The 72,089-nt window shown below is 37.5% G+C and overlaps 1 protein-coding gene across 1 annotated transcript; it reads right to left on the bottom strand.

The window, feature by feature from the left end:
* Positions 1–18,951: 18,951 nt before the first annotated feature.
* On the bottom strand, positions 18,952–69,397 carry TMEM156 (transmembrane protein 156). The gene is made up of 6 exons (XM_060091547.1): positions 69,310–69,397; positions 45,065–45,334; positions 43,609–43,869; positions 40,289–40,408; positions 38,223–38,306; positions 18,952–19,061 (listed from the first exon to the last, which is right to left on the bottom strand). Exons 1-6 carry the CDS (start codon positions 69,395–69,397, stop codon positions 18,952–18,954), a joined length of 933 nt encoding a protein of 310 aa, XP_059947530.1.
* Between the last annotated feature and the right edge of the window lie 2,692 nt (positions 69,398–72,089).

Below are 72,089 nucleotides of genomic sequence, written 5' to 3'. Positions count from 1 at the left end.
AAGGGAGGCAGGAAGCCTCCTACCTCCTCTTCCTCTCTCCTCCCTACTGCTCCTCCACCCCTACCCATCCCATGCAAACCAGCGGTTTCTCAGGAATACAGCCTGCGTGAATTCTGTCTCTGATGACATTTCTGTCAGTAAAACATGCATTGAAAGAGATCCTTTTTGCTCACATTGATCTAATTATTATGATAAAAAAAAGCAACAACTACTACTGAATAATAAACTTTTCATCTAGTATTAGTCTGTTATTTAGATAGCTGGAATAAAATAGACAATTTTTAAAGTACCTTTTTTTCTATTGAATTTTTCACTCTGAATAAAGAATCATGTAAAAAAAAAGAAATCTCACTATGATGTAATCATTAAGCACTTTTTTTTAAACATCTTTATTGGAGTATAATTACCTTACAATGTTTTGTTAGTTTCTGCTTTATAACAAAGTGTATCAGATATACATATACACATATACACATATCTCCTCCCTCTTACGTCTCCCTCCCACCCTCCCTATCCCACCCCTCTAGGTGGTCACAAAGCACCAAGCTGATCTCCCTGTGCTATGTGGGTGCTTCCCAGTAGCTATCTATTTTACATTTCGTAGTAGATATAAGTCCATGCCACTCTCTCACTTCATCCCAGCTTACCCTTCCCCCTCCCCATGTCCTAAAGTCCATTCTCTACATCTGCATCTTTATTCCTGTCCTGCCCCTAGGTTCTTCACAAGCTTTTTTTTTTTTTTTTAGATTCCATATATATGTGTTAGCATACGGTATTTGTTTTTCTCTTTCTGACTTACTTCACTCTGTAGGACAGACTCTAGGTCCATCCACCTCACTATACATAACTCAATTTCATTTCTTTTTATGGCTGAGTAATATACTAGTGTATCTATGTGCCACATCTTCTTTATCCACTCATCTGTCGATGGACACTTAGGTTGCTTCCATTTCCTGGCTATTGTAAATAAGCTGCAAACAACATTGTGGTACATGACTCTTTTTGAATTATAGTTTTCGCTGAGTATGTGCCCAGTAGTGGGATTGCTGGGTATATGGTAGTTCTACTTTTAGTTTTTTAAGGAACCTCCATACCGTTGTCCATAGTGGCTGTGTCAACTTACATTCCCACCAAGAGTGCAAGAGGGTTCCCTTTTCTCCACATCCTCTCCAGCATTTATTATTTGTAGATTTTTGATGATGTCCATTCTGACTGGTGTGAGGTGATACCTCATTGTAGTTTTGATTTTCATTTCTCTAATGATTAGTGATGTTGAGCATTCTTTTGTGTGTTTTTCGGCAATCTGTATATCTTCTTTGGAGAAATGTCTATTTAGGTCTTCTGCCCATTTGTGGATTGGGTTGTTTGTTTTTTTGATATTGAGCTGCATGAGCTGCTTGTATATTGTGGAGGTTAATTCTTTGTCAGTTGCTTCATTTGCAGATATTTTCTCCCATTCTGAGGGTTGTCTTTTCGTCTTGTTTATGGTTTCCTTTGCTGTGCAAAAGCTTTTAAATTTCATGAGGTCCCATTTGTTTATTTTTGTTTTTATTCCCATTTCTCTAGGAGGTGAGTCAAAAAGGATCGTTCTGTGATTTATATCATAGAGTGTTCTGCCTACATTTTCCTCTAAGAGTTTTATAGTGTCTGGCCTTATATTTAGGTCTCAAATCCATTTTGAGTTTATTTTTGTGTATGGTGTTAGGGAATGCTCTAATTTCATTCTTTTACATGTAGCTGTCCAGTTTTCCCAGCACCACTTATTGAAGAGGCTGTCTTTTCTCCATTGTATATTCTGGCTTCCTTTATCAACAATAAGGTGACCATATGTGCCTGGGTTTATCTCTGGGCTTTCTATCCTGTTCCATTGATCTATATTTCTGTTTTTGTGCCAGTACCATACTGTCTTGATTACTGTAGCTTTGTAGTATAGTCTGAAGTCCAGGAGCCTGATTCCTCCAGCTCCGTTTTTCGTTCTCAAGATTGCTTTGGCTATTCGGGGTCTTTTGTGTTTCCATACAAATTGTGAAATTTTTTGTTCTAGTTCTGTGAAAAAATGCCATTGGTAGTTTGAGAGGGATTGCATTGAATCTGTAGATTGCTTTGGGTAGTAGAGTCATTTTCACAATGTTGATTCTTTCACTCCAAGAACATGGTATATCTCTCCATCTGTTTGTATCGTTTTAAATTTCTTTCATCAGTGTCTTATAGTTTTCTGCATATAGGTCTTTTATCTCCTTAGGTAGGTTTATTCCTAGGTATTTTATTCTTTTTGTTGCAGTGGTAAATGGGAGTGTTTCCTTAATTTTCCTTTCATACTTTTCGTCATTAGTGCATAGGAATGAAAGAGATTTCTGTGCATTAATTTTGTATCCTGCTACTTTACCAAATTCATTGATTAGCTCTAGTAGTTTTCTGATAGTGTCTTTAGGATTCTCTATGTATAGTATCATGGCATCTGCAAACAGTGATACCTTTACTTCTTCTTTTCCAACTTGGATTCCTTTTATTTTTGTTTTCTGATTGCTGTGGCTAAAACTTCCAGAACTATGTTGAATAATAGCGGTGAGAGTGGGCAACCTTGTCTTGTTCCTGATCTTAGTGGAAATGGTTTCAGTTTTTCACCATTGAGAACGATGTTGGCTGTGGGTTTGTCATATATGGCCTTTATTATGTTGAGGTAATTTCCCTCTATACCTACTTTCTGGAGGGTTGTTATCATAAATGGGTGTTGAATTTTGTCAAAAGCTTTTTCTGCATCTATTGAGATGATCATATGGTTTTTCTCCTTCAATTTGCTAATATGATGTATCACATTGATTGATTTGCGTATATTGAAGAATCCTTGCATTCCTGGAATAAACCCCACTTGATCATGGTGTATGATTCTTTTAATGTGTTGTTGGATTCTCTTTGCTAGTATTTTTTTGAGGATTTTTGCATCTATGTTCATCAGTGATATTGGCCTGTAGTTTTCTTTCTTTGTGATGTCTTTGTCTGGTTTTGGTATCAGGGTGATGGTGGCCTCGTAGAATGAGTTTCAGAGTATTCCTCCCTCTGCTATGTTTTGGAAGATTTGAGAAGGATAGGTGTTAGCTCTTCTTTAAATGTTTGATAGAATTCGCCTGTGAGGCCATCTGGTCCTGGGCTTTCATTTGTTGGAAAAAAAAAATTTTTTTTTTAAACTTACGCTGGCCTCTCACTGTTGTGGCCTCTCCCGTTGCGAAGCACAGGCTCCGGACGCGCAGGCTCAGCGGCCATGGCACCCGGGCCCAGCCGTTCCACGGCGTGTGGGATCCTCCCGGACCGGGGCACCAACCCGTGTCCCCTGCATCAGCAGGCGGACTGTCAACCACTGTGCCACCAGGGAAGACTTGTTGGAAAATTTTAAATCACAGTCTCAATTTCAGTGCTTGTGATAGGTCTGTTTATATTTTCTATTTCTTCCTGGTTCAGTCTCAGAAGGTTGTGCTTTTCTAAGAGTTTGTCCATTTCTTCCAGGTTGTCCGTTTTATTGGCATATAGTTGCTTGTAGTAATCTCTCACGATCCATTGTATTTCTGCAGTGTCAGTTGTTACTTCTCCTTTTTCATTTATAAATCTATTGATTTGAGTCTTCTCCCTTTTTTTTTTGATGAGTCTGCCTAATGGTTTATCAGTTTTGTTTATCTTCTCAAAGAACCAGCTTTTACTTTTATTGATCTTTGCTATTGCTTCCTTCATTTCTTTTTCATTTATTTCTGATCTGATCTTTATAATTTCTCTCCTTCTGCTAACTTTGGGGTTATTTTTGTTCTTTTTTCTCTAATTGCTTTAGGTGTAAGGTTAGGTTGTTTATTTGAGATGTTTCTTGTTTCTTGAGGTAGGATTGTATTGCTATAAACTTCCTTCTTAGAACTGCTTTTGCTGCATCCCATAGGTTTTGGGTCATTGTGTTTTCATTGTTATTTGTTTCTAGGTACTTTTTGATTTCCTCAGTGATCTCTTGGTTATTAAGTAGTGTATTGTTTAGCCTCCAAGTGTTTGTATTTTTTACAGATTTTTTCCTGTAATTGATATCTAGTCTCATAGCATTGTGGTCGGAAAAGATACTTGATGCAATTTCAATTTTCTTAAATCTAACAACACTTGATTTGTGACCCAAGATATGATCTGTCCTGGAGAGTGTTCCATGAGCACTTGAGAAGAAATTGTGTTCAGTTGTTTTTGGATGGACTGTCCTATAAATATCAATTAAGTCCATCTTGTTTAATGTTTCATTTAAAGCTTGTGTTTCCTTATTTATTTTCATTTTGGATGATCTGTCCATCGGTGAAAGTGGGGTGTTAAAGTCCCCTACTATGATTGTGCTACTGTCGATTTCCCCTTTTATGGCTGTTAGCATTTGCCTTGTGTATTGAGATGCTCCTATGTTGGTTTCATAAATATTTACAATTGTTATATCTTCTTCTTGGATTGATCCCTTGATCATTATATAGTGTCCTTCTTTGTCTCTTGTAAAAGTCTTTATTTTAAAGTCTATTTTGTCTGATATGAGAATTACTACTCTAGCTTTTTTTTTTTTTTTTTGCTGTACGCGGGCCTCTCACTGCTGTGGCCTCTCCCGTTGCGGAGCACAGGCTCCGGACACACAGGCTCCGTGGCCACGGCTCGCAGGCCCAGCCGCTCCGCGGCATGTGGGATCCTCCGGGACCGGGGCACGAACCCGTGTCCCCTGCATCGGCAGGCGGACTCTCAACCACTGCGCCACCAGGGAAGCCCTCTAGCTTTTTTTGATTTCCATTTGTATGGAATATCTTCTTCCATTCCCTCACTTTCAGTCTGTATGTGTCCCTAGGTGTGAAGTGGGTCTCTTGTAGACAGCATATATACGGGTCTTGTTTTTGTATCTGTTCAGCAAGTCTATGTCTTTTGGTTGGAGCATTTAATCCATTTACATTTAAGGTAATTCTTGAAATGTATATTCCTATTACCATTTTCTTAATTGTTTTGGGTTTGTTATTATAGGTCTTTTCCTTCTCTTGTGTTTCCTGCCTAGATAAGTTCCTTTAGCATTTGTTGTAAAGCTGGTTTGGTGGTGCTGAATTCTCTTAGCTTTTGCTTGTCTGTAAAGTTTTAATTTCTCCGTTGAATCTCAATGAGATCCTTGCTGGGTAGAGTAATCTTAGCTGTAGGTTTTTCCCTTTCGTCACTCTAAATATGCCCTGCCACTCCCTTCTGGCTTACAGAGTTTTTGCTGAAAGATCAGTTGTTAACCTTATGGGGATTCCCTTGTATGTTATTTGTTGTTTTTCCCTTGCTGCTTTTAATATTTTTTCTTTGTATTTAATTTTTGATAGTTTGATTAATGTGTGTCGTGGCATGTTTCTCCTTGGATTTATCTTGTATGGGACTCTCTGTGTTCCTGGACTTGATTAACTATTTCCTCTCCCATATTTGGGAAGTTTTCAACCATAATCTCTTAAAATATTTTCTCAGTCCCTTTCTTTTTCTCTTCCTCTTCTGGGACCCCTATAATTCGAATGTTGGTACATTTAATGTTGTCCCAGAGGTCTCTGAGACTGTCCTCAATTCTTTACATTCTTTTTTCTTTATTCTGCTTTGCAGTAGTTATTTCCACTATTTTATCTTCCAGGTCACTTATCCGTTCTTCTGCCTCAGTTATTCTGCTATTGATTCCTTCTAGAAAATTTTTAATTTCATCTATTGTGTTGTTCATCATTGTTTGTTTGCTCTTTAGTTCTTCTAGGTCCTTGTTAAATGTTTCTTGTATTTTCTCCATTCTATTTCCAAGATTTTGGATCATCTTTACTATCATTACTCTGAATTCTTTTTCAGGTAGACTGCCTATTTCCTCTTCATTTGTTTAGTCTGGTGGATTTTTACCTCTCTCCTTCATCTGCTGTGCGTTTCTCTGTCTTCTCATTTTGCTTAACTTACTGTGTTTGGGGTCTCCTTTTTGCAGGCTGCAAGTTCGTAGTTTCTGTTGTTTTTGGTGTCTGTCCCCAGTGGCTAAGGTTGGTTCAGTGGGTTGTGTAGGCTTCCTGATGGAGGGGACTAGTGCCTGTGTTCTGGTGGATGAGGCTGGATCTTGTCTTTCTGGTGGGCAGGTCCACGTCTGGTGGTGTGTTTTGGGGTGTCTGTGGCCTTATTATGATTTTAGGCAGCCTCTCTGCTAATGGATGGGGCTGTGTTCCTGTCTTGCTAGTTGTTTGGCATAGGGTGTCCAGCACTGTAGCTTGCTGGTCGTTTAGTGAAGCTGGGTCTTGGCGTTGAGATGGAGATCTCTGGGAGATTTTGACCGTTTGATATTACGTGGAGCTGAAAGGTCTCTTTTGAACCAGTGTCCTGAAGTTGGCTCTCCACCTCAGAGGCACAGCACTGATTCCTGGCTGGAGCACCAAGAGCCTTTCATCCACACGGCTCAGAATAAAAGGGAGAAAAAATAGAAAGAAAGAAAGAAAAAAAGAAAGAAAGAAAGAAAGAAAGAGGACAAAATAAAATAAAATAAAGTTATTAAAATAAAAAATTATTATTAAGAAAAAAATTTTTTAATTAAAAAAAAAATAAAGATGGACAGAACCCTAGGACAAAAGGTGAAAGCAAAGCTATACAGACAAAATCACACACAGAAGCATACACATACACACTCACAAAAAGAGAAAAAGGTAAAAATATATATATTGTTGCTCCCAAAGTCCACCGCCTCAATTTGGGATGATTCATTGTCTATTTAGGTATTCCACAGATGCAGGGTACATCAAGTTGATTGAGGAGATTTAATCCGCTGCTCCTGAGGCTGCTGGGAGAGGTTTCCCTTTCTCTTCTTTGTTCGCACAGCTCCCGGGGCTCAACTTTGGATTTGGACCCGCCTCTGCGTGTAGGTCGCCGGAGGGCGTCTGTTCTTCGCTCAGACGGGACAGGGTTAAAGGAGCAGCTGATTCGGGGGCTCTGGCTCACTCAGGCCGGGGGTGGGAGGGGCGCGGAGCGCTGGGCGAGCCTGCGGCGGCAGAGGCCGGCGTGACGTTGCGCCAGCAGAGGCACGTCAGCGCGTTCTTCCGGGAAGTTGTCCCTGGATCCCGGGACCCTGGAAGTGGCGGGCTGTACAGGCTCCCGGGAGGGGAGGTGTGGAGAGTGACCTGTGCTCGCACATAGGCTTCTTGGTGGTGGCAGCAGCAGCCTTAGCGTCTCATGCCCGTCTCTGGGGTCCGTGCTGTTAGCCGCGGCTCGCGCCCGTCTGTGGAGCTCGTTTAGGCGGTGCTGTGAATCCCCTCTCCTCTCGCACCCCAAAACAATGGTCTCTTGCCTCTTCGGCAGGTCCAGACTTTTTCCCGGACTCCTTCCCGGCTAGCCGTGGCGCACTAGCCCCCTTCAGGCTGTGTTCACGCCGCCAGTCCTCTCCCTGGGATGCGACCGAAGCCTGAGCCTCAGCTCCCAGCCCCGCCCGCCCTGGCGGGTGAGCAGACAAGCCTCTCAGGCTGATGAATGCTGCTCGGCACCGATCCTCTGTGCGGGAATCTCTCCGCTTTGCCCTCCGCACCCCTGTTGCTGCGCTCTCCTCCCCGGCTCTGAAGCTTCCCCCCTCCGCCACCCGCAGTCTCCGCCCATGAAGGGCCTTCCTAGTGTGTGGAAACCTTTCCTCCTTCACAGCTCCCTCCCACTGGTGCAGGTCCCGTCCCTATTCTTTTGTCTCTGTTTTTTACTTTTTTCTTTTGCCCTACCCAGGTACGTGGGGAGTTTCTTGACTTTGGGGAGGTCTGAGGTCTTCTGCCAGCGTTCAGTAGGTGTTCTGTAGGAGCTGTTCCACATGTAGATGTAGTTCTGATGTATTTGTGGGGAGGAAGGTGATCTCCACGTTTTACTCTTCCGCCATCTTCAAGGTGTCCCCCATTAAGCACTCTGGATAGTGGAACTTTGTTTTGATAAATTGCTTAAAAATAAAACATTGTCCGTTTGACAAAATAGGATGGGGAATAGAGATGATTTCCTGTTTCTCTGTAAAAAATTTCAAGTAGAAAAATGTTTTGAACCCATAAGCAGAAAGGGAATTTCCAGGTACTTAGTTCACAGCTTTTTCTAATCAATATTTGGCTGCTTTTGCACTGTAATTAATATCATTCGCCAAAGGGGATATTGAGATGAGTTCAAAGAATCTAACTCTTTTAAAAATCTATTAAATGATTTACCTTTGATCCTATTTTATGAGCATCCAGAGCAAAAAGCTTCCTTCTGTGCAATTTTTCTCACAACTACCAAATAATTAAGTTCTTTAGATGTGCTTTGTTGCATGGGTAGAGACGAGAAAAGCATTTGTTGTGTAGGAGTACTTGAAGTTGAGCAGTGCTTTTTAAGTATACCCTCCAAGCATTGTTGGGACACAAGAGATTCATGTTATAGAACCCCCTGCTAGAAGTGTTTGTGAAAAGGTATTAGACAATCTCTTCCTAAGAAAATGGATCTACTGTTACCTCCATAGAGAGATTCCATAATTAAGATATAACAGGGAATAGGGTTAAGGGCATGGACTTTGAACCCAGACCACCTGGGTTCAAATCTCAGCTCTGCCACTTAAACCTGTGTGTCCTTGAGCAACTACTTGACCTCTCTTTGCCTTAATTTCTTCACCTATAAGTTGGGATCCTGATAAAAGTACTTACCTTCTGGTATTGTGCTTAAAATAGAGACAGGCACATAATTAGTACTACATTAAACTCCTCCTCAACTCCTACCCTAACATTGGGCTATTTTGGCAGCAGTTATATGAGTTACTACTGCCCTAAAGCAACTGAAAAAATAGAGCAGATATATATCTTTTAGTGCGAGTTGAGGAAGGCTCTCCCCAAATGCACATAGCTAGAAGCTAGAGTTAAAAATGGTAGATAATCACTTTCAGAACCCTAGCCCATATGTCTCCCTAGAGCAAACCACTTCCTTTCCAAACATGAATTTCAAGAGAAAAATAAACATTTATAGATAGCTGGAAGGAATTAAGGCTCCATATAAGGATATAAACTGATGCCTGTCTTTACCAGATGCCATATACCTGAAAAGACTATCTCTGAAACAAGTTTTTTAACTACACAAAGCAAATTGTCAGTTTGCAGGGGGAAATGAAGATTTTAAAGTTACTATTCTGTATTAATCATGAGAGAGAGAAGAGAAAGTCAGGCTGTGGTTTATACTAAAAAGGAATTAAAATTAAAAACTGACTGCACTACCCTGGGCAAAGGAGACCCTGTCTTATTCCCAGTTCTGTCACCGACAAGCTCTGTGATGTAACCTTGGGTGAAACCCTTAATCTCTGGGAGCTTCAATTTCCTCAGCTGTAAAATAAGGGCATTGACCAAATGATCTATAAGATTTCTTACAGCTCAGACATCCTATGATTTTATGAAATAAAGTAGATGTTAGATGTATATAGCAGGCAACAGAAACCAACTCTGAAACTGAAGCAGGAAAAAATCTTTTTGCAAGGATGTTACTGGTAGCTCACAGAATCAAAGGGAAGACTGGAGAATCAGGCTCGGGAACAAGGCAGTTTGGTGGGGGTAGGGAGATATTGGGGTGTCTAAAAGCAGGAATGACTCAGCAGCTGGAATGAAGAAGCTCAGATCTTTTTTTCCACACTCATGTCACTATAAATCAAAGTCCTAAGGAAGTGGGTCAAATTGGTCTAGCTCGGGTCATGTGTCACCCCTTGGCCAATGGGAAAGAAACCATGATTTGCAGTCTTGCCAAGACATCATTCAATGGACGAGAGAGAATTCCTAAGAGGAAAGTCATATAAGGCCACGAAAGAAAGGTAATGACGACCATGCAGCTCTTCACTACAAATGTTGTGCCTGCCTTTGTAATATCACACACTGATATCACTTTTCTATGTGGAAATTGTTGGGTTATTTTCACAGTCCATCTGAAAATAGACATGTCTTTGGAGGGAGATAATGGCCCCATGACAATGCTGTTGACACCCATCGTGAAATGTTGGGCAATGACACATGCTTGGCAAACAGCCTTAGCATGCCCCCAAGAGATTGTTCTGGGGGGGAAACATAAGCAAGCCTGTGTTTTGTCTTCAATCAGTTTCTCTCTGCACATCTCCTTGGAATTGAGGAGGAACATTCCCAGAGCCACCCAATAGTCATTTCCTCTTCTTCCATGTTTATAGAGCCCTGTTTTCATTCTGATGGTCAATTCCTCTCCCCTCTTTAAAAACCAAGCAAATCTGAGTTCTTCTAAACTAGTCATAATGGTCCCAAGCCCCTGTCCTGTCATTGGTGGGTTTAAGGGTGGGTCTGTGATCCAATTCTAGATGCTCTGACATGAGGAGAAATCTTTCCAGGAGGGGTCTTCTTATAAAATTTCTTTACTCTAAAAAGGATACTGTGGTGTAAGAATGTGCTGATGACTGGTGCTGTGGCACCACCATTTAATACAATCTCTTCTTGAAATGATAAGAGGGGAAGCCTGAAGGCAAAAGCCAACAAGTTGAAGATGGCAGAGAGGAAAAGGAGGAAAGAACCTGCCTGCTCGATGATGTGAGTTCTTGAATTCACCAACTTGGGAAGCACCCTATTCAGAATTTCTATTAGGTAAGACAGTAATTTAATTTATCTTATAATTTCTGTCATTTTTATTTGGGCCTGCTATTATTTGCAGATGAAAGTACCTCAATTATAAACCTCAAAATGATATTCTTTCAATAAGCAATAAATTTATCTCCATGTTTCTCTCTGGAAACAGCCTTAACTCTCAGGTGAAAAAATAACTCATCCAAAGAATTTTGTGAGTATTATTTTTTGCCAAAATGTCCTATTTTGCTCCATGCCCTTGCATGCATACTTCATCTTGTCCTTCAAATTATAGAAGCTTCTAGACTACCCTATCTTTAGTAAAGTACATGATTCCCAGTTCATAGAGGATTTTTAAATGCATCTTTTGTTGTCATATCTCTCAGTTAATCAATAACATACCTTATTTGGATTTTAAAAATGTAAGAACTTCCTTCCACTCATTATCCTAAGATTGCCACCCATCGGAATAGCACCAATAGTTGGAGATGGTTAAGAAAATTACAGACAGAAAAGAGAAGTAAAATAAAAAATAAAGAAGGAAGTAAACAAAATCAGATCATGAGAATCAACTGTCAGAAAATTGATTCCAAGTCTTTATTCTACCATGTTTTACATGAAGGGAAAGAAATATAGTTGGGAGAGAGACAGACAGAGCTATCTTCTGACAGAGGGAGAAAGGAAGATGCAATTTATATGCTATTTATCCTTTGTAAAATTTGGTTTTATTAAATTTCTTGTAGGTACAAAAGTATATTTTAAAATATATGTAAGCTACATAGAATCATGGCAAAGACTCCCATATACCCACCACCAAGTTTATAACAGAACATGACAGTTGTGTTAGAAGTCCCTGGCATGTAGCTGCCCAGCCCCAGCCCCTTCCCCATCGCCTTAGAGGTAACCACTGTGCTGAATTTACAGCCAACACCTGTCAAGCTCCATTGATGAGCATTGCGAGGGAGGAGCGGGTAGGGAGAGGTGAGTACCTGTCCCTGGGGATTCAGAAGCTGGAGAAGATGTGGTTCCAAGTCTCCTCACAATCTGGTGGGGAAACAGACATGAGTACAATGGTTGTGGTGTGAGGCAGGATGGAGAAGTACTTTGCAAGAGGGCTAAATGCTGGGAAAGCACAGAAAAGAGACATTATTCCAGCTGCGGTCAGCAGGGGCTGCTCCATGGACAAGGTAGCCTTTCTGCCTTTGAAGGGTGGAGAGGATTTCTACAGATGGAAGGAAAGGGCAGATGTCACAGTCAGAAAGGAGCCAGAAGGAGCAAGGTGGTCTGAAGAATGACTGCTCCATCCAGGATGACTAAGGATGCAGGGGGCAGGGGGAAGTAGAAGTTACAACCAGGGTGAAAGTAAAGTTTGAAGGGAATCCTCTGGGAGATGAAAATTCTTCTAGAAACCCAAGCTAGCAGCTATAAATTCGGGTGATGCTGTTTTCCCCACATAGAGATCCAGAGGGGTGCCCTCCGTGCCACTTCTCTCTCTCCGCCTTCTCCTGCCCCACCTTCATTCCCACACCTGCATCAAATCATTGCCAAGTGCCACCAATTCTCCCCTCACATCCTCTCTCTCTCTATATCCCTCTTTCTACCACTCTAATTCCACCGTGTCTGCTCAGTGACTGAGCAACGCTGGGAGCCTCCCCGCCTGGCGCCGGGTTCCCTCCCCCTCCAGTCCACACCTGAACCCCTCTGCATGGAGTGCTGGGGTCCCTGCTGCTGAGCAGGACACAGAGGTCAAGGAGGTGAGTGTGGCTCACAGGTGGGAAGGGGAACCTGTGGTGAGAGCCACAGACACACGACGACAAAGCTATAAGTCATAGGGAAGGGGTGCGAGGTGGGTCAATGTCAGACGTGGAACCAGTTGAAAACTGGGATGGGCTAAAAGTCAGGCTCAGCTGTGTAGACTGGAAGCCAGGCATCACACCAGGCACCCGGGAACACAGGGTCATTTTTATTGGAGCCAGGCGGGCAGGGAGGCGAGCAGAACTGCGGGGCTGAGGGAGACATGCAGGACCAGCAATGCCGAGGCAGTTCCATCAGAGGCCTCCTCCGAAGGCAGGTTCACCCAGCCTCCTTGCACTCCCAGAAGAGAGGCCACTGGTGTTCTCGGAGGGAGCCCTTTTCTCAGGCACCCCCTCCAAGGATCCTGCACCCTTTGCCCCATCTCCACCCCGCAGTGTGAGTCCTGGGAGCAGCACCGGCTTTACAGACCTTGCCTGGAGCCAAATATTAGTCCAGAGATGGCAGGCAAACTGGTGAGCTTCCCTTGGCCTCAGCTTCCTCAGGGGTAATGACACCTGTCTTGAGAGCAGTTGTGAGGAGGAAATGAGTATACACGGAATGTGCCTGATGCATAGGGAGGCTCAAGAAATAGTTCTCCATCCAACAAATATTTATTAAGCACCTACTGTGAGCTGAGCATTCTACCAGCTGCCAGGGATAGTATGGTGAGCAGAACCAGTCTAGAGAAGGAGACAGACATTAATTAACAACCACAAAAATAATTGTAAATGAGTAATATGAAAAGGGCTATGAGGGCTGAGAACATGTATACTTGGGAGATTTGACTTCTACTGACAGAACAGGAAGAGCCATCTTCCAGACCCTGCTCAAAAGTGGCCTTTCCAAGAAGCCCACCAGATTACCCCCATTGGCAATGGTTCTTTTGGCCTGTGAACTCTCAGCATGAAGCATGGAGCCTGCTAATGACATTTATCTTACCATTGCATCTAGTATTATAACTAGCGGCATTCATATCCTGTCTCCCCCACCACATCGTAAGCTTGCTGTGGGTGGACAGCCCATAACACTACATCTTTCAGTGCTTCACAGCTTCTGTTAAAGTCTAGTATTTTAATAAATAAGTGAAATTAGCTTCTAAAAGCTGCCACAATGTAACAGAACTTGAAGCTTAATTTATGCCTTTTGTAAGCCAAGTTGCCATTGATTTCCAAGTCATTTGTCAGATCATAATAGGAGATACGCAAGGAAACAATAATTTGACTTCTCAGAAACTGTATAAGGTCCATACCTCAGAGAGTGTGACATCCCTCAATTCCTGCTGAAGTATCCCAGACCTGAGCCTGACTCACCTATTAATCAGGGATATACAAATAAGAAAAAGTATGACTAGTAGAATTCCATTTGCCAAATCCTCAACCCCTAAATTATACAATTAGAATCTCAGTTTGTGATCTAACCAAAAAAAAAACAAAAAACTGGAGTACCAAAAAAACCTGTGTGCTGAAACATTCATTCCTGTTAGGTTGCTTAATGTTAAATCTGACCCTGCAGTTAAACTCTGAAAATCTACTCAGATAAGCAATTTTAACCATATAATGACATCAGGAGATTAAGTTCCACCTTAATTCCCAGAAGGTGTTTTCTTTTCCTTTTTAAAATTGAAGTATAGTTGGTTTACAATTTTGTGTTAATTTCTGCTGTACCGCAAAGTGATTCAGTTATACATATACATTCTTTTTGATATTCTTTTCCATTATGGTTTATCTCAGGATATTGAATATAGTTCCCTGTGCTATCCAGTAAGACCTTGTTTTTTATCCATTCTATATGTAATAGTTTGCATCTACTAACCCCAAACTCTCAGTCCATCCCTCCCCCACCCACTCCCCCTTGGCAACCACAAGTCTATTCTCTATGTCTGTGAGTCTGTTTCTATTTCGTAGATAGTTTCATTTGTGTCATATTTTGGATTCCACGTATAAGTGATATCATGTATTTGTCTCTCTGTCTGACTTACTTCGCTTAATATGATAATCTCTAGGTCTATCCATATTGCTGCAAATGGCATTATTTCATTCTTTCTTAAGGCTGAGTAGTATTCCATTGTATATATATAGCACATCTTCTTTATTTATTCGTCTGCTGATGGACATTTAGGTTGTTTCCATGTCTTGGCTATTGTGAATAGTGCTGCTATGAAAATAGTGGTACATGTATCTTTTTTTTTCTTTTTTTAATTGGAGTATAGTTGCTTTACAATGTTGTGTTGGTTTCTGCCGTACAGCAAAGTGAATTAGCTATATGTATACATATATGCCCTTCCCCTTGAGCCTCCCTCCCACCCCCCTGTCCCACCCCTCTAGTTTATCACAGGTGTGCATGTATCTTTTTGAACTATAGTTTTGCCCAGATATATGCCCAGGAGTGGGGTCACTGGGTCATATGGTAGTTCTATTTTTAGTTTTTTGAGGACCCTCCATAATGTTTTCCATAGTGGCTGCACCAACTTACTTTCCCACCAACAGTGTAGGAGGGTTCCCTTTTCTCTACACCCTCCCCAGCATTTATTATTTGTAGAATTTTTAGTGATGGCCATTCTGATCAGTGTGAGGTGATATCTCATTGTACTTTTGATTTGCATTTCTCTAATACAGTAAGTCCCCTACATACGAATAAGTTCCCTTCCAAGAGTGCATTCATAAGTCCAATTTGTTCATAAGTCCAACAAAGTTAGCCTAAGTACCCAGCTAACACAATCGGCTATATACCACAACTTTTACTCTTGCTTCTGGACATCCTGGGCTTGAAATAATGATACTGTACTACTGTACTCTATACAGTATTGTACAATAAAGTACACAAAAGCACAACCACTTGTAGAGGATGCACACACGTGACAAGGTATGCCAGACACATGAACTTACATGATTGGACATGCAAATGCATGTTCACATCTCTGAAAGTTCACAACTTGAAGGTTCATATGTAGGGGACGTACTGTAATTAGCAATGTTGAGCATCTTTTCATGTGCCTATTGGCCATCTGTATGTCTTCTTTGGAGAAATGTCTATTTAGGTCTTCTGCTCATTTTTCGATTGGGTTGTTTGTTTTTCTGCTCTTGAGTTGTATGAGCTGTTTGTATATTTTGGAAATTAGGCCTTGTTCGTCTCATCATTTGCAAATATTTTCTCCCATTCCATAGGTTGTTTTTTCATTTTGCTTATGGTTTCTTTTGCTGTACAAAAGCTTGTAAATTTCATTAGATCCCATTTGTTTATTTTTGTTTTTATTTCTATTGCCTTGGGAGACTGACCTAAGAAAACATTGGTACAATTTATGTCAGAGAATGTTTTGCCTATGTTCTCTTCTAGGAATTTTATGGTGTCATGTCTTATGTTTAAGTCTTTTAGCCATTTTGTGTTTATTTTTGTGCATAGTGTGAGAGTGTATTCTAACTTCATTGATTTACATGCAGCTATCCAACTTTCCCAGCACCGCTTGCTGAAGAGACTGTCTTTTTCCCATTGTGTATTCTTACCTCCTTTGTCAAAGATTATTGACCATAGGTGTGTGGGTTTACTTCTGAGCTCTCTATTCTGTCCCATTGATCCATATGTCTGTTTTTGTGCCAATACCACACTGTTTTGATTACTGTAGCTTTGTAGTATTGTCTGAAGTATGAGAGGGTTATGCCTCCTGCTTTGGGTTTTTTTTTTTTCCTCAAGATTGCTTTGGCAATTTGGGGTCTTTTATTGTTCCATATAAATTTTAGGATTATTTGTTCTAGTTCTGTGAAAACTGTCATGGGTGTTTGATAGGGATCACATTAAATCTGTAGATTGCTTTGGGTAGTAAGGCCATTTTAACAATATTAATTCTTGGAAAGTATTTTTCAATGTTAAGAACTGTCCTCTTTTTTATATATGATTTTACTGTAATTAATAACTATAATTATTCTTGATATCAATGATAGCTATGAAAAGATGAAAGCCAAAAGAAACAGAGGAAACATGTTGTTATTAGATTTAAACATTCAAGTACTTCACTTAAATTCATTTTATTTTGGTATTTTGAATTTTTTTTAAACATCCCAGTGCCAAAAGGAGGAAAGATTTACAGATGCAAACAAATGTATAAACAAACAACCCAGGTCCTCTTAAGCAATTTGCCAAATAGAAACAATCCATCTATATAAGAAAACACATCAAATCAGGATCTGCAATGTGGGCCAGTGAGAGAAAGGATTTGCATCCTTAACCCTGTTTTTGGTTCCTCAAAATCAAAATCTTGGGGCTAGTGTAAGCTGTATAATGATGGATAAACAAAGAGAGTAAGTGTTCTCTTGCTTTTTCCATGGGTTTCATTAGCTTGTTTTCCATGACTCATAATGCCTTCCTGAAAAAACTCTGTCCCTTTGATCTCCTGGGTCAAATGAGTGCTGTTGAGTTAGTTTCCATCAACCAGTCAGCACTCCTACTGGTTCCTATTGTGCATCCTCAGCCAGACCAACTATTACCAGTTAACTCATTCCCAGAATAGAATTATGAGTACTCTTCAGAAGGATTCAATCCAAATCGCCCAGAGGAATTCATAAGGATAGTCTGAAGATTTAAAAAAAGGCAAATATTATTCACACAAAAATGTTGTTGACCTGAAAATAATTAGTGGAAAAAATTTTTAAACCGTTTATTAAAACTATGTCTTATAAGAACACGAAAAACTTCCTAAAGTCACTGATTAAGGGCTCTTTCCAATCCTTTGTTATGCCATGGACCCTCCTTTATATCCCCAAGTAGACAGTGTGGTCCCAGGTCCCAGGAAACCTAGGGTCTCCTCCAGCCTCTGCCACTATATTTTTTTGGCTTATTTTCCACTTATATAAAATAAAAGTGAAAGTGTTCATGCAAGTTTCTTTTGGTTACAGGAGTCCATGATTCTAGTAGAGAATCACAGAAATTGAGATTTATCCATTCACTCAATACTTATGTCCACTAAATATTTATTGGACATCTATTAAGTGCTAGGCAACATGTCCTCTGAATGAGGGGTCTCCCCATAACGCTCCCCAAGTCCCTTGCGGGTGCCTCCGTCATGGTACTTGACACTCAGTTGGAATTAGGGATTCCCTAATCTGATTCCTCCACTGATGGACTGCATGTTATTTTGCCAATGAGTAGCAGAATTCTTGGCACACAGTAGGTGCTCCAAAAGCATTTGGTAAAAGGACAGAGGAGAGCTCTTCACATGCAAGCTTGAGCATCCCAGAATGAGGACCAGAATGAGAAATATCAAGCATAATAGCCAGTAACATTTCATTAAAACAATTATATGATGACATTATATTCTCCCTAGGAATTTCTGAGCCAACAGCAGACCCTGATTGCACTAAAGACCCAAGCACGAAGACTTGCCTCTCTCTAGTCCTGAAGACAAAGTGTTCCTTGGCACTTAGTTTCCAGTTTGATGTATTGGGCCACTTATGCTAGATCCCTTTGGTTGTCTCTCCAGATCTGCCCTCCCCTTTTGTCCACTTTGCTTGGTGCTCTGGGAGGCCAATCTATATGTACTGTCTCAATCTAGCACCAGTGTCCTCTGGCTCTGGTTGGGTTTGGCCAATGGGGAGTACTAGACATTGGGGAAAAAGCAGAACAGCCAAGTTGGGATATTCATTCTCTCTCCTCAGGGCAACTACAGGCTGTTGTGTCCATGACCAAAAGCCACAGCTCCTATCAGGCAGCCCTCCCCACATATTCCTTCTGTGTGTGTATGTGTGTGCTTCTGTCTCTGTCTCTCTGAGTTCCTTGTCCCTTTAGTCTTAGGGACAGTAGCAGTGCCCCCAGTTACTAGTCCTAGGATGCTATACTGTCCTTTTTTGGTTTTCCCACATCCTGGCTTAATAGGCCCTTTATGAAACTCTACCCAAATTATTCAATATGAATATACCATCAGTTTCCTGCCAGGACCCATATATTATAAACAGTAAATGATCTAGTCTATTACCACCAAGCACAATAAAAGAATACTAAGAAATGCTAGTTTCCCTTCTTGTCCCTGTTATAATTTTTATACCCCCTGCAGTGGTTATCAGTAGTGCCTTTAACAAAATAGCTATTTAATAAATACTTGTTGAATGAAAGAGAAAGATTTCTAAGACACTTCTGATCACAGTTTTTTATTCAAATACATGGAAATCAATTAATTGTACATTAATCTAAGTTATCAAGTATTAAATTTAGAGAAGTTTTTATTTCAGTAGTTGAAAGTCAGTGAGTAGTTCTGCTTTACAAATTTAGATTCTCTCTTTTCTCATGTTCCAAGTGAAACAATGATTAGCCTGCTGGGCTTATGACTCAACCCCAGGAAACAGTACCAAGAGATGAGCAGACATCTCAGGGCACATGTTGTTCAACAGACTAAGTGATTAGTTTACTGGTCCTTCCTAGACCTTGGAGGAAACAGTGATTTTATTTCATGTCATCTAATTCATATGAACCGATTTTGCAAGTTCATCACTTTCTATCTCCTACACCCGGATAGAAATGCAGATTGGGGCAAACTATACCTCCTTGGATCTATTCACGTTTATAATGAATAGTCAAATTGTCAATGAAGCTGAAGCATCACTCACCGTGTATATTGATCTTGCTGATGCGCCGTGGAAATAACTTCTAGTTCTGGTATTGGAGGAAGCGCGTCCTTGACATGAGCCATAGGCAGCCTCTGCGTGGTCTCTGCTGTTTAAGAAGAAGAGATGTTCTAGTCTGTATTTAGTCAAAAGCAATGCGAAAGTAGACACAGTATATTCCAATGTAGTAAGAGAACCATGCCTTCCACCTAGACAACTTTGGCAGTTTCTACGACTTACTAAATTTCCTGCCTGCAACTCTGACACCTTTTTTTTCCTCATTAATCATCAATTTTATACACATCAGTGTATACATGTCAATCCCAATCGCCCAATTCATCACACCACCATTCCCACCCCCCAGCGGCTTTCCCCCTTGGTGTCCATACGTTTGTTCTCTACATCTGTGTCTCAACTTCTGCCCTGCAAACTGGTTCATCTGTACCATTTTTCTAGGTTCCGCATACATGCATTAATATACGATATTTGTTTTTCTCTTTCTGACTTACTTCACTCTGTATGACAGTCTCTAGATCCATCCACGTCTCAACAAATGACCCAATTTCATTCCTTTATATGGCTGAGTAATATTCCATTGTATATATATGTACCACATCTTTATCGATTCATCTGTCGATGGGCATTTAGGTTGCCTCCATGACTTGGCTATTGTAAATAGTGCTGCAATGAACATTGGGGTGCATATGTCTTTTTTTAAATTTATTTATTTTTATTTTTGGCTGCGTTGGGTCTTTGTTGCTGTGCGCGGGCTTTCTCTAGTTGCCACGAGCGGGGGCTACTCTTCATTGCCGTGCGTGGACTTCTCATTGCGGTGGCTTCTCTTGTTGCGGAGCACGGGCTCCAGGCACACAGACTTCAGTAGTGGGGTGCATATGTCTTTTTGAATTATGGTTTTCTCTGGGTATATGCCCAGTAGTGGGATTGCTAGATCATATGATAATTCTATTTTTAGGTTTTTAAGGAACCTCCATATTGTTCTCCATAGTGGCTGTATCAATTTACATTCCCACCAACAGTGCAAGAGGGTTCCCTTTTCTCCACACCCTCTCCAGCATTTGTTGTTTGTAGATTTTCTGATGATGTCCATTCTAACTGGTGTGTGGTGATACCTCATTGTAGTTTTGATTTGCATTTCTCTAATAATTAGTGATGTTGAGCAGCTTTTCATGTGCTTTTTGGCCATCTGTAGGTCTTCTTTGGAGAAATGTCTATTTAGGTCTTCTGCCCATTTTTGCATTGGGTTGTTTGTTTCTTTAATATTAAGCTGCATGAGCTGTTTATGTATTTTGGAGATTAATCCTTTGTTCATTCGTTTGCAAAAATTTTCTCCCATTCTGAGGGTTGTCTTTAATCTTGTTTACAGTTTCCTTTGCTGTACAAAAGCTTGTAAGTTTCATTAGGTCCCATTTGTTTATTTTTGTTTTTATTTCCATTACTCTAGTAGGTGGATCAAAAAAGATCTTGCTGTGATTTATGTCAAAGAGTGTTCTTCCTATGTTTTCCTCTAAGAGTTTTATAGTGTCTGGTCTTACATTTAGGTCTCAAATCCATTTTGAGTTTATTTTTGTGTATGGTATTAGGGAGTGTTCTAATTTCATTCTTTTACATGTAGCTGTCCAGTTTTACCAGCACCACTTATTGAAGAGACTGTCTTTTCTCCATTGTATATCCTTGCCTCCTTTGTCATAGATTAGTTGACCATAGGTGTGTGGGTTTATCTCTGGGCTTTCTATCTTCTTCCATTGATCTATGTTTCTTTTTTTTGTGCCAGTACCATACTGTCTTGATTACTATAGATTTGTAGTATAGTCTGTAGTCAGGGAGTCTGATTCCTCCAGCTCCATTTTTTCCCCTCAAGCCTGCTTTGCTATTCGGGGTCTTTTGTGTCTCCATATAAATTTTAAGAATTTTTGTTCTAGTTCTGTAAAAAACACCATTGGTAATTTGATAGGGATTGCATTGAACCTGTAGACTGCTTTGGGTTGTAGAGTCATTTTCACAATATTGATTCATCCAATCCAAGAACATGGTATATCTCTCCATCTGTTGGTATCACCTTTAATTTCTTTCATCAGTGTCCTATAGTTTTCTGCATACAGGTCTTTTGTCTCCCTAGGTAGGTTTATTCCTAGGTATTTTATTCTTTTTGTTGCAATGGTAAATGGGAGTGTTTCCTTAATTTCTCTTTCAGATTTTTCATCATTAGTGTATAGGAATGCAAGAGATTTCTGTGCATTAATTTTGTATCCTGAAACTTTACCAAATTCATTGATTAGCTCTAGTAGTTTTCTGGTGGCATTTTTAGGATTCTCTATGTATAGTATCATGGCATCTGCAAACAGTGACAGTTTTACTTCTTCTTTTCCAATTTGTATTCCTTTTATTTCTTTTTCTTCTATGATTGCTGTGGCTAGGACTTCCAAAACTATGTTGAATAATAGCAGTGAGAGTGGACATCCTTGCCTTGTTCCTGATCTTAGAGGAAATGCTTTCAGTTTTTCACCATGGAGAATGATGCTTTCTGTGGATTTGTCATATACGGCTTTTATTATGTTGAGGTAGGTTTCCTCTATGCCCACTTTCTGGAGAGTTTTTTATCATAAATGGGTGTTGAATTTTGTCAAAAGCTTTTTCTGCATCTATTGAGATGATATATGGTTTTTATTCTTCAATTTGTTAATATGGTGTATCACATTGATTGATTTGCGTATATTGAAGAATCCTTGCATCCCTGGGATAAATCCCACTTGATCATGGTGTATGATCCTTTTAATGTGTTGTTGGATTCTGTTTGCTAGTATTTTGTTGGGGATTTTTGCATCTATATTCATCAGTGATATTGGTCTGTAATTTTCTTTTTTTGTAGTATCTTTGTCTGGTTTTGGTATCAGGGTGATGGTGGCCTCATAGAATGAGTTTGGGAGTGTTCCTTCCTCTGCAAGTTTTGGAAGAGTTTGAGAAGGATGGGTGTTAGCTGTTCTCTAAATGTTTGAGAACAATTTCAATTTCATTACATGTGATTTGTCTGTTCATATTTTCTATTTCTTCCTGGTTCAGTCTTGGAAGGTTATACCTTTCTAAGAATTTGTCCATTTCTTCCAGGTTGTCCATTTTATTGGCATAGAGTTGCTTGTAGTAGTCTCTCAGGATGCTTTGTATTTATTCAGTGTCTGTTGTAACTTCTCCTTTTTCATTTCTAATTTTATTGATTTGAGTCCTCTCCCTCTTTTTTTGGATGAGTCTGGCCAATGGTTTATCAATTTTGTTTATCTTCTCAAAGAACCAACTTTTAGTTTTATTGATCTTTGCTATTGTTTTCTTTGTTTCTATTTCATTTATCTCTGCTCTTATCTTTATGATATCTTTACTTCTACTAACTTTGGGTTTTGTTTGTTCTTCTCTCTGTAGTTCCTTTAGGTGTAAAGTTAAATTGTTTGCTTGAGATTTTTCTTGTTTCTTGAGGTAGGCTTGTATAGCTATAAACTTCCCACTTAGAACTGCTTTTGCTGCATCCCATAGGTTTTGGATCATCGTGTTTTCATTGTCATTTGTTTCTAGGTATTTTTTGATTTCCTCTTTGATTTCTTCAGCGATCTCTGGGTTATTTAGTCACGTATTGTTTAGCCTCCATGTGTTTGTGTTTTTTACATTTTTTTCCCTGTAATTCATTTCTAATCTCATAGCATTGTGGTCAGAAAAGATGCTTGATATGATTTCAATTTTCTTAAATTTACTGAGGCTCGATTTGTGACCCAAGATGTGATCTATCCTGGAGAATGTTCTGTGCGCACTTGAGAAGAAAGTGTAATCTGCTGTTTTTGGATGGAATGTCCTATAAATATCAATTAAATCTATCTGGTCTATTGTGTCATTTAAAGCTTCTGTTTCCTTATTTATTTTCATTTTGGATGATCTGTCCATTGGTGTAAGTGAGGTGTTAAAGTCCCCCAGTATTATTGTGTTACTGTCGATTTCCTCTTTTATAGCTGTTAGCAGTTGCCTTATGTATTGAGGTGCTCCTATGTTGGGTGCATATATAGTTATAATTGTTATATGTTCTTCTTGGATTGATCCCTTGATCATTATGTAGTTTCCTTCCTTGTCTCTTGTAACATTCTTTATTTTAAAGTGTATTTTATCTGATGTGAGTATTGCTACTCCAGCTTTCTTTTGATTTCCATTGGCATGGAATATCTTTTTCCATCCCCTCACTTTCAGTCTGTATGTGTCCCTAGGTCTGGAGTGGGTCTCTTGTACACAGCATATATACGAGTCTTGTTTTTGTGTCCATTCAGCAAGCCTGTTTCTTTTTGTTGGAGCATTTAATCCATTCACGTTTAAGGTAATTATCAATATGTGTGTTCCTAGGACCATATTCTTAATTGTTTTGGGTTTGTTTTTGTAGGTCCTTTTCTTCTCTTGTGTTTCCCACTTAGAGAAGTTCCTTTAGCATTTGTTGTAGAGCTGGTTTGGTGGTGCTGAATTCTCTTACCCTTTGCTTATCTGTAAAGCTTTTGATTTCTCCATCAAATCTGAATGAGATCCTGCTGGGTAGAGTAATCTTGGTTGTAGGTTCTTCCCTTTCATCACTTTAAGTATATCATGCCACTCCCTTCTGGTTTATAGAGTTTCTGCTGAGAAATCAGCTGTTAACCTTATGGGAGTTCCCTTGTATGTTATTTGTCATTTTTCCCTTGCTGCTTTCAATAATTTTTCTTTGTCTTTAATTTTTGCCAGTTTGATTACTATGTGTCTCAGCGTTTTTCTCCTTGGGTTTATCCTGTATGGGACTCGCTGTGCTTCCTGGACTTGGCTGGCTATTTCCTTTCCCATGTTAGGGAAGTTTTCGACTATAATCTCTTCAAATATTTTCTCTGGTCCTTTCTCTCTCTCTTCTCCTTCTGGGACCCCTATAATGTGAATGTTGTTATGTTTAATGTTTTCCCAGAGGTCTCTTAGGCTGTCTTCATTTCTTCTCATTCTTTTTTCTTTATTCTGTTCCACAGCAGTGAATTCCACCATTCTGTCTTCCAGGTCACTTATCCGTTCTTCTGCCTCAGTTATTCTGCTATTGATTCCTTCTAGTGTAGTATTCATTTCAGTTATTGTATTGTTCATCTCTGTTTGTTTGTTCTTTAATTCTTCTAGGTCTTTGTTAAACATTTCTTGCATCCTCTCGATCTTTGCCTCCATTCTTTATGAGGTTCTGGATCATCTTCACTATCATTATTCTCAATTCTTTTTCTGGAAGTTTGCCTATTTCCATGTCATTTAGTTGTTTTTCTGGGGTTTTATCTTCTTCCTTCATCTGGTACATAGCCCTCTGCCTTTTCATCTTGTCTATCTTTCTGTGAATGTGGTTTTTGTTTCACAGGCTGCAGGATTGTAGTTCTTCTTGCTTCTGCTGTCTGCCCTCTCAACTCTGACACTTTTGACCCATTTCTCTCAACTCTGTATCTATCCTTTCAATTCCTCCTCTCCCATCTCCTTCTCAGCACAAGATCTGCAGTATAGTTAAGAAGGAGCAAAGTAAAGAAAAAATTTAAGGTACAATGTCAAGTAGCAAGAAAAGAATTTTAGTTTCGAAAGTACAAACATTTCCTTCTTTGCATATTGTTGAAATATGTCCCTAAGAGTAATATTAATAAATAACATCCTTGATTTCAGGGACAATTTTACCAAAAAGCAAAGTTACAAATTAGATGAACTCTAACCTGTCCTCCTTTGCTATGACTCTGTGACTTTATAAAATTCTTCTAATATTATCTTCAACTGACTTCAAGTAGAAGGTAAAACTTGATGTCCATGGCTCAATGGTATCTCTTTTATTCCACTGGGGTCCTGGGTCTTGCTTTTCTCGTCTTTATATTGAAACTTGAGTTCTACATAATACACATGGTTTTTTGCTTCACAAATGTCTCTACTTTTTATACAAAGCCCTGAACATGGATGGAAATGAGGTGACCTCTAATTTAAAGAGAAATTTGTGTAGTTGCTTCTTAAGAATAGATATCAGAAAGGAAGATTTAAGTATAATCAAGAATATGATCCTTTTTTCCCAAGAAGATTATTAAACACTGATGTAGTTTACCAAAAGGGAAATTCTGTCAAAGCTTCTCTCAGAATGTTATTCCTTTAATTAGAAAAAATTTTTTGATAAGAAAAACTTATTTTTTGGCTTTAATTTTCTGTATAAGGAATACATTAACCTGATTAAAAATTTTTAAACTATGAAGGGATATTCAATGAATATTCCTTTTTACCCCATCTCCCAGGCAATCACTTCCCACCATATCACATAGTTCTGTCCCTTCTAGATATTTAGATAGATAGATGATAAATGTATACTTTAATATATGTATTATTAAAATGTTGTTTTTGTCCTTCTTTACACAACTGGTAGAATACCATACATATATATCATGAATGATATATCTTAGGGATCTTTCCACATAAGTGCTTCCTCTTTCCTTTTTACAACTTCCTGGTATTCCACAGTATGGATGTAACACCATGTCTTTAAACAGCCTAGATGGTGTCTGCTTAGATGATGTCTAATCATTTTTGATCTTATAAATACACAAGCAATAAACATTGTATAGATGCCATTTCTCTCCTATGTGAGTAAATCTATAGGATAAATTCCTAGAAATAGAATTGCTGGCTCAAAGGGCTTATACATTTGTTACTTTGATAGTTATTGCCAAATTACCTATCATGGAAGTTGCACCAATTTCGCCTCTCAGTTTACCTCAGTAAAGTATGAGTACCTCTTGCCCCTTGCCATAGAGTGTGACGTCAAACTTCTGGATTTTTGCCAATCTGATAAATGAAAGTGGCATCTCAGTGTAGCTTCAACTTGCTTTCCCACATTAATGAAGCTCCGTGAGAGCAGAAATCTTTATTTTGTTTGGTTCACTGCTGTGTCTCCTATACCCAAGTGACCAATATTATTGGCACATAGTAAACAACAACAACAAAAAATTTTTTTAAAGAATTTGGTCTGAGTGAAACCAAACAACCTTTCATATGTTTAAGAACTATTTGTATTTCCTTTTTCTGTAAACAGTCCATTCTTGTCCTTTACCCATTTGCCTACTAGGTTATGGTCTTTTCTTCATCAGTTATTAGAAGCTCCTTATATACTAGGAAAGGTTGCTTATCTGTGATGAACTACAAATAACTTTCCCCCAATTGCTTTTGCTGTGTACATTCTTTTTCACAGGGTCAAATTTATTAGTGTTTTAACTAAGTTTTGTGTCATGATTAGTTCTCCATTAGTTGTAAATGAATTCTACCATTGTTTCTTCTATTACTTTTGTGGTTTCATGTTTTCTTTAAAATCACTGATCTGTATGGAATTTACTCCAGTATTCGTGTGGGCTCTGGATTAAGTAAAATTTTTTTTCCTAGATGATTATTCAGTTGTTCCAACATCATTCAGTATTTCTTTGTTTTCCTACTGATTTGATATGCCATTTTCATCATTTACTAAAGTCCTGAACTTTCTAATGTTTAATTGGATATTTTTATCTAGTCTGTACCAGTACCATAATGGAATGGATACTTCTCCTGTTTATTCTTCTATGTCCATTTTTTTCCTGTCTACTATTGATAGTTTATTTTTCATTGGGATATGGAAATGAACTTGTTTATTTATTGATTTAGGGAAAATTGGCATCTTTTTATATTCATCTTCCTTTCAAGAACATTATATACCATTCCTTTTCTTCAAGTCATTTTTATGTCTCTCAGGAGCATTTTTCTGAAGTTTTCTTCAGAAAGATCATGCACATTTCTTATGAAGTTTATTCCTAATTACTTTATTTTCTGCAGCTGTTTTAAATGCAGTATATCTTCTAACTGGTTGTTGTTTAAATATATAAATGTTGTTTGACTTTTTATATTAATTTTGTACCCTACCCCTTACTGAACTTTTCAAAGATGTTTTTAGGGAATTAGATTTCTTGGGTACATATCATCTGCAAAATAAGTGATCATTTTACCTATCCTTTCCAACTTGTGAACCTTGTAGTTCTGCCTCTTATCTAATTATGTTGACTAGTACTTCTAGGATAACTGTAGATAAAGTGGCAATAGTGAACATTCCTGAACATTTCTGGCTTTAGCTAAGCATGCTTTTAGTATTTCCCTACTAAGCATGATTCTGAGTTTTTGTTTGAGACAGATATATTTTATCATATTATGGAAGTACCTATTTATCTTGTTTTTATTAGGTGTTTTTATGAAGAATGGGTATTGTATTTTGTCAAATACATTTTTTCACTTTTAACAACTTTATTGATACCTTTGACATATAAAAATAGTAATTATATAAGGTGTACATACAACTTGATATTCTGATATATGCATACATTGTGAAAAGATCACCACGATAAAGCTAAATAACTTATCCATCACCTCCACATAGTTACCATTGTGTGTGTGTGTTGAGAAATTTTAATTTAAAATATATGCTTTTAGCAGATTTCAAGTATACAATACAGATTAAATAACACTTATACAAAATACCCAATTGTTTATACTTAGCATTATATCTTCCTTACTTTGTCTAAATTTTATACATTTTGCTTTTTGTGTGTGGTTTCTGGATTTTTAATTTAGATTTTACTATATGAATTATGCTTTCTGTAATTTAGTCTTAGGTGTTTTGATTGTTAGGTAAATTGTTTTTAATTTTACTAGTTTTACTAAAGGTTTACAAAATCCCTACAGCTATTGCTGTGAAATGACCTAAGCTAATCTAACCATGCACAACCCTTAGGTTCTTCTCAGTAGATAATATCAACCACCAAAAAGTTTGAGCATGGGTAGTCTCACCAGGAGAAATTTTTCCTCACATACAGGCGTTTATTAAGTATTTGTTAGCCAGTAGAGAGAGGGCAAGGACACAGCTTGGAAAACTTGCTGTATAGGCTTGATGTGAGTCCATGCTCCCTGTCACTTGGGCTTCACAGCTCACTTGGGGAGGACAGGACATGCTCCAGAGGTAGGACTTGGTTAGGCTTGCAGTTGGCATCATGCAACCAGGGACCTGTGCAAGGAGTTGGACGATTCCTTAAGTAGAGGTTACAGTGTTGGCTGGGTTCTCATACCCCATTAGTGCAACCATGGAGCATTTTTCTACAATATTTTATTCAACTAACAAATCTTGAATGTCTCTAATTTCAACAATGAACATATAATTCGGACTTTGATTACCACTAATTTTACTAATGAAAACTCATTTCTAATATTCATCATTCTACTTAGCAAAATCTCTGGTTGATAGCTCAGACCCTTGTGGTGTGCTTAATATTTAACTGTAACATCATATTATCTATGCTGAAATGTTTTCAATCAATTGAATATAGCATAACAGCTATATTTGTCTTTTAAAAATTAGAAGTAAATTTGTAGAATAAATAATGAGAAAAGTAGGCCTTCTAAGTCTTCTTCTTTTGTGCATATAATCAAATACATTTTTTTCATCTATAGAAATGATCCAACAATCGTTCCCTTAGATCTGTTAATATGATGAGTGATATTTTTTTTTTTTTTTTTTTTTTTTTTTTTGCTGTACGCGGGCCTCTCACTGCTGTGGCCTCTCCCGTTGCGGAGCACAGGCTCCGGACACACAGGCCCCGCGGCCATGGCTCGCGGGCCCAGCCGCTCCGCGGCACGCGGGATCCTCCGGGATCGGGGCACGAACCCGTGTCCCCTGCATCGGCAGGCGGACTCTCAACCACTGCGCCACCAGGGAGGCCCGTGATGAGTGATATTAATAGATCTCCTAATGCTGAACTGTTCTTGTATTCGTGGAATAAGCCCCACTTGATCATAGGAGTGTGTGTATGTATGTATGTATACATATTTTCTTAAACTGTGCTACTGGATTCTTTTGCTAATATTGAGGATTTTTGCATAGATAGACATAAGTAAGATTGCTTGATACTTTCATTTTAGACACAGTCTTCCTTGGGCTTGAATATAAATGTTTATTTCATAAATAGATGTAGGAAACATCCTTTTTTTCTATGGTCTATAACAGTTAAAATACCACTGGAAATATCTGTTGTTTAGAAATTGTTAAAATTCCGCTGTGTACTGCTCTTCCTGTTATTTTTTGAGAGATAACTGACAAATTTTCTATTTCTTCTATGATAATGGTTTTGTTTAGATTTTCTGTTCTTCTGATGTGAGGTTTTGTAAGTTTTCTCAGAAAAGTATCTGTCTTAACTAGACATTTTAAAAATTAAGGTAGCAACTACTCTTTAAGGGAATTAGATGCCTTTTTGAGACCATGTCCAGCAGACACCGAGGGCCCTTTCATTCCTATAGAAATGCTAAAATCACCACCAAAGTCCACATTTTTTTCTATGGAGCCCATGGACATATATACACTACCAAACGTAAAATAGATAGCTAGTGGGAAGCAGCCGCATAGCACAGGGAGATCAGCTCGGTGCTTTTTGACCACCTAGAGGGGTGGGATAGGGAGGATGGGAAGGAGGGAGATGCAAGAGGGAAGAGATATGGGAACATATGTATATGTATAATTGATTCACTTTGTTATAAAGCAGAAATTAACACACCATTGTAAAGCAATTATACTCCAATAAAGATGTAAAAAAAAAAGAAAAAGAGTAAATGACAAAGCTTTCCTGACTGATTAAAGCAAAGGTGGGAAAACAAGACCAGTCTTTCCATTTTTATTTTATTGTCAGTAAGGACCAACGGCACCTATGAGACTAGATCTATCAGCCTTATCTGTGTCACACTGAAAGTTCCCAGGCGTCTGTGATTTTTGTCTTCTGAAATCTGTGCTTCTCAAGGGTGGCTGTAGCAAGCAGGATCTCAAACAGCCCCCAGATTCCCACCCCTGGTGTACATGGCCACCCTCGTGACTCCCTTCCCTTGAGCGTGGGCAGGGCGGTAAATAGCATCTCATTCCGGTGACTAGGTTACACTAAGGTGAAGAGCTTTTGCAGGTGTAATTAACATCCCAAATCAGTTGATTTTGAGAGAGACTATGTTGGGTGAGTCTGACTTAAAGTGTGAAAGCTTTTAATAGAGAGACTGGGCCCTCCCTGGGGTCAGAGAGCATCCCTCCCTGGGCTCAGGAAGCATGCCGCCATGTCTGCACTGTCTATGGAAAGGGTCCTGTAGCAGGGTTCTGCAGCTGGCCTCTAGGACCTGAGAGTGGCCTCTGACTGAGAGCCAGTTAAGAAGCCAGGGCCTTCAGTCTATAGCCTCAAAGAAAGGAATTCTGCCAACAACCTGAACCAGCTTGGAAGGAGAGCCTCCAGATGAGAACACAGGCCAGCTCACATCTTGATTTCAAGCTTGTGAGTCCCTGAGATCCAGCAAAGTTGTTCCCAAATTTCTCACCCACAGAAACTGTGAGATAATGAACATGTGTTGTTTTAAGCCCCTAAGGTTGTGGTAATTTGTTACACAACTATAGAAAACGAATAAAGTGGTCAACAGAGCCTTGGCTTGAAAAGCCCCAGAGGTAGTAATTTAAAATGCAGGTTCTAGGACCCTGCCCCAGATCTACTGAATTACAATCTCCTTTCATAAAGGCCCAGGAGGCTTTGATGGTTAATTCTGATGCACTTTAAAGCTTCAGAATGAACTTACCATGCGAATAATTGTTTAGACATCTTTGACAAAGCACCTTTTTTTAAACTTTTTATCTTATATTGGAGTATAGTTGATTAACAATGTTGTGTTAGTTTCGGGTGTACAGCAAAGTGATTCTGTTACACATATACATGTATCTATTCTTTTTCAAATTATTTTCCCATTTAGGTTGTTACCAAATATTGAGCAGAGTTCCCTGTGCTATACAGTAGGTCCTTGTTGGTTATCTATTTTAAATATAGCAGTGTGTACATGTCAATCCCAAACTCCCTAACTATCCCTTCCCACAACCCTTCCTCCCTGACAAAACATCTTATAACCTTCCAGAATTTGAGATTTGGAGGTAATTCTTTTTAAAGGTTAAAATCTCAAAAGAGCCTATTCATGAAACCAAATAATTGTCAAAGAAAATTAACAGAGCTCTTTTGGTTGGAAAGCCAAACTGCTCATCATTTGCTTATTCATTAGGTTTGCTGATGATTTGTAGTATGGTATAACCATAATTCAGAAAACCATTATCTGTCAAAATGACAGCTAGTCCAAAGTAACTCTCTAGTGGTACGTTATCTTCTATTTCTCCTAGTATCCAAAGTCATGTAAGTTACATGCTAATAGGAAAATTTCTGAAAAACTGATAAAAAGGCAAAAAGGTAGGATATGTTGTCATTTTTATACCTTCTTTAGAATAGCTAAAACAGGTGGAATTTTTTTCTAGTTTTACACTGAGAAATAGGGTTTCTTTCAAATCATATTAATTCAGCAACACTAGTTAAGTCAGCAGAAGCAGTCAGAAGTATTTTAAAACCTCACAGAAGTCTTTTCATGAGTGTGTCAAATCTCTAAACCAAATATTTCTTTGACTTTTTCCAAGAACCTTAACAGAACCTAAAAAATTAAAAAGAACCCCGGTCTGAGTTTTGACCTGGTTGAGTCTAGTGAACAAAATGGATTTCCAACAGTAGAAACTTTGATTAAAAATAAAACTCCATGCCTTAGGTTCTTGAATAAAGCCCCTATCATTCCATCCATGACAGTGTCCAAGTTGACCTCTGATATTTCTTCCTCTCATTTTTAAAAAATGTTATCACTTTTCAAAATGCTTTATATCTATGTCATCTGGTATCTAACCTCAATTCATCTTTCCAAAGTAATTCTTGATTCCCACTTAGTAATGGAAACTTATGAGGTATTTTCTTCACTTTGTTCCTGATGATTTTCGTGTCAAAGACAAGGTACATCTCCCACACTGAAGACACATCTAAAACTTCCCCATCCTAGTCAGGCTGTCTTGGCCACTAAGGGAATTTGCCCCATCAATGTTTGATATTCGTTATCTCCAAAAATACTTGTTCAGCTAAATTTTACTTGGTTATTAAATTGGAAAGCCAAAAAACAAAAGAAGGAGAACAAAACAGATTTATGTATCCATACTATCTATGACCCTCTGTGACTTCTACTTTCCCAATAGTGAATTTATCCAATTTTGCATAAATTTGCATAATTTATCCTTATTTGTCTGCCTCCTTGTGTACAGAGATTGTATTTTTATGCATTTTTTTTTACTCCCCAGAACCCACCTTGGAGCATGACACAAAATAGGTACTCAATAAATACATGTTGAATGACTGAAAGAATGTTATTTAACTTCTTTGTGCCTCATGTTTCTTAATAAAATGGTGTGGGTTCAAGCAGAACAGAAAGTCAACTCTGGGGTGCCACCCAGGAATTTGGAGATAAGGAAAATAAGAGTGCCCTGTGAGAAAGCACTACCAAGTGCAAAAGAAAGTATTTTTACTGGCATCTTTTTAAGCCCAATGGAGGGCCCTGCTCAGAACTTAGTAGGACCTGTGTGTGAACTCAGCAGGGAAGGGCTATGGATAGCTAAACTCGGAAGCGATGACCTTGGGCGCTTCCTTCTCTCCTTCGTACTTTGGGAGATTCAGCCATGACTCTTTGTGGAGACAATGGCAATAAATGTCTAAACTGTTACCCACAAAGTACTTGGTTTCCTCATAAGAGCCTCTCCAGAAAGGAAGGAATTCAAGTTAATCATCACAGATTACTTCGGTCAAGACAGATGTGGACATTTTCAGATGGTTTGGTGATTCTTATTCAGTTCTCTAATCTGGCTTCAAAAAAACTTTTCAGTCTTAATTATTTCTTCTTACTGTCATAGGAATGCAGAATTTCAATATAGCTATGCATCATTCTGACCTTTCCATCACATAAAAACACAGGCACTTCTGTGCAAGCCCAAGATAGCTAGTAGCCTTTTAGGGTTAATAGAACCAATTATGGTGGCTTAAAATAGATTTCCATTATTCAAGATGCCAACTCCCTACTATGTTCAAAGATCAATCTGTTATTTTTAACAGTGATCCTAAAACTACTCAGCTATTCCAAATCTGGCCAGTGTGAAAATCAAATGAGGATGGAAAAATAAATGACTGCAGAATTATCTAGAAATAGCTATTAAAGAGGGAAAAAAAACCTCCTTGAACAGACAGCTGCCAATATTCTGAGCCATTGACTCAGTTTCCAATTCATTCACACTGCAGGTATCCTTAATACTCCAAGGAATAAAACTTATGAAGTGCTTAACCATTCTCCTTTTGTTATTTTGGGCAGGCATTATCAAAACTTATAATCTGAGGGGGGGAGTATTTGAAAGGTCTTTGTAAGACAGCAGCAGTCATTCTTTCAACATAGTGTAAAGTTGTATTCATTTAACAAATATTTATTGGGTACCTATTCTGAACTCATATGCACTGTGCCATGAGCTGGGGATGCAGTGATAAGTATTATCAGATAGTGTCCCGGATCTCAAGGAGCTAACTGGCTCATAGGAGAGACATCAATAAAATAATAACAGAAATGTAAAAGAGCAACAGTGATAATTGCCACAAAGAGAGATGTGTGATGTTATGAGGGTGTAATTTACCTGGTCCACCAGCTCTGAGACAACTTTCCTGAGGAAGTGTTAGTTAAGCCAAAATCAGAAGGACAGGGTTGGACTTAACTAGATAAAGGCAGGGTGGGAAAAGGGGAGGATTGCAAGGGAGGTGTCAAGGGAGGCCAGATGGTTCAGGGAGGGGGAGTCTGTGCGAAGATGGAGATGTTTATCTGCATATGTTTTATCATCAGTTTTTTCAGACCTGGCACAAATGGCTGTCACATAAAGTCATTCAATGAATGAATAGAATAAATCATCCTATTTTGCCTATAGATTCTTCACACTTTATGAATTTCCTCCTGCATGTAGAGTCACCCTCTGAATCTTGATCTATTCTGTAACCAAGCAGATGGCTATAACCTTTACTGTTTTATGAACCCCAATCTGTATTTTGAGTCTTAAATATTATAGTTAAGCAAGTAAAAATTAAATTTTCATGTTATCTTGCTTGGTTGCTAGACATCCGGCTCCAGTAATTTATCTTCTCTTCGGCAGAAAATTGAAACCTGCTTAGTCTTTATTATGTTGGCCTTAAACATGTTGCAAACTATAATTTTACATTGCCACTAGTTTTATTTTGGGGTAATATATATTACTGGGTCATCCACTTCCTTTTGGCATTTAGCAATTCTCCTTTACAATGAATTTCCGTTTTCTTTGCTTTGTGGTCCCTAAGAGCCCACCCACATTAAGTGCCAATGCTGAAATGTTACTTTGAGGATGACTCACATTGTCTCACACAAGCTTCTGATACCTTACAGAGAAAATGTCTCATCTTGGTTCCCAGCGCTAAATGTAAAAGAGCGAGAAAAGTTTTGATCTGTGGCTTGAACCAGCAGGAGTAAACTCCCCAGTTCATCTTGCCATTAAGTGATGCACTGGAAAGTGCAGCCATTGGACAGAACTGAGTTTGAACCCTAACCTGCTGGGATCTGGCAGTGGGTCAGTTACTTTAAACTCACTTTAGCTTCAGTTTTCTCACCAGGAAAAAAAGTGAGGTTCTTATGAAATGAAATCAAATGATGTGTGTGGAAGTACTGTGCATGTGGAAGATGCTGAATGAGTTTGTATAGCTTAATTAGCTTCCCTTCTCCTAAGGAACTAGGAATTGAATCTCCTGAAGGGTGGTGCCAGCTCCATGGAGGCGGGGACTGCGCTGTGGTACAGCCACTGCATTGGCAATGCTTAGCACAATTTCTGGCCCATAGTCAGTGTTCAACAGATTTTTGGTTGAATATTAGAAGGTGAAGAACTTCAAGTTTTAAAGATCTCACCATTTTTGATGGACAGAGTAGAGAGATGACAGGACTCCCTTGGCTGACCCATGCAGTGAAGGCTCGAATCCTAGGAACCTGGTGTCGTGCTTGTAGATATTTATTTGTTGGCTGACCAGCATGTGGACATCTCAGGGGTACTCTCAAGTATGCAGGAAGCCAGAGGGGCAGATATCTCCTCTCCCTGCCTTCTGGTACCTAGAGTACCAATCTGTGGCCTGCATTCAGTCAACCAGATACCCCTCCTTAGGACAGTGATGCAAAGTTGCAAGGTGGTCAAAGGGAAGCTCTAGCAGCCCAGAGGGAGCATCCAGTGATGGTGACACCAGCAGAGGCATTCTCACCAGACCATTCCTATGGGGCTGTATTTTTGGCTGCTTGGCCTCTCTTGACTCCTGCATAAGCTCAGCTTGCCTAATGTTCCTGTTGCTTGCATGGGTTACCTACAGGTTTTCCAATAAATTTCCTTTCTGCCAAGTCAGCCAAGTTGGTTTCTATTGTCTGCATCCAATAATTCGAGTCCTAGTACGCTGCTCCTGCCCCTGGCCTTGATCTCCCAATGTGGTCAACTCATTAAGCACTGTTTCTAGAGATGCATTTCAAAGTTACTTTTGCATCGTTCTCAAAATCTCTTCTTCAAGACTTTTTTTATTATTCTTTGATATCCTTAGCAATTCTACAAAGTGCATTTTATGTTCTTCAATGAAATGGAATTATGTTCCCTCTGAACACTCTTTGTCTCTCCATTTGTTTTCACATTTCCCAACCCCCAAGATTCATTTCTCGTTCATCTTCTCTTTTTACTCAATACTCATTTCCCCTTAGGGTTTGCGCAATTTACTAAGCTTTTATTGTGCATGAACTACATGCCAGATATTATGCTAGGGACAGGGATCCAAAGATGAATAAGACAGAGTTCTCACCTGTGTGAAGAGAATAGTCAAGTGAATAAAATGTAAATAGATTAATACCAAGGCAGGCAACAGAAGGTATCACACTTCCCCAAGCAAGGAAGAAAATATCAGAGACACATAAAAGCTTGGGATTTGATTCTGTATGATATCTCTTTCTACAGCGATGAGGCTCATTTACTGTTGGGGTTTAACCTGCCCCAGTACATGCCAAGCCCCGTGCAGTGCCAGGGTGTTGGTAATCTCTCCTTATTTCTCTCTTATCTTTTTGAGAGTGTGAGTTATCTAATAGCTCTGTGTGTATGTGTGTCACAATACTTACTTTGCAATACATGAGCAACTAGAGACATTCTGGAATGTACAGCCAGAGCTGACAGCAAGCTGCTCGGCTGAATGTGACTATAGTTACTGCTCTCTTTGAACTACATTTTTTTTTTCGCTCGTGTTACTGCTTCTCCCGAGAACCACGCTGGCACATATTTTTCCCTTAGATTCTCACTGCTGCCTATAATCCATCATTACAAAGAGAGGCCTTAAAAACAGCACTCGGGGGAGACATTATTTCCTTCCCATTTCGCTCTCAGAAAGAGCAACTTATAATGGAAGGGGAAAATTGCATTTAGGTTAAAGGAATATATATAACAAGAAAGCCTCTGCTTCTACCCCTCTTTAAGATGCTAAGCTTCAAAAGGCCTCTTAGTTTTAAAAAAGGCCATCACCCCTTGGCCTGCTCTAAACATTAATATTATATGCCTGGTAATAAAGCCAGAGGATTTTTTGTGAGAGCCATTAAAGGGAAAGGATGGCTGAGACAGATTTCTCTGGTGAGTGAAAATCACAGGCTCATAAATAGAACCTGTGAGGTTGGTCTTGTGGTTAGCTAGTACTTTAAATTTGTGATTCCCCCGATTATACTGGTTGATGGGAACTGATGACCTTTTCTCAGACGAGGCTGTGATGCTCAAAATTATGACTTAAAAAGAGAAAGTACCAGAATTCCTAAGAAAACCAAAAGCCCAGCAGCACCAGGTTAAAACACGCCTGGTACATGCACGTCACGGTACTGATAAGAGGGGAGAACAGAGGAAATGTAATTTTCTCCCCATAAAAATTAATTTTGCCATTTGAAACCGCCCTGTGATATTTATATCATACATCAAACAAGATTGTCACTGACCCCACAAAATTTTCATCACATTTAGCTGGTGTCAAATGACTACTTAGCTAATGCTTATTATTAGCCATAGGTTAATAATTTTACTGCTAATTATGAGACTAGAAAGTCTAAATTCTTTTTAATTGAGCTCTTTAGGTGCACCCAACCCAATTTTTCCTCACGCTAGGGATGTGAGTACCTCCTAGTTTAAATAACTAAGGAAAGTCTCAGCACAGTTCCCAGTGAAATGCTGTGCAAATCTCCATGTGGTTACAGATGCAGCTATGGTGGGCGCTCAGGGTTTGTTCGGTTTCCTTACATTTTTGAAAACCGTTTACACACCAGACTTGAAGCTCCTTATCTAACTTGTCACAGAGTACGAAGGCGCCCGCTCCCTGGCTGTGTGCAAGGAGCTGTGGTAACATTAGTCATAATTCTGTGGTTTTCAAAGAGTCAAGGACATTATTTCTCCCTGATGAAAAAGAGGCCTTTGCCCACGTTGCACTCTCTCTCTCTTTCTTTTTAATGCGGTTTGACAACTTGAATTCAGAAGGAGGTTTCACAATTAGAAGAACGAGATCGAACCACAGCATCTGTGCTCACAGCCCCCTTAGCTGCTCTAATTAGGATTCCCTTATTCCATTTCTAGTTCTCAGAAGAGGACAGGGGACTTTTTTTTTTTCTCGGTACGCGGGCCTCTCACTGTTGTGGCCTCTCCCGTTGCGGATCACAGGCTCCGGACGCGCAGGCTCAGCGGCCATGGCCCACGGGCCCAGCTGCTCCGCGGCATGTGGGATCCTCCCGGACCGGGGCACGAACCCGTGTCCCCTGCATCGGAAGGCGGACTCTCAACAACTGCGCCACCAGGGAAGCCCAGACAGGGGACTTTTTAATTGGGGCTATTAGACGTTCTCTTTGTACGATGACACCCTCTGCTAAGCGAAGGCTCCAGCAAAAGCCATACCCACTCTGCAGTTACTTCTTGCAATTCCGAGGAATAATGGTATCTCGTCTCATTTAAAAATAAACCTGAGGCTTATTCCTTATTGCTTTCTCTCCTCTGCCTACTCACATGAATTTCTTCTTGCCAATTAAACCAACTTTCCATTATTTAAGGAGGTAGTTTTGATCATAACTGTCGCCTGATAATAAGACATATTAAACTAGATTTCATTTGCTCACAGCTCCTTTCTTCCAGCTACAAGACTAATTTAAATGAGCTCAGATCACTCGATCTTATGTGTACTCAATAGTGAGTGGTGAAGTGTTGGAATTTCATAAGTGGTACTCTGCATGTCACAGAACTCACCTGAAATAACCTGCACGTTCAATGTTCGCAGTTTCTCAGAATCACTTCCTCTTAAGAGGACAGATGTAGGTTTGTATTTATGACCTATTCCAAGAAAAGAAATTAAATATTTAGATGATAAGCAAGCACGTTCTTAATATATATTCCCCATGTTGGTTCCAAGGATTACCAAGGAAAATGGTCCATTCACAGCAGAGCCTGGAGTAACAAGACATTAACAGCCTTTTCTTATTGTTTTATTTATCTTATTTTCCATTAACAAATAGGTACTTTCTAAAACCAGTGGCTTCTCCACTGCCATAAATGCCATTATGCATCTCTTCTTAAATGCAGAATATTATTTACATTATTACATACAATAGATAAATACAGAATATTTGATGTATATTTAATATTTAATAATATTTAATGTCATAAATGACGTGGTATTTTCCACTACTTCATATGCTTGGATTTGCAAGGCAAGCTTTTGAAAGCCAGTAAGCCTGTCATTTAGGTAGATGTTCATAAAAATTTAATGTCACTCCCCAATATTGGTCTCTTTCTAGGCATTTTTTTCTATCTGGCTTCTATTCTGCCTTTCCTAATATGTAATCATTTATAGAAAAACAGATCAAGAAACTCAAAACTATGCACTAATTGCAAATGACACACATTTATTTAAAATAATATAATTTTCAAAACTGAAAGACCCTGGGTCTTAATTCTGTCATTTTATTAGCTGTATTACTTTGGACAAAACACTTAATCTCTCTGAGGCTCAGGGGTTTTTTCATCTATAAAAAATGAAAAGAATAGCACATACCCTGTTTATAAACTTTGAGAATCTAGTAAGAATCTCATGAAAATGTTCTGAAAATGTTTATTCTACAAATATACAATACTGATGATGTTATTAACCAATGCATTTAGGGCCTTATATACTAAGGTACCAATGACAAGACTTGATATGAAACTGCTCTCAGAAATATCTCCAACAAACACTTAGCCAAAAAAATTAATGAAACTTTCACTCAACCCTACAGGCAACCACTCTTTCTGCCTACTGAAAGGACTAACACAGCCTTGCCTGGTAAAGAACACAAGAGCCTTGGGAAATACTACACCAGCACAATGCTACTATCCTTTATTGAGGACTATTAGGCACAGGGCACTGTGTTACACTGCTTTGTAATCTCTTTAGTTCAATCCTTACCTCAGCCCTGTGGGAATGGTGATTATTCTTGTTTTACAGAGGAGGAAAGGGACACTCAAATATGGCAAGTAACTTGCACAAAGTCACATAACTAGTAAGTGGTAGCACTAGGATTCTAACCTAAGTCCACCTGACTCCAAAGCCTAGTCTTGTAATGACACATTTTATCCTGTCTTTAAGAGACCAACTACTCATATTATAAACTGTCCATCAGGTCTGATATTCAGCCAGTATGTGCATGGGTGCACACCAGAAGGGTCATGTATACATACTCACACACCACTAGGGCCAGTATATACATGGGTACACACCATAAGACCACGATAGTAGTTGACAGTCAATGTCCATTCTGATAGGTGGATGCCCATGTTATAGTCGTTAATTCTTTTTAATATCATCCCTACTTCCTGATTTCCAACTACACATTTTAGTGCTTCATAGTCAAAAATCTACTGTACCCCCACACTTATTAAAGATTGACTCCTGTTCATTACCTAGAGCCTAGAGCTCAAGACTTCCAACTCCGAAATTCTTTATCACCACTCCCTATTCTTCTACCCCTCTTCTGCCCTCACTTCTACCAAGCTCTGTTCAACCTCCAGTCCACCAACTCCTTCCAGTTCACGCAGCCTTTCTTCCCCTTCTATTCACTTGTCTGGGCTGGAGAAAGACACATGAAAATCCTTGAGTGCTGGCACTATGTCTTATGCTTATGTTCCTTGGGTTACCTAGAATCACCACTTACACACAGTAGGTGCTCAGTTAGTGGTAAATTGAACTAGAAAAAGAAATTGAACCTCCAGATAAGATTAGGAGTACCTTGATACTAGATGAATTCTCCCAAAAGGTGGATTTATTTTTCAATACGTACCCTGACACTTCTGCACTCTCCTGTGGGCTTCAAGTATTTTGTGGATAATGAAGATGAGCAAAAATATAAAAACTAATAGAACCAGAACATACCAAGTGATCTTCATGGAACAAATAAAATCTGCAAAGAAAAATGTACTATAAAAATACGGTAAAATGATGCAGCAGATAAGAGGCAATATGGTGATGTAGCTGGCTTCTACTATATATTCTGCCCATAACTGAAAAGTTGAATATATAACCATCACTGTTACAAGGTCACTTGCTTTCCTGAATTCTTTCCTAATGTATTAAATGAAGAAACATGACCAAGTGGTTTCCAGGGATCCATTTAGTTTCAAAATTCTAGGATTAATTTCACTTCCAAGTTATATTGATATTAATTTTGCTATCATTGCTATCACTAGGTTAAGACCACAACAAGCAGAGTGCCAGAATCAGAGCCATTTGTGATTAACAATTTGGCCCTGGACCAAGCAGCCAAAAAATGTTTCCTCAAATCAACAAAGATGCAGTGTGTAAGATGAGGATGGGGAATAAAGGGAAAGGCAAAGAAAGAGGTTGGATTGAGGCATATAAGAGACCAGGGTAGACGATTAATCAGATCTTCTTTCCACAGGGGCTCACATGGCAATGATCAGATCAAGTGCATTCATTAGTTAAACATACAGTTACTCTCGTCTAAATTTAATAAGGATACAGGTAAAAAATCGTTCATTCAAATGACAGTGAGGCAACATGGAAGTAGAGTCACCATCAGCAATAGCTTAGCACGATATTCCTTCGTCCCATAAACACACACTGGCCAGCAGACCCAGGAATCAGTGACTTAAAGGAGGTTGACTTCATTATGTCCAAAACACAATTGTCTACTGACTTTCTAAGCAACCCTATGTACTCTCTTCCTTGTGTGCAAAACACATCTAGTGCTTACTCAACTTAAAAGGATATATAACTTGTTCATACCCTTAGATGACTGCTCTTTTGGGGCTCATGATCTGGGTACCCCTTTTACAGGTCCCCACTCCATAAGCAGATGTACATTAAATAGGCAGTGAACATTTATTTAGAGAAGACACTGAATGGAGAAGGTAGAGGTCGACTGGAATGACAGCACTCAGCCTTCCTAACATCATTCCATACTATTTAGACTTGCATACCTCACTCAGCAAAATAAAAGCATGCAGTTAATTTCCATAGAAAATGTGCATTGCCAGCAAGAGTCAAGGTGGGCCCAATACCAAGGTATCATGGGGCATTGATCAAGCTATGAAAAAAAGAACCATGCATTCACCAACTTTATATTACAATAGCAGAATGTACACAGTTGGGGCCAAGCCAGCCAGAACACCCACCAAAGCACCAGTGAGAACACAGATGAGTGTATCTCCCTACATCCTATGCTGTCCCCCTACTCCCTGTCCCTGTAGCCGTCTTGGAGAGAAACATGGGGAAATGGACAGGAATCTGAAAAAAATCTAAAGAGGTAGATTAAATTATTTTTTCTGAGTAAATTTACCAGATTGGACTAAATTTAGTCCCCCCACCCCGCCCTCCAGTAGATAGGACTTTTAAGGGAGATCAACTTAGTCTTTGCACAGCAGAGTAAAATATGAATAATTTTTTAATCTTATACACATGGCAAAATAGGTATACTTTTTCCCAAATACAAGACTATATATTTGCACTGCTATATATAAAATAGATAGCTAATGAGAACCTACTGTATAGCACAGGGAACTCTACTCAGTGCTCTGTGGTGACGTAAATGGGAAGGAAATCCAAAAAAGAGGGGATATGTGTACATGTATAGCTGATTCACTTTGCTGTACAGCAGAAACTAACACAACGTTATAAAGCAACTATACTCCAATAAAAATTAATTTTAAAAAGACTTCATATTTGTACACCTCTGTTATCTTTCTGATTTATGGACCCATAAAAGCTGTCAATTACTACTTCACTTTGACTGAAATTTATGATTTTTTCCATTAACACAAAAATTAATTCTCAAAATAATGAATATGGTAAGCTTATTTTTCCTTCATGTTTTAGAAAACATAAAAAGCAATTAGATAGATACATAAATGGACATTGAAACAAATATAAGTTTTGAATATCTATAATCTAAACCTCTTTATCTTTCAGATTTCATCATAGTCTCCTTCTCTATGTGGTCTTTTCAGAACCTCCAAACTCATTCCTGAGCCAGAGGGAATTAACCCCTCTGTTCAGCTTCTCAGATCCTCTCCCATACCCCCTACACATATGCACACATTGAAATACCCCCGCTAACTGCAGAGACTGTAGGGCCTTGGGCAAACTAACTCACAGGAGAAATTTATTTGAAGTCTTATATTTCACTTTAAAAATGCATACATATTATATATTTGTGTTTGCTTTAAAATAAGTATAACATTTTAAAATAATTACCTCTAATAGAAGTAAGGCTTTAGAAACTCATTCTAAGGCAATCTGAAAGGCTTCCCTATGTCTGGAACCTCAGAAAACACAGCAAGTTACTCTGCCATAGCACCTGTGCGACTGATTGCACTGACTCCATTGTTTTACATACATCTATCTCTGTGTCTCCAGTGCCTGGCACACTGATTGGCATACAGCAGGCACTCATTAAATGGTTATATCATAAAATGCTCTTCAAGAGTAGAGCTTATGGGTCAAGTGAGGGTACCCTGCTTAGTAGTGAGGATCAACTGTGTTAATTCAGAATAGGGTGACTAGAGTGTTAATCAACCTTAAGCAGAATTAAGATATATGTAAGTTTTATATTTCAGACTCCTACCTTTCTCTCAGAGTCATCCAGTGCCTCAAAATGCTTAATCTGTACCCCACCTAACTTCACAGCAATATATCAAAAATCCCTTTAATTCAGGTCTGTTTCTCAGCTCTAAGAGAGGACATGTTAAATCAATTCAAAATGTAATAGCACATCACAATGTATATGTATATTTACATTTAAAAAGAAATACCATCCTTTAATACACAAGTGTGATAGTGTTACCTCAAGCACAGCTAATAGGCATTCCCAGAAGTTATTCTGGGGCAGAGGGTCTTTCTAATGCCCCTCAGATCACAACCCATAGATGTCTCCTCCACCTCTGAGTACAGCTGGGCTCCACAAAAAGCACATTTTGAAAGAAAAATAAACAGATAAAGGGCTAACATTCTTTCCAGCGTTGCTATTTCATCAATAAAATTCTTCAACTATTCGACTTACAATGCAGTTAATGTGATAGTCCTTACTTAACTTTGTGTCTATATTCCATTCTCCTTTTCCCTCTAATTTCCTTAAAAACTTACTTTTTACATCCATTTCTAGGTGCAAAGAAATATTTATACAATTATTCGGGTGTTCCATAATTCTACAAGTATGGTTTATATCTGTTTCCTTGGGTGGATCTTCCTCTTTGATTGCTGACCTTCTAGTGTGGGTTTTTAGATTACAGGTAATGTTATATTCCTCCAAGTGGTCAACCATAGGAGTTACAGTGAAGTTAAAATGTTGACAAGGTGAATGAAAATCATTTGCCTTCACTTCCATTGATCCTCTCATGATAAGAACTAGAAAGAGATTAAGAAAATGTTATTCACAAAAAATAATAATACATAGTAAGAAAACACATACAACTCAAAACTAAATCCCCTCCTTCCTATACAACAAAAAAGAGTAGAAATAAGAAGTTACCAGCACTAAAAATAACAATTACAGTGCTTACATTTTTTCAGAGAGTGAAAACCAGGTGAGTTTGAAATAAAATTGGAGCATCTCAAAGAAAAAGAAAACATTTCCCTGATGACTTGTGGGACAGATTTTATTCTCCAAAATGGTCACAACAATATTTCCCATCCCACATTATACTAGTTTTCTAGGGTTGTCATAACAAAGTACCACAAAATGGGTGGCTTAAACAACAGAAATTTATTGTCTCACAGTTCTGGAGGCTACACTTTCAAGATTAAGGTGTTGTTGACAAAGTTCCTTCCTTCTGAGGGCTGTGAGGAACAATCTGTCCCATGCTTCTCTTCTAGCTTCTGGTGGTTTGCTGGCAGTCTTTAGTGTTCCTTGTCATAGAAGCATCACCCTGATCTCTGCTTTCATCTTCACATGGCATTCTCCCTATGTGTGCATGTCTATATCCAAATTTTTTTTATTTATAAGGATGCATCAAGGATTCAATGACTCCTTGGGGAATCAAAGTGTGATTTTATATGAGAACCTGCAAGTTTACTTAGAATTTTTTCAGTACTTTTGAAGAGAGCTTGCTAAATAATACTTTAACCATTAAATGTACATGGATTATAGTGGCATTTTGATGTATTTTAAGCATAGATTTTTTGATAAATCAAAGTAAACCAAGAACAAGTTATTATACTATCTCAAAGCCTGTAAGTCACTCATTAAGCACCACATGGCTGAGTGTTCCAGGGCCACTAGACTTAAAATTGGGATGTATTTTTTTTTTTTTTTTTTTTTTTTTTTTGCGGTACATGGGCCTCTCACTGTTGTGGCCTCTCCCATTGCGGAGCACAGGCTCCGGACGCGCAGGCTCAGCGGCCATGGCTCACGGGCCCAGCCGCTCTGCAGCATGTGGGATCTTCCCGGACCAGGGCACGAACCCGTGTCCCCTGCATCGGCAGGCGGACTCTCAACCACTGCGCCACCAGGGAAGCCCTGGGATGTATTATTAATACATTTTAACAGAATATGGTTATTTATCCTTGATAATTTTAATTCTCACTTTTCTTTTGCATTTACCTTTTGATGTTTGTTCCTGAGAAATAAAATCCATGTTTCCTTTGGACTCACAAGCCAAACATGAGCAGCACGTTTTAAATTCACTTGTGATGTCTTGGCAAATCCTGGTGAAGTTTTGAAAACTGGAGTGATTTAGAAAGATTCCCATAATAGTCTGAGTTTCTTTTATTGGTTGCAGAAAAGTCACGAAAGAAAAATTTAAAGAGGAGAATGAATAGGTGAAATTAGGTTGTAAGCATACTTCCAGGCATGATAGCTCCAACGTGTTTCCTATAAAGGAAAAAACAAAACAAAACAAAAAACAACTTTCTTTACTGTAAAATTTTGAGTTTTTGGCATTCAAATGAATACACAATAAGCTCCCAGTTTTTCTTAGGCAGATTCAGTACATTTCAGTTTATCACTGACAAGACTTTGTTTTCACATGAATTAACAATATCTAGTCCATTTAAATATATTTTTTTAATTTGTCAACATTCCCTATTAATTTTCAGAGAAGAGAAGTCCTGCTGAGATCTTTGAAACCCTAGCATTGTAACCATTCTCTTTTCTAGGAAAGTTTTAATGGAGAAACCTTAGTTTCCTCTGAATCCATCTGTTCCCAAATAGAGGTTCAAGTGAATTGCGTGGAGTTGAACAGGGAATGGAAAACTTGAACAGTATCTCTGTATTAGTTTCTGAGGGCTGCTGTAACAAACTACTACAATCTTGGTGGCTTAAAATAAGAGAAATTTATTCTTTTACAGTCCTGAAGGCCAGAAGTTCAATGCCAATGTTTCTGGTCTGAAATCGAGGCGATCCCAAGGCCACACTCCCTCTGAAGACCTTGCACCTCTTCCAAATTTTGGAGACTGTTGGCATTCCTTGGCTTGTGACCATATCACTCCACTCTCTGCTTCCATGGTCACATTACCTTCTCCTCTGTATCTCCATCTCCTACTCTTCTGTCTGTGTCAAATCTCCCTCTGCCTCTCTCTTTTTTTTTTTTTTTTTTTTTTCTTTTTTTCTTTTTTTTTTTTTGCGGTATGCGGGCCTCTCACTGTTGTGGCCTCTCCCGTTGCGGAGCACAGGCTCCGGACGCGCAGGCCCAGCGGCCATGGCTCACGGGCCCAGCCGCTCCGCGGCATATGGGATCCTCCCAGACCGGGGCACGAACCCGTATCCCCTGCATCGGCAGGCGGACTCTCAACCACTGCGCCACCAGGGAGGCCCTGCCTCTCTCTTATAAGGACACTTGTGATTAGATTTAGGTCCCACCGGGATAAGACTCAGGATAATCTCCCCATCTCAAGATCCTTAACTTAATCACATGTGTAGAGACCCTTTTTCCCTATAAGGGAATCTTTATAGGTTCCCAGAGAGTAACACCTGATATATTTGGGTGACCGTTATTCAACCTACTTGAAATTTAATAGGATAACATCATAATTTTTATTTTGGTCTGAAGACAAGTATCAGATTTGGAAATAATGGCATGATAGAAGGAAGACTGAGTTCAAAGCAAAAGACAAAGACTTTAGTGCTAAAGCTGTTATTAGCAAAGATACCTGAATAATTTACTTTGTCTCCACAAGTCTCATTTTCTCATTAGCAAAATAGAGATAAAAACAAGATCCTGCTAACCTTGTGGGGTTATAGTAGCATCAAGTGATATATATGAAAATATTTTTGAAAATTGTTCAAATGTATATTATTAAAATGCAAACCCATATTCCAAAGTAAAAATTTTAAATTCATCCTTTATTTAAGATGACATTATGTAAGATTTAATCCACATGAGTAATTAAAGCTCACTATATGAAAATTGGGAATCCCTATGGAGCAGTAATGATAAACTAAGGAATAGGTAACCTCTTTCAGATATTCTCAGTTTGACAGTCATTTACTAGCATGAGAAAATAGCTGACATGCTCAGTTCCACATTTATGTGGCTTTCTTTACCATTTCTCATAATCATATGGGGCAAAATATATTTTTTAAATTTTCTAAATAATGTGGAGCACAATGGAAGAATTACTTCATTTCTAAGAATGATTACTCCTAGTCATACATCTTGATTCAAACATAAAAGAAAATCAAACTATTGATTGATATTAAAACACATTTTTTATTTGTTGAATTTGTACTGATAGTAATTTCATAATTGTTTCATTACTGATGATTATATTTTTATTACTTAACAAATTAAAGGTTCATTTACCAGCCCTCTACATTTGAAATTGCTTCTGTAATAATTCACATGTAATTTCCAGCTATAAACACATTTCATACTTGAGTTACTATAAAAGTTTTGGGAGGTAGAGATTGTATTTTAGTCAAATACACAATTTTGTAATGTCTCAATATATTTGTAAACAAAGTTGTAATCAAATTAAAGCTAATTTTTTTAAAAATTGTCTTCAATAATAATGTCTCAAAAAGAAGATAGGAATGTACCATTTGATAGGAATCTATAATCTGTAGATTTTTTGTATTACTAAACACATGAAAAACTTATTTCTTGCCATCTTTCCATTTTCCTCACTGGCATTTTTCATCTTATGAAATTTTCAACTTCTTGAATTTATATTCTTATGTTATAACCTAGAAGGGAGATAGAGAAATTTTTACTGTCATAGAGAAATTTTTACTGTCAATATTGCAGTCTTCTTATCCATTAAGTGACAAACTTGGCTTTCTAGAATTGTTGAGATATATCCTTTGTATTTGGCTATGAGGTCATTTTATGATGGTTTTTAAATCTTAGTTTTAAATAATTCAATTAGGAAAGAAAGAAATACAGGACATATCCTTCCCCAGTATAATTTTAAGAAATAAATGAATTCTACTCATTGATTTTTGTTATCAGGTGGGCTGTATTCTCATCTTCATAAACAAGGATATATGAATTTAACTACTGCCATTAATATTGCTGAAAGTCAGACATCTAAATTCTCACTCCCAGAGATAGAAACGCATTCCAGAATTACTCCAGTACTAAGACTGCGATCTTTCAAGATAAGGATATAGAATACTAAGTAGAATTAGGAAAATAAGTTACAGTTATAGGACAAATGCCCAAGTCAATGATGTTTTCTTTTTAAAGAAAAGCAAAAAGTAAGGTTAAACTGTCTTTATTTTCTTTTTTAACTTTTACTGTAAACATATATCATATACAAGCATATATAAAATGTATTGTTCCAGTTAAAGAATAATAAAAATAAACGAACACCCATGTATCTATCACACAGATTAAGAAATAGAATATTAGCAACATCTCTGAAGCACCCTATCCCTCCCTGCCCCTACATACTCCTTCTTTCACAGAGGTTAAGCACCACATTGAATTTTGTTGCATTAGCATACTGTATACATATATATGGAGTATATTGTAGGTATTCATCTATGACTTGATTTTTTTTTGCAGAATATGTTTTAGTTGTGTTGCTACACATGGCTGTAGTTAATTATTTGTGGTACGTTTTGAATGAATATACTACAATTTATATATCTATTCTTCTGACAGTGAGCATTTGGGTTGTTTCTATTTTTGCTGTTCTGGATAATATTGCTATGAACCATAACTCTCATACATTGTTGGTAGGAATGTAAAATAGTACAACCACTTTGGAAAACATTTTTATTTTCTTTAAGTTAAACATATACTTAGCACATGACCCAACAGTTCTCCTAGGAGTTTACAAAAGAGAAATAAAAACATATGCACATATACCTGTACATGAGTTTTCACGGCACCTTTAAAATTTATAATAGCTAAGAACTGGAAACAATCCAAAAGTCCAACAGCTAGTGAATATATAAACAATTCCTGACATAGCCATAGAATGAAATACTACTCAGCAACAAAAAGGAAGAAAATGCTGATACAAACAACAACATGGATGAATCTCAAATGCATTATGCCAAAGGAAAGAAGCCAAACACAAGTGACTATATACTAATGTGATTCCATTCATATGAAGTTCTAGAAAATGGAAAACTATATTGATAGTGGGAGAAGGGTTCTTCTGCAAAGGAGAAAGAAGGACATTTTGGAGGTACTGGAAGGTTGTATAACTTGATTGTGTTGATAATTACATTGCTGTAAACATTTGTCAAACCTCAAACTTTATACTTAAAAATGGCAGCATTTTATTATATGTAAATTATATCTCAATAAAGCTTATTTTAAAATAGTGCTACTATGAATATTCATGAACATGTCTCCTGGTACACAAATACAGAAGTTTCTCTAGCATACATATTGAATGAAATTGTTGGGTATTCAGTATGCACATCTTTGATTTTACTAGAAAATGCCAAATCATTATACAAAGCAGTTGGACCAATTTAATCTCCCACCTGCAGTGTGTAAAGGTTTCCCATTGATGCATATCTTGGCCAGCACTTTTCAAGTTTTGACAGTTCAGTGAATGTTAAATAGAACCTCATCATGGTTTAAAAGTGTATTTTCCTGTTTTTCCCTACTTTTTCTATTTTTCCTTTTTTCCGGTAGGTTGTGTGTCTTTTCCTTATTAATGTTTAGGAGTTTTTAACTTTCCTTTTTAAAATTTTAAGAAGTTCTTTACATTTTTTATCAAGATATCTTCTCACAGTTTGTACCTTGTCCATTCATTTTCTTTATGATCTTTTAGTTAAAGGAAGTTCTTAACTTGAATGTATTGAATTTATCAATCATTTTCTTTACAATTTGTGCTTTGCATCTTGTTTAAGAAATCCTTCTCCTGGACTTCCTTGGTGGCACAGTGATTAGGAATCGCCTGCTAATGCAGGGGACACAGGTTCAAGCGCTGGTCTGGGAAGATCCCACATGCCGCAGAGGAGCTAAGCCCATGCGCCACAACTACTGAGCCTGCACTCTAGAGCCCACGAGCCACAACTACTGAGCCTGTGTGCCACAACTACTGAAGCCTGCACACCTAGAGCCCGTGCTCCGCAACGAGAGAAGCCACTGCAGTAAGAAGCCTGCACACCACAACAAAGAGTAGCCCCCACGCGCCACAACTAGAGAAAAACCCGCGTGAAGCAACGAAGACCCAACGTAGCCAAAAATAAAATAAATAAATAAATAAATAAATTTATTTAAAAAATAATCCTTCTCCTTTAAAAAGATCTTCACCCACATGGTCTTCTAAAAGTTTTGAAGTTTTGCCTTTTATGTTTAAGTTCTTAATCTATCTGATATTGTGTACATTATGAAGTAGGAAACCAGATTAATTTCTCCCACATGTGATAATCGTACTACCAATTATTAAGTAGTCTATCTTTTCTCCACTGTCTGTAATGACATCTCTATAATCTATCAAAGTATCCATGTATGTATGGCTGTGTTTCTAGGTTCTCAATTTTGTTCCATCAGTCCATTTTTCTATCTTGGCAAAGATATCTTACTGACTTAATTACTTTTGCTCTGTAAAGCTCTTATATCTGACAGGAAAAATCCCCTCACCTTGTTCACTTCTTTAGGAACATCTTAGTGCTTCTTGGCCCTTTGCTCTTTCCAATACATTTTAGAATCAGCTAACTAAGTTCAGTGAAGAACCCAGTTGTGATTCTGACTTGAATCTCAAAATCAGTTGGAGAAAAAAGATATGCTACTGAGTTTCTCCTATCACTCCTTTCTTCCTTTCTTTCTCTCTATTTATATAGGTATTCTTTGATATCTTTTAATAAAGCCTCCAAATTTTCACCATTATGGTCCCATATATCTTTTGTTAGATTTCCTCCTGGCTACCTTATTTTTTGTTGCTATTGCCAATAGTATCTTTCAAGAAATACGTTTTCTGTTTATTAGTGGTACATGGAAATACAGTTGACTCTTGGATATCAATTTTATTTTTTACCACTTTGTAAACTTCCTTATTAATTTTAACTTTTCCTATAAATCTTTTGAGTTTTCTCTGCAGATATGCATGTTGACTGCAGATAATGACACTTTTATCTCTTGCTTTTCAATCCTTATACCCTTTATTTCTTTTGCTTGTCTTAATGCACTGACTAGGACTTCCAGTACCATGATAAATAGAGGTGTTGAGAGCGGACATCCTTGCTTGCTCCTGCATGCTTATGATGTTCAACGCTGAGAGTGATGTATAATCATTTTTAGATATCCTCTTTCACTTTAAGGAAGTTCTCTTCTATTCCTAGTTTGCTAAGAGTTTTTAATTATAAGCGTTGTTGAATATAATTGAACGCTCTTTCAACAACTATTGAGATGATTATATAGTCTTTCTTCTTTAATCAGTTAATACAGTGAATTACATTATTAGATTTTCTAATGCTAACTCAATCTTGCATTCCAGGAATAAATCTAATTTGATCATTTTTGTACATTGCTGCAATCAGATTCTTTTTTTTAAATCAGATTCTTAATGTTTTGTTTAAATGTTTTTTACCTATATTTATAAATGAGATTGGCCTGTAAAGTTTTCCTTTTTGTCTTCGTTGGGTTTGGCTACTAAGATATACTAGCCTTAAAAATAAATTGGAAAATGTTCCCCTTTTTCTATTTTCTAAAAAGTTTTATTATAAAATTGCATTTATGCATTGCACAGGGAGATCAGCTTGGTGCTTTGTGACCACCTAGAGGGGTGGGATAGGGACGGCGGGAGGGAGATGCAAGAGGGAGGGGAAATGGGGATATATGTATACGTATAGCTGATTCACTTTGTTATACAGCAGAAACTAACACAACAATGTAAAGCAATTATACTCCAATAAAGATGTTAAAATAAATAAATAAATAAATAAAAATAAAATTGCATTTATCTGTTCAATCCATTTCTTGAAAGTTTGACAGAACTTGCATATAAAAGCATCTGAACCTAGTGCTTTTTCAGGAAAATAAAACCACTGGTTCAATTTTCTTTATTGCTGTATGATTCTTGGGTTTTCCATTTCTTCCCAAGTAAGTTTTGGTAAGTTATATTTTTCTAGAAATGTGTCTTTATACCTTAAATTTATTGACTTAAAGTTATTCATAATAATCGCATTATATTTTAAATTTCTATGTCCCTTTTTCATTCCTAACATTTGTTACTTGTGCCTTCTCTTTTCTGATTATTCAGTTTTAGTAGGTAGAATAATGGCCTCCCTAAGATATCCATATCCTAATTCCCAGAACCTGTGAATATGTTATATTACATGGCAAAGAGGAATTAAGGCAAAAGATGGAATTCAAGTTGCTAATGAACTGTTCTTAAAATAAGGAAATTATCCTGGCTTATCTGGGTGGGCATAATGTAATCATACATGTGTCAGATGGGAGAAAAACTCAACAGGCCATCCCAGGCTTTGAAGATGGAAAGAAGCCACAAGCCAAAGAAAGCAGGCAGCTTCTAGAAGCTGGAAAAGACAAGAAAATGAATGTATTCTTTCCTAGAGCCTCTGAAATGAATGTAACACTACTAACACCTTGATTTTAGCTCAGTGAGAATTCTGTGGGACTTTTACAGGCTGTAAGATAATATATCTGTGCTATTTGGAGCTACTGTTTGTGGTCATTTGTACAGTGGCCATAAGAAACGAATACATCCGTCATTCCAGAAGTGTGTCCATTTAGTCTTTCCAAAGAACCAACTTTTGACTTTATTGATCCTTTCTATTGTATCTTTTCATTTCATTGACTTTTGCTTTTGTCTTTATTATTTCCTGCCTTCTACTTTCTTTGGGTTTATCTCACTGTCCTTCTTCTGACATCTTACATATAAGTACTTATAGCTATAAATTTTCTTCTAAATATCTGCCATTTTTATAATATCCCACAAGTTTTAATAGATGTTATTTTATTATCATTAATTTTTACCATTTTCTAATTTCCATTATGATTTCTTCTCATCCATGGGTTATTCAGAAGTGAACTTTTTACATTTCCAAATACAGTGTTTGTTTTTAGTTTTCTTTTTGTTACTAGATTCTAGCTTAATTGCATTTAGTTAGATATATATTAAAGATGGTTTGAAATTTATTGAGGCTTACGTACTTTCATAACCTCGTATGTGGTGAATTTGTATTAATGTTTCATAAGTGACCCAAAATAATATGTATTTCCAGATGTTGAGTTAAGTATTCTAAATATGTCATTAGATAAAACAAGTTATATAAATTGTTTGAATCATCTGTATTCTTATTATCTGTCTGATTATATTTTATACTGGAGGATCATGTTTAAAATCTCCCACTCTAATAATGAATTTATAAATGTCTCTTTTAAGCTATCTCATTAGGGGCATACAAATTTAGAACTGATAGATATTTTTGTGAAGTGAACTCTTTTCCATACATACTGACCTTCTTTATTGCTAATAATGACTTTGATCTTAAATCTTATATTAAGACAGTGATACGTGCTTTCTTCAATTACTATTTGCACCTTATATTTTTCTCATCCTTTTATTTTTATCTTTCTCATATTCTAATGCTTTAGGTGCATCTCGTTTAAATGTCATATTGCTGAAATTTTTAAAATTTAATCTGATAATTTTTGTCTCTTTACCTGGATCGATTTACCTACTTACATTTACTGAGATCATTGATATATTTGGATTTAACTCCCTCATATTATTTAGTGCTTTCTATTTTTACCACTTTCCCTATTACCTTTCTTGCTATCTATTGATTTAATGATTTTTAAAATTCCATTGTTTTTCTCTTAAGTTATTTGTAGGTTAGACACTATATTTCTATTATTTTAGTAATTTTTAACATGCATCCTTAACAAGTCTAAAGCCAATCAATAATGTTACCCTCTTTCAAACAATATAATGATCTTAGAATACTTTAACTCTTCCTGACTTAAATGCTATTTTTTTTTTTTTTCTTTTTGCGGTATGCAGGCCTCTCACTGTTGTGGCCTCTCCCGTTGCGGAGCACAGGCTCCAGATGCGCAGGCCCAGCGGCCATGGCTCATGGGCCCAGCCGCTCCGCGGCATATGGGATCCTCCCAGACCGGGGCACGAACCCGTATCCCCTGCATCGGCAGGCGGACTCTTAACCACTGCGCCACCAGGGAGGCCCTAAATGCTATTTTTGTACATTTTAGTTCTACCTTGTTTTTTCATTGACACGCAAATTAGTAGTTAATTTTGTTTTATACAGTAATATTTTCAAGCTTTATTTGTATTTATTCATATGTTTATAATTGTTGTTGAGGGTTCTTTTCCTGCCACTTCTTCTTTCATCTCTGTCTTTTCTCCTGGGATTATATTCTTTCTCCTGAAATTAATTCTCTAGCACTTCCTTCACTGAGGATCTGCTGATTATACACAGATTTTGTTCATCTGAAGATATATATCTCACCAATTCTAGATTGACAATAATTTTCCCCAGCACTTAGCAGACATTATTCCATTGCCTTCTGATTTTCATTGTTGCTTTCAAGAAGTGAGTTCTCAGCCTAACTATTGTTCCTTTGAAGACAATCTGCCTTTATCTCTGGTTATTTTTAAGATCTCTTTAGGTTTCATGTTCTACAGAATTTCCTTTTATTTATTCTATCTAGAATTTATTGGGTTTTCTGAATCTGAGGATTTGAGTTCTTCATTGTTTCTGTAAAATTATCAGCCACATCTCTACAAACATTTTCCCCATTCTGTCTCTTCTCTCCTTTCATAGGTTTAGTTAGAAATATCTCCCTTTGTTCTCCCATGGAGAGCTATTTCTAATTCAACTCTGTTTCACATTTTCTATTTCTTTGGTTCTCTGAAATGTGTTCTAAGTAATTTCCTTACATCTACATTCCACTTCATTAATTCATTATTCAGTTGCATCTAATCTATTTATTACATTCCTTGTGTTTCTACTTCAAATTATTATATTTTCGTAATTAGAATTTCTAGTAGGGTTCTTTTTCAAATCTGCCTGGTTATATTTAATAATCTTGTTTCTTAATCATATATTTTGATACCATTTTTAATGTATTGAAACAAATTCAATACTTATTTTATATTTTCTATCTCATAATTCTGATATCTGAATTCTTTAAAGGTCCAACTATATTTGTTGTTTCTGTTGACTCTTGTCAACTGGAGTCTTAATATGTTTTATGATTTTTGATAGTAGCACATGTTCCTTAGAATTTTATTCAGGAATATCTGAGACCTGGTTTGAAGGTATTTTCCTCCAGAGAGGATTGTGTTTGCCTCTACTTGATGTCTAATGGCACCATTAATCCAAAATCACTTTAAATTAAATTTTTGGATTGGGCTTTTCACACCTCATAGACAATGAACCTCAGTATCCAAATTATGACCATCTTGTGTTCACAGACCCTCAAAGGAATTTTTTCCTTACAAAATTTACTTACAAACCAACAGGTTATATTCCTTGATTACTCTTTCATGGAGCATATCATCTTTTGGGTCCCAGACTTACATGTCCTGCCCATGTATGGCCCAATGAAACTGAGACTCTATCCACCAGGAATTGGTAGATGCTCCTAAGGTGACCAATTTCTTCACTCTTGATTATCCACCTAGATTTGTAATTTCTAGTCATTTTCCAACTTTAAGGAGTTTTTTTTATTTTCTTATCAGTTCAACTATGTATTTTTAAAGTTTTTAATATGTTTTATCTCTTATTTTTAGATATTTTGTGCCAGAAGTGTTTTTCAAAGTATGACTGCAAGAACAGAAGTCTCATCTATCTGCTGACCTTCAAAAGTAAGTGAGAATTTATAATAAAACCTTCATTGTTTGGCCCACAATAGGAGCTCCAGAAACTACTTTATGTCATCCTTTCCCAATACCTAGGTTATTCCTCTGTTAATCAGTTGTCAGGGAACTCTAAGGAAGCATGGATTATTTCAGACAATATATATATTCTAAGTGTTATTGCTCCAATATATTAGATATAAACCAGAGAAGATAAAGTTTACCATGAGCTATAGTGAGTACAACTCCTTTGGAGAAGCATTTGGTGATTTCTTATAAAATTAAATATACTCAGCTATTTCACTACTAGATGGTTATCCAATGAAATGAAGACATATATTTATTCAAAGATTTGTAGAAGAATATTCATAACCACATTTTTATAAAAGCCAAAAACTGGAAACAACCCAGTGGTTGAAAGGAAAATTGTAGTGTATTTGGACAATGGGCTACTTGGCAATAAACAGAAGGGAACTACTGATACACTCAATAACATGGATAAATCTCAGAAACATTATACTAAGCTAAAGAAGCCAGACCAAAAGTAGATACTTTGTGATTATTCCATTTATACAAAGTATAAGGGACTTCGCTGGTGATCCAGTGGTTAAGACTCCATGCTCCCAGTGCAGGGGGCCTGGGTTCAATCCTCTGGTCAGGGCACTAGATCCTGCATGCCGCAACTAAGACCTGGTGCAGCCAAATAAACAAATAAACAAATATTTTTAAAAATATATACCAAGTAAGGGGCTTCCCTGGTGGCACAGTGGTTAAGAGTCCGCCTGCCGCTGCAGGGGACACGGGTTCGTGCCCCGGTCCAGGAAGATCCCACATGCCGCGGAGCAGCTAGACCCGTGAGCCATGGCCACTGGGCCTGCGCATCCGGAGCCTGTGCTCCGCAACGGGAGAGGCCACAACAGTGAGAAGCCCACGTATCGCAAAAAAACAAAAACAAAACAAAACAAACAAACATATATATATATATATATATATATATATATATATATATATATATATATATATACACCAAGTATAAGAAGGGACAAAACTAAACTATGGTGAGCTAGGTCAGAAAGTTGCCATGGAGTTGGAAGGAGAGTTGATAGGAAAGAGCAGAAGGAATCTTCCTGAGAGTGATGACAATCTGTACCTTGTATGGGGTGATAGATAGGTGCATACAACTGTGAAAACTCATGAAACTGAACACTTAAGACCTTTCCATGTTATTATATGTAAATTATGTCTTTAAAAAAATAGTCAAACAGAACAAAAGGTAGCCAATTGTTTCTAAAGATCTTTCATCATTACTGGATATTCTGTAGCTAAATTCAGCAATTTAAAAATATTAGCTGCCAGAGGTGTAGACAAGATGGCAGAGTAGGAAGATCTTGAGTTCACATCCTCCCATGGGCACGTGAAAATTACAAATATTTATAGGTCAGCTATCAATGAGAACAACCTGAAGACTAGCAGAAAAGATTTTTCACAATTAAAGGTATAGAGAAGAAAGCACATTTAGATGGGAAGGAGGAGCAGAGACGTGGTACAGTCAAGACCATGCCTCCAGGTAGGTGGCCCACAAATGGGAGCATAATCACAACTGCAAAGGTTCTCGCCACGGAGCAAGGGGTTTGAACCCCACTTTGGGCTCCCTAGCCCAGGGTTTCTGCACCAAAAACATGAGCTCCCAGACCACTTGGTTTTGAAGGCCAGAGGGGTTTATATGTGGGAGAGTCAGAGGGCTGTAGGAAACAGAGACTCCACTGAAAATCTCACACCCCCTAAGTCTCAGCACAGAAGTAGTAATTTGAAAGAAGCCTGGGTCAGGCTGATCCTGGAGAGCCTCCCAGCGACGTGGGAAGCACCTGGGATTCTTGCTTGTGGACATAGATGCTGGTGGCAGCCATTCTTGGGAGCTCATTCTACCACAAGAACACAGGTGCAGGAAAGTGCCATTTTGGAGTCCTCCCTCCAGCCTATTAGCATCAGAGGCTTACCCACCCACTAGCAGGCCAGCCACTAGCACCAGGCCCCCGCAGGCCCCACAGCCACCTGCACCAGGGCCTGGCTCCACCAGCTGGCAAGCAGCCACCACACAAGCAGAGCATGGCAGTCAACCAGCCAGGGGCCAGCCCCGCCTACCAGAGTGCAAACAGTAGTTGGCCCCAAAACAACAAAAGGGCCCACACAGCCAAGTAGGAAGTACCCCTAGAGCATATAGCTCCAGTGACCATGAAGGAGTGTTCTGTTGGGCCCCGTGAGACTTCTCCTACATAAGGCCACTTCTCCAAGATTGGGAAATGTAAATGACCTAATAAATACATATAAATAAACACAGAGAACTGGGCAAAATCCGGAGACAGAGGAATGTGTTCCAAACAAAGGAAAAAGACAAAATCCCAGAAGAACTAAGTGAAGTTGAGACGAGCAATCTATGCAATAAAGAATTCAGGGCAATGATCATAAAGATGCTCAATGAACTCAGAAGAATAAATGAACACAGTGAGAGGTTTAACAAAGAGCAAATATAAAGAAGAACTCAAAAGCTAAAGAATACAATAACTGAAATAAAAAACACACTAGAAGGAATCAACAATAGATTAGATGATACAGAGAAACAGATGAGCAAACGAGGAGACAAAGTAGTGGAAATCATCCAAGTTGAACAGAAAAAGGAATTTTTTTCAATTTCAAGCATACTAATATTTGCATTATAGGGATCCCAGGAGAAGAGATAGAGGGAAATGTGCAGATAATTTATTTGAAGACATAATAGCTAAAAAATTTCCTAACCTGGGAAAGGAAATAGACATCCAGGTTCAAGAAGTACAGAAAGTCCCAAATAAGATGAACCCTAAGTGTTCCACACCAAGATACATTATAATTAAAATGACAAAAATTAAAGATAAAGAGAATCTTAAAATCAGCAAGGGAAAAGCAACTAGTTATGTATAAGGAAACTCCCATAAAACTCTCAGCTGACTTTTCAGCAGAAACTTTGCAGGCCAGAAGGGATATATTCAAAATGATGAAAGGAAAAAAACCTACAACCGAGAACACTCTATCCTGCAAGGCTATCATTCAGATTTGTAGGAAAGGTAAAGAGTTTTACAGATAAGCAGAAGCTAAGAGTTCAGAACCACTAAACTGGCTTTACAAGAAATAGTAGGGGCTTCCCTGGTGGCGCAGTGGTTGCGAATCTGCCTGCTAATGCAGGGGACACGGGTTCAAGCCCTGGGCTGGGAGGATCCCACATGCCACGGAGCAACTAGACCTGTGAGCCGCAACTACTGAGCCTGCACATCTGGAGCCTGTGCTCCGCAACAAGAGAGGCCGCAATAGTGAGAGACCTGCGCACTGCGATGAAGAGTGCCCCCCACTTGCCACAAATAGAGAAAGCCCTCACACAGAAACGAAGACCCAACACAGCAAAAAAAAAAATTAATTAATTAATAAACTCCTACCCCCAACATCTAAAAAAAAAGAAAAGAAAAGAAATATTAAAGGGACTTCTCTAAGTGGAAAAGAAAGACCACAACTAGAAATATGAAGTTACAAAAGGAAAAATCTCATTGGTGAAAGCAAACAGTAGATCAACCACTTATATTATGATGGTTAAAAAACAAAAGTAGTAAAATCATCTATATCTACAATAAGTAGTTAAGGGATACACAAAACAAAAAATGTAAAATATGATGTCAAAGGCATTAAACATTTGGGGGATAGTAAAAATGCAGGGTTATTATAATACATGCAAACATAAGAGATCATCAACTGGGCTTCCCTGGTGGCGCAGTGGTTGAGAGTCTGCCTGCCAATGCAGGGGACACGGGTTTGTGCCCCAGTCTGGGAAGATCCCACATGCCGCAGAGCAGCTGGGCCCGTGAGCCATGGCCACTGAGCCTGCGCGTCCAGAGCCTGTGCTCCGCAACGGGTGAAGACACAACAGTGAGAAGCCCACATACCACCAAAAAAAAAAAAAAAAAGAGATCATCAACTTAAAACAATTACATATATTATAGGTTGTCATATATACCTGTTGGTAACTACAAACCAAAAATCCATAATAGATACTCACACAAAAAACGAAAAAGGAACCCAAAGATAATCATCAAATCACAAGAGAAGAGAGCAAAAGAAGAGGAAAGGAACAAAAAAGGACTGCAAAACAACCCCAAAACAATTAACAAAATGTCAGTAAGTACATACCTATCAATAATTACTTTAAATTTAAGTGGACTAAATGCTCCAATCAAAAGATATAGCATGGCTGAATGCATACAAAAACAAAACCCATATACATGCTGCCTACAAGAAACTCACTTCAGATCTACAGACACACGCAGACTGAAAGTGAGGGGATGGAAAAGAATGCTCCATGCAAATGAAAAATAAAACTGAGGTAACAATAATTATATAAGACAAAATAGACTTCAAAACAAAGGCTATAACAAGAGCCAAAGAAGAACATTATGTAATGATAATGGGATCAATCCAAGAAGGTAAAACAACTCTAAACATATATGCACCCAACATAAGAGCACCTAAGTACATAAAGCACATATTAACAAATGTAAAGAGAGAAATTGACAGTAACACAACAACAGTGAGGGACTTTTAACACCGCACTTACATCAATGGACAGATCATACAGGCATAATATCAATAAGGAAACACTGGCCAACAGATTAGAGCAGATAGACTTAATAGATATACATAAAACATTCCATAGAAAAGCAGCAGAATACACATTCTCTTCAAGTGAACATAAAATGTTCTCCAAGATAGATCTCATGCTACTCCACAACACAAGTCTCAGTAAATTTAAGAAGATTGAAATCTTATCAAGCATCTTTTCTGACTACAACAGTATGAGACTAGAAATCAACTACAAGAAAAAAAACTGCAAAAAACACAAACACATGGAGGCCAAACAATATGCTAAGTGACCAATGGGTCACTGAAGAAATTAAAGAGGAAATCAAAAAATACCTGGACAAATGAAAATGGAAACACAACAATCCAAAATCTATGGCATGCAGCAAAAGCAGTTCTAAAAGGAAAGTTTATAGCAATATAAGCTTACCTCAGGAAACAAGAAAAATAAATAAACAATCTAACCTTACACCTAAAGGAACCAGAAAAGGAAGACAAAGTTAGCAGAAGGAAAAAATCATAAAGATCAGAGCAAAAATAAATGAAATTGAGACTGAAAAAAAAAAAAACAGAAAAGATCAGTGAAACTAAGAGCTGGTTCTTGGAAAAGATAAACAAAATTGATGACCCTTTCACCAGACTATCAAGAGGAAAGGATGGCTTCCCTGGTGGCACAGTGGTTAAGAATCCATCTGCCAATGTAGGAGACATGGGTTCGAGCCCTGGTCCAGGAAGATCCCACATGCCGTGGAGCAGCTAAGCCCGTGTGCCACAACTACTGAGACTGCGTGCCTAGAGCCCATGCTCTGTGACAAGAGAAGCCACCGCAATAAGAAGCCCTCACACTGCAACGAAAAGCAGTCCCTGCTTGCCACAACTAGAGAAAGTCTGCACACAGCAACGAAGACACAACCGAGCCATAAACAAACAAACAAACAAATAAATAAAATTTTAAAAAGAGAGAGAGAGAAAAGGAGACAGCCCAAATAAATAAAATCACAGTAGTTACAACCAACATCACAGTAATAAAAAGGAATCATAAGAGATTAGTACAAACAATTATATACCAATAAAAAGGACAACCGAGAGAAATGGATAAATTCCTAGAAACGTTCAATCTCCCAGGACCAAATCAGGAAGAAATAGAAAGTATGAGCAGACTGATTAGCAATAATGAAATTGAATCAGTAACTTTAAAACTCCCAACAAACGATAGTCCAGGACCAGAGAGCTTTGCAGGTAAAGTCCACCCAACATTTAAAAAGAGTTAATACCTATCCTACTTAAACTATTTCAAAAAATTTAAAGGGAAGGAATGCCTCCAAACTCATTCTACAAAGACGGCATCACTCTGATACAAAAACCAGATAAAGACACCACCAAAAACAAAAAGAAAATTATAGGCCAATATCACTGAAAATATTAGCAAACCAAAGTCAACAATACATTAAAAGGATCATACACCATGATCAAGTGGGATTTATCCCAGAGATACAAGGATGGCATTTTTCACAGAACTAGAACAAATAATTCTAAAATTTGTATGGAACCACAAAACCACAAAGACCCCGGATAGTTTAAAAAAAAAAATCTTAAAAAAGAAAAGCTTGAGGTATCACACTACCTGATTTCAAATTATACTACAAAGCTACAGTAATCAACGAGTATTACTGGCACAAAACAGATACATAGATCAATGGAACAGAATAGAGAGCTCAGAAATAAACCCACACTTAAATGGTCAATTAATCTATGACAAAGGAGGCAAGAATATGCAATGAGGAAAAGACAGCCTCTTCAATAAACAGTGTTGGAAAAACTGGACAGATACATGCAAAAGAATCGAACTGGAGTACTTTCTCACACCATATACAAAAATGAACTGAAAATGGATTAAAGACTTAAATGTAAGACTTAAAACCATAAATCTTCCAGAAGAAAACATAGGCAGTAAGTTCTTTGATATTGGTCTTATTAATATTTTTGGATCTGTCTCCTGAGGCAAGGGAAGCCAAAGCAAAAATAAACAAAAAGGACTACGTCAAACTAAAAATCTTTTGCACAGTGAAGGAAAATAGCAGCAAAATGAAAAGGCTGCCTACTGAATGAGAGAAGATACTTGCAAACAGTGTATCTGATAAGGGGTTAATATCACAAAGAGCTCATACAATTCAACAGCAAAAAAATCCAACAACTAAATTAAAAATGGGCCAAGGACCCAAATAACATTTTCCAAAGAAGACATACAGATGGCCAACAGACACATGAAAAGATGCTCAACGTGACTAATCATCAGGTAAATGCAAATCAAAATCACAATAAGATACCACCACACACCTGTCAGAATGGCTATTATAAAAATACAACAAATAGGGCTTCCCTGGTGGCGCAGTGGTTGAGAGTCCACCTGCCGATTCAGGGGACACGGGTTCGTGCCCTGGTCCGGGAAGATTCCACATGCCGCGGAGCGGCTGGGCCCGTGAGCCATGGCTGCTGAGCCTGTGCATCCGGAGCCTGTGCTCCGCAACAGGAGAGGCCACAACAGTGAGAGGCCCGCGTATCCCCCCCCCCAAAAAAAAAAATACAACAAGTAAGTGTTGGCAAGAATGTGAAGAAAAGGATACCCTTGTGCACTACTGGTGGGAATGTAAACTGGTGCAACCACTATGGAAAATAGTATGGAGGTTACTCAAAAAATAAAAACAGAACTACCATATGATCCAGCAATTCCGTTTCTGGGTATTTTTCCAAAGAAAACAAAAACACTAATTTGAAAAGATATATGCATCCCTATATTCATTGCAGCATTATTTACAATAACCAAGCTATGGAAGCAACCTAAGTATCCACTGAGAGATGAATAGATGAACAATATGTGGTATACACAGTTGACCCTTGAACAACACAGGTTTGGAACTGCATGGGTCCAAACTTCTACATGGATTTTTTTCAATAGTAAATACTACAGTACTACAAGATCCACAGTTGATTGAATCTGCAGATGCAGAACAGTGGGTGGGTGTGGAGGAACTGCATGTTTGGAGGGCCAATTATAAGTTATGCATGGATTTTTTACTTTAAGGAGGGTCAGCACCCCTAACAACTGTGTTGTTTAAGGGTCAATTGTATATTCAATAGAATATTGCTCAGCCATAGAAAATAACGAAATCTTGACGGTTGTGACAACATGGATGGACCTAGAGGGTATTATGTAAGTAAAATCAGTCAGACAGAGAAAGACAAATACTGTATGATTTCACTTATATGTGAAATCTAAAAACAAAACAAACATCAAAACAGAAACAGGCTCATACAGAACAAACTGGTAGTTGTTAGAGGGGAGAGGGGTGAGGGGAAAAGTGAAATAGATGAGAGAGATTAACTCTCAGGGATGTAATGTCCAGCCTAGGGAATATAATCAATAATATTGTAAAAACTTTATATGGTGACAGATGGTAACTAGACTTATTGTGGCAATCATTTTGTAATATATAAAGATATCAAATCACTATGTTGTACACCTGAAACTAATATAGTATGGTAAGTCAATTATACTTAAATTTAAAATTTTTAATTAAAATATTCTTGTCTCTAACCACATAAACAGCATAAAAGATATGCCATGATAAATTTCTATTCCACAAGAATTAAAATATGCATATTGGTTGCCAGGATAGAAGTTCATGGCTTAGCTGCCTAATTTACAAAGACGTTAGTTAATATATATTGCTTTCCTTTGGTCACAGGTCTGCTTCTTTAACAACTGGCATAGACTCAAAAGAGTATCAATTTCAATAGCAAAAACTCAATTACATTTCCATTTGAGTACAATAGTTGAAGCTTCTCTAGCAATACTGAGCAGGAAAGGGTGAAAAAATATCATGTTGTGTATGGATGATACATCCATGGTGGTAACCAGATTAGGAAAAGGGCAGTCTAGAGAGAATATAGATTTATTCAGAGTTCATTTGGGAAAGACAATATAAAATATTTCCTAGGAGGAAGGGGCAAGGTTTGGGATCACTTTTAACCTATGGTCGCTGTATATGAATGGCAGGTTTGGGACATAAGAAAGAGATTACTGGTTTTATTTGTCAAAACAAGGAAAGTAAATGCACACTGTGAAATTCTCCATTGGGGAAAAAAATGGTAGGTAAATGATTCAGGGTAAAGTGATGCATATCTTTTAAGTAAAATATTCTGTGAAATAAATTTCAGAGGCTGCACAACCTAAAAGTTCTAGTTTGTGGTGAAATTTTATGTTTCAAAAATGTAAGATGAAGATAATAATGCCTGGCCTACCTAAATTAAAAGATGGTTGTGAGGGTCTGATGGGAAATACTTCCTTCCAGAAAGCATTTTCTTTTTTATTTCCTTTATAATATTTTTAATTGCCTTTACAATATGACTCAGAAATTTCACTTAAGCACAAATTGAGTGCCTTCTAATGTGGCGGGTACATCCTAAGTGATTGAAATATGAACAAAACAGACAACAAAACCTCATTTTCATTGAGCTTACGTTCTATTTGGAGAAATCAGGCAACAAAAAATATAAGCAATAAATAAGTAAATAATATAGGTGGTAAGTGCTATGGAGAAAAGAAACAGAGCAGTATAAGGGGAATATACCTCACCATATTAATGTTTTAGAGAAAGCCATTTTTTCTATGAAAACAAAAAAGATATTCCGAGAGAACATTTATCTACCAATGCAAATGAATGAGACATGTAGTGAGAAAGCTTCCCAAGCAAGGGTTATTGGTATTGTAACCTCCCCTATGAGAGAATAAGGCCAATTCTGCCAAAGCAGTGAAAAGCATTATGTTCAGCGGTATTTTTTTTGCCAGTACGTATGTCTAAGATATATATGTAAAAATACCATGTCCATTAGTAGCCATTTTAAAACTATAATGATTCAGAAAATTCAGTAAGAAATAAAATCTTAAATAAAAGCAAATTTATCCATCTAGGCTTATTCCTTCTTCCTGTAGATTTTCAGAATAGTCTCCCTTGAGAATGATGCTTCACCATTAATGAGTTGAAATCTTTAATGAGTTAAAATGAGTTATTATATGTAAAAGTACTTGGTATATAGTACCTGCATATGTATGTATAAATATTTGTTAAATTTTTAAAAAACATTTTTTAATAGTCATGACTATATCCCGAACCTGATTGGGGATTACTGATTAAATTATTAATGCATCAGCCAATAAGAAAATAAAGTGCCCATTTTTTGAGAATTAAGATAAGAATTTCTCAAATTAATTGCAGTTACCCTGATTACACTGGTCTTTATAATATATATAAGTAATGTGTACATACGCTCATATACTTCAAGGTTTATCCTATAGTTTGTAAGCATTTGAGGTTCCTTTATCCTTTGTTTTCTTCCATTTCACTGCTCACTATACAGCCATTTCCATCAGAAAGTGTGAAGTGGAAGGGAAATGAAAGCTGGTAAACATAGTGTATGCCAGTTTGGCTCTTAAAAGTAAGAGAGGAAATGAAAACAGCTAGATGAAATTAGGTATGAGGTGTTTTCATCTGTGCTATTCCTGGTCCTCATCACCACAGTCAGGAATATACTCACATAACTCACTAAAATTTCTGGCTTCAAGAATTTCTGAGATATAAATACGAGTATATTTTATTTGAAAATCAATAACAATTGCTTCTTTTAGAAAGTGCTCCTGCAAGTAGCTAAGGAGAAATATTAGGTGATCATTAGAACTCTGACAATTATTTCTCTTTGTGAATGAAAATGGAAGAAACATCCTCCCCCAGACAGGACTGGAAGCGACTTTTATGTTCCCATTGCATCTTTTTAACGTTGCTATTTTCATGATTACAGTATTGTATTTAATTATTTACCAGTCAGTCCTTCCCTTGACTGAAAACTTTTTGAAGGAAGAATTGCCTTCATTTTTGTATCCTTGGGTTCCTAGTACAGTTAGACACTATTCATAAGTGAAAGAATAAATAAATAAAAGATCACTGAGATTTATATGAGTTAACCAGGTCTCTCTCTCTCTCTTAAACACTGTAAGTCCACCTAAAGCAAGTTGATAAAACATCTCTTATTTGGAACAACCCAGCTCCCTTAATTTCAAGAAGCTCTGAATAAATATATATCCATACCCTTTCATATATCTATTATCTAATGCAATATAAGAGTATGAAACCTTTATATTAACTACTGTGTCTCAGTATAAGCTGCCTTTCCAATAAACTGAAAACTAGAATAAGCTATCTTGCCCGTGCAAACCAATGCAAAGTCATTAAAAGTCCCAAACACCATTAAAGAAGTTCCCCATCTTTGCTAAAGTTAGACTAAATAGCTTATACTATGTAATTATAATAATTGAATATTCTGTGTAATGATTATTCAGATACATTCTTGATGAAAAATGATCAAACACAGTGCTCTATTTTTAACTTAGGCCTTCAGAGGATTTATTATTTTGAAATCAAATCCATTAAACCTGGTGAATACATTATTCCTCATTAAGATTCCTTTTGAATTCATTCGACATGTTAAAGACAGTGTATCAATAAATAACTTGCAAGTAAAAATCATTTTATAATATTCATCTTAGAAATTAAAGTGAATAGAATATAAGAATGGAAAAAAGCCACAAGTAACTGATAGGAAGGGTAAGACTACATGGGAAACTGTCAAGGTTAATTTTAGCACTTCTGGAACTCTTTTATCTTATCCTCTAAATAATCTGACTAGATATTTTATTTTATGAAATACATCAGTTAACAAGTCAACTCATTTCATAAGTCAACTTATTGTGATTAAAAATTATTTTAGGGCTTCCCTGGTGGCACAGTGGTTGAGAGTCCGCCTGCCGATGCAGGGGACACGGGTTCGTGACCCGGTCTGGGAAGATCCCACATGCCGCAAAGCGGCTGGGCCCGTGAGCCATGGCCGCTGGGCCTGCGCGTCCGGAGCCTGTGCTCCACAATGGGAGAGGCCACAACGGTGAGAGGCCCGCGTACCGAAAAAAAAAAAAAAAAAAAAAATTATTAAAAAAAAAGACAAAACAATTATGTGCCCTTAGTTTAATCAATGTAGAACTGTATAAAATGAAGCTATATAAACTTGCTCCTGGTGATCCATAAACCATTATAAAATATAAAGCATTATTATTACACTATTGCATGTGTAAAACATTTTGCCTAAGAATCAACTTTTCATTTATGGCAGCTCTGTGCAAAATTCCTTCTACCACAAAATGGTGGTTTTCAAACAGTTTTGTTTGTTGGTTCCAAGGAGAGTTCCTTTGAAACAAAATTCTCAGATAAATCCATCACTCTAAAAAGAGTTGGAGGAAATATCTACGTTGCTCTTGGACAAGGAAAAGAGAAATGGGTATTTTAAATTTTAGGAGGCAGTAAAGGTAGTATTGGAAGCTATTGTAATCAGTTAAGAAGCTAAGAGTACAAAATCATTATCAATGATGGTTGATTATTGTCGAGACATCTGCCCCCAAAAGAAAAACTTTTAACACGCTCTTGTAGTCACCAGTTCTCACAAAACACTAACCAATACTTAGCAAATAGATCATTAAATCTTTTAGACTGATTACCTGGTTTTCATTAGATCCAACCTGATTTTCTTTGGAGGTGCTAGATACATCTATCTGACCTACCTTAGACAGCTATTAAATGAGCTACCCCTCAGCCCACAATAGCTTAAAAATTGAAATAGGTTATCTCCATTCCAATTCTAACTATTTCTTTTATATTTTCACTCAGTGAAATCAAGAATTAAAATGTATGCTATGATTGCTTAATCTAAGCAACATAATGCCAGAAAACCAAGAATAATTTGAAAAATTCAATTATTCACAAAATGGACATTCATAGTGTTTATTTATCAAAAAAATTTTATCTGCTACTTCACATCATGTATATGCAATATTAAATAATCATTGCAATATGTTACCAAATGTTATTAGCAAAAGTATTTTCATCTGGCCACTTAGTATTATGTATATAATAAATAATAATTGATAATAATATACAATATATACATGTATATATATTATATACAATATAATAGATAATAATATACAATATATACATATATATTATATACAATATAATAAATAATAATATACAATAAATAATCATTGCAAAAAGTCATGAAATATAAGCTTTTCTCTGATTTTAATCAAATTCATATGATAACTTTTTAATGATAGAACACAACATTTTCTGTTTATTTTTTCTTATAAAATGCTAGGGAGCACAATTACCATTCAAACAATCACACTAATATATTTTCAAATCTTTTACTGACACATAAACATAGTTTAAATTTACATCTATTTATTTTCCTACCCTAGGTTTCAGCAATATCACAATTTTCTGAAATATACACAAAGCTAATTTTGTTCCATTTTTCTCTAGTTGCAAATATGCACAGGCATACACCTGCTTAAATTTGCACCTATCTTATTTTGAAAAAAATCTAAATACATTTCCATAAAGTGACAGTAAGTGATGTGCATGAAATCGTTGTGATAGAGGGAATTCAAGCATTTTTAACATAGTAAATGTTACTTTCTTTATAAAATAATTCTAGAATGTAAAAGCATACTTAAAACTGTTTTGAAGGAAACTTTCAAAGAGCAAAATCATATGATAAGATTATTGTAAACTCAATGTTTGAAAGCTAGACTACAGATTTCAAGTATTTCTTTTCATTTTTTCATTTCATTATTGTATGCTACAATACTTAAGTACTGTACTATATTGTACTATATAACAGTCAACTAAAATTGCAATCTCACTTTATTAGCTTTTCAGACATAGAACTTCAGCCCACACAACGTGTACTAAAAAAAAGGCCTTTCCTGTAACCATTAGCTGACATAAGTTTTAAAAATTAAAAAAGAAAAATAGATTGTAATTAAATACTCACCGTTCGGTGTCTTGAAATATTCTGGCAAAATTAAAATGAACGTGATCACCATGGCCAAAAGTAATTTAAGGAGGGCTGTATTTGTCATGTCTCTTCACATGACACATGTGTTCTCATCAAGTACATTGATGGCATGTTTCTTCCTGGTTTAAGTTTCATCTCTGCGGTACTTTGTTTATACAGTTTACCTCATACTCACTTCCTTTTTTATAAAAAGGAGGCCTTGAACTGAGACTTCTTCATTTTTGAGTCACTTTCCACTAAGAAAACTATCTTCTAGCAAGCACTTTCAAACTGTCTTCTAAACAAGAAAGAATAAAGAAATGATCTCAGGAAGTAAAGGGGTCTTGTTCTCATCTGAATTTGAAGCTATTTTCCTACACTTACCAATCTATGTGAGTAAATATAAACCCACAATATACTCACCAAAAGTGAAATGATGAATGTCAGTTATGTCCAGGTTGTAAGAACGTCATTCATTCATTTACTTATTAAGTGATTATTGACCCACTTTTAAGTGCATTGTCCTGGATTCTGGTGTTCAGAAAATATGTCTAGAAGACAGTAAACAGTATAAAATGTAAGGATAAATTAAAAAGACACGTAAAATTTTGGCTCTACTTTACTACATTGTATAAAAGCAATAGAATGGTACTTATTATCATTGTACCTATAAATACAGTGATTATTTTTACAGAATCCACATTTTCAGTTCCCATTTCAAAAAAAGATCTTTCATTACAGTAATTCCAGTGAAATAAAATGCATTGTCTTAGAATATAAATGAAGGGTAGGCAAAAGTCATGGTGAATCTAGAATATGTGCAAACAAGTATTTTTATTCTATTGTTCTTGTTTTCTGGTTTTAAAAAAAAAAATGGTATCAGATATGTCCAATCTTTTCTCCCTGCTCATTCCCTCTTGTACCCTCACCACCCATCCATTTCCATTTATCCTATTTCTCGTTCTTTACCCACCCAGCCCTGAGCTTTATGGAACAATGGGTGAGCTGGGGGTAGGAAGCAGGGAACAAAGGTCATCCTGTGAATATATTGTGAATATGAATTAACTGTCTTTTCTTCTGATTGGGTGCAACAATTTGTTGGACAAATGGGAATCATGGACCTTAGGACTTGAGTCTAAAAACAGTCAAAATGGGTGTATGACTTCAAACATAGGATTTATTTTATGACCAGCATCAAGGATCATTCAAAGGAAGAGAGGAATTGATGAGAGTTATGGCCTGCACCAATTACTGGACTGAGATATATTGGATTACAGGTCAGGCAGTGTCTTCAGGAGAGATTCTGGTAAGGAGGGATGGGAAACCCTGTTCCTTAATTCTTACAGGTATCACTAAGTGGTCACTGGACTCTCTACTCCCCATTTTGACCCTGTTTTGATTCCCTCAGACATTCGAACTCTTATTTATGAATACAAACATTCCAACCATAACTTTACCAATGGTGATAAAATTGATCAAGAAAGTATTTACTTGACATAGCACTATTAAGTCAGTTTAATTCCTGGATGAATTTTCTTATAAGAGCAGTTAAACCACTTCTATATTTTTCCCCTTTAATTTTGATTTTACTGAAACTACTTTTGTTAGTACCTGTCCCTTTTTATGAATGACAGCACTTTGGTTCATTTATTAATTATTTTGTCCATATTAAATTTTATGGATTTGTGAGTTTTTTGTTTGTGTGGTAGTATTTCTTATAGATCTGCTTCTTTCCTTGCTACTCCCTTCCCTGCAATATGAACTCAGGCTGCTAAACTTATTCCTGAACACCTAGAAGATAAACTTCCCTAGCGGCTCCATGGGTCCTTTGTCAATATGGGCTGTTCCATGTTCTCTGCAGCTGACTTCTCTGGTGTGTACAGATGGTGGATGTCAGAAGACCAGTCCAGGGTCCCTTAGTCCCAGGCCACTGCCTGGCTGCTCTGAGGATGTAGGGGCTCAGTGTCTCAGACCTGGCCTATAATCCATTTGCTGGATACCAGTGTATCATCTCTGATTTAGCAAATCATGAGAAAATTGTGGTATTCCTTCAGATATTTCAAGAATCTTTTATTGTTCTTGATTGTTCTATTATATTTTAATTTAATTTTCATAAATACTTTTGATCTTTCTGCTTACAGTTACTAATAGCTTAAAGGGTTAGCAGAACAATAGCCAACAAGAAGTTCCAAGTACCCCTTGGGTCAAATCCTCCAAGATTCAATAGCAAGGGTGAAAAGAGCTGAAGTATCTTGCTTTTTCTGACTGCCATGATTCATCCACTAAAATGTTTTATTACTGACATTGCCACATAAAGTATGTCATTAAATATTTGCATTTTAAACACCACCAATCACTAAAATTTAAGAATTAGGCTGAAGTTTCTTGTAGGTAATCCAACTTAAAATGATAGTGCCTTAGAAATAAATAAATATAGGTTGTGTTAACTCTTAATTTTATTTAACTTTTAATTTTAATTTGAAGGTAGAACAGAAGCAGCAGAAAAGTAAGAAACAAATAAGTAGATAAGCAGCTAGTGGTGTGTAAGAAACTTTGTTTAACAATGTTATTTGTGGCTTTGAAGGCCAGAGTAAGCTCTAAACCTTTAAGTGTGTGACTCTGAGTTACTGTTAGAATTTAATGTGAATATTTACCCTAAGGTACTGTGAGAAGCCCAGGAGACTCCCAGAGCCTGAGAAGTGCATAAGGGTAAAGGACACTCCTCTTTAGATGTCCCCCATTGCATCTGTGCTCTCCTTTCTTTCATATTTCTGTAC

This window comes from Mesoplodon densirostris, chromosome 1 (assembly GCF_025265405.1).
Source record: "Mesoplodon densirostris isolate mMesDen1 chromosome 1, mMesDen1 primary haplotype, whole genome shotgun sequence".
NCBI classification, from domain to species: domain Eukaryota; kingdom Metazoa; phylum Chordata; class Mammalia; order Artiodactyla; family Ziphiidae; genus Mesoplodon; species Mesoplodon densirostris.
Note: the sequence above shows the minus strand (reverse complement) of the source record. Positions and strands in the feature narration are given on the sequence as shown.

What these genes read in the sequence shown, in the direction of transcription:
- TMEM156 (XM_060091547.1), bottom strand. Translation starts at nt 69,397, where the DNA reads ATGACAAATACAGCCCTCCTTAAATTACTTTTGGCCATGGTGATCACG. An exon ending in TCAGGAACAAACATCAAAAG is followed by an intron (nt 43,870 to 45,064) that starts GTAAATGCAAAA and finishes ATCTCTTTCTAG; the next exon opens with TTCTTATCATGAGAGGATCA. An exon ending in GAACGTGCAGGTTATTTCAG is followed by an intron (nt 19,062 to 38,222) that starts GTGAGTTCTGTG and finishes CTTCTTAAACAG; the next exon opens with CAGAGACCACGCAGAGGCTG.